The 71,911-nt window shown below is 35.4% G+C and overlaps 6 protein-coding genes across 10 annotated transcripts in view; 3 read left to right on the top strand and 3 right to left on the bottom strand.

The window, feature by feature from the left end:
• The first annotated feature begins 15,152 nt into the window (after positions 1-15,152).
• Positions 15,153-21,286, top strand: LOC141660835 (uncharacterized). The gene is made up of 4 exons (XM_074467821.1): positions 15,153-15,528; positions 18,266-18,457; positions 20,270-20,451; positions 20,808-21,286. Exons 1-4 carry the CDS (start codon positions 15,246-15,248, stop codon positions 21,123-21,125), a joined length of 975 nt encoding a protein of 324 aa, XP_074323922.1. The 5' UTR covers positions 15,153-15,245; the 3' UTR covers positions 21,126-21,286.
• A 331-nt stretch (positions 21,287-21,617) lies between these two features.
• Positions 21,618-22,853, top strand: LOC141660841 (uncharacterized). The gene is made up of 2 exons (XM_074467826.1): positions 21,618-22,306; positions 22,452-22,853. Exons 1-2 carry the CDS (start codon positions 21,823-21,825, stop codon positions 22,547-22,549), a joined length of 582 nt encoding a protein of 193 aa, XP_074323927.1. The 5' UTR covers positions 21,618-21,822; the 3' UTR covers positions 22,550-22,853.
• A 59-nt stretch (positions 22,854-22,912) lies between these two features.
• LOC141660828 (gamma aminobutyrate transaminase 1, mitochondrial-like) lies at positions 22,913-27,559 on the bottom strand. The gene is made up of 18 exons (XM_074467817.1): positions 27,402-27,559; positions 26,422-26,503; positions 26,173-26,245; positions 25,982-26,079; positions 25,799-25,891; positions 25,626-25,699; positions 25,506-25,544; positions 25,334-25,422; positions 25,175-25,251; positions 25,018-25,092; positions 24,890-24,937; positions 24,704-24,787; positions 24,548-24,635; positions 24,392-24,470; positions 23,786-23,876; positions 23,602-23,680; positions 23,361-23,476; positions 22,913-23,283 (listed from the first exon to the last, which is right to left on the bottom strand). The coding sequence occupies exons 1-18, from the start codon at positions 27,464-27,466 to the stop codon at positions 23,257-23,259; spliced, it is 1,377 nt and encodes a 458-aa protein (XP_074323918.1). The 5' UTR covers positions 27,467-27,559; the 3' UTR covers positions 22,913-23,256.
• Positions 27,560-28,384: 825 nt separating this feature from the next.
• Positions 28,385-34,219, bottom strand: LOC141660815 (gamma aminobutyrate transaminase 3, chloroplastic-like). Of its 3 annotated transcripts, none has more exons than XM_074467800.1 (19): positions 34,142-34,219; positions 33,107-33,219; positions 32,253-32,334; positions 32,009-32,081; positions 31,752-31,849; positions 31,569-31,661; positions 31,107-31,180; positions 30,985-31,023; positions 30,814-30,902; positions 30,653-30,729; positions 30,496-30,570; positions 30,356-30,403; positions 30,195-30,278; positions 30,039-30,126; positions 29,883-29,961; positions 29,277-29,367; positions 29,098-29,176; positions 28,836-28,951; positions 28,385-28,715 (listed from the first exon to the last, which is right to left on the bottom strand). In XM_074467800.1, exons 1-19 carry the CDS (start codon positions 34,202-34,204, stop codon positions 28,641-28,643), a joined length of 1,536 nt encoding a protein of 511 aa, XP_074323901.1. In that variant the 5' UTR covers positions 34,205-34,219; the 3' UTR covers positions 28,385-28,640. The 3 variants fall into 3 exon arrangements, with proteins under 3 accessions (XP_074323901.1, XP_074323910.1, XP_074323906.1); XM_074467809.1 differs by lacking the exon at positions 34,142-34,219 and adding an exon at positions 33,347-33,390; XM_074467805.1 differs by lacking the exon at positions 34,142-34,219 and adding an exon at positions 33,306-33,345.
• Positions 34,220-35,118: 899 nt separating this feature from the next.
• On the bottom strand, positions 35,119-40,460 carry LOC141660807 (uncharacterized). 3 transcript variants are annotated; one of them, XR_012549887.1, is made up of 4 exons: positions 40,273-40,460; positions 38,963-39,516; positions 35,968-36,256; positions 35,534-35,629 (listed from the first exon to the last, which is right to left on the bottom strand). XR_012549887.1 is itself a non-coding variant. In XM_074467793.1 (3 exons), exons 1-3 carry the CDS (start codon positions 40,361-40,363, stop codon positions 35,399-35,401), a joined length of 876 nt encoding a protein of 291 aa, XP_074323894.1. In that variant the 5' UTR covers positions 40,364-40,460; the 3' UTR covers positions 35,119-35,398. The 3 variants fall into 3 exon arrangements, 1 of the variants encoding a protein (XP_074323894.1); XR_012549886.1 differs by having other exon boundaries at positions 36,009-36,256; XM_074467793.1 differs by lacking the exon at positions 35,968-36,256 and having other exon boundaries at positions 35,119-35,629.
• Positions 40,461-71,080: 30,620 nt separating this feature from the next.
• The window catches only part of LOC141709347 (uncharacterized), a 2,074-nt gene continuing 1,243 nt past the window's right edge, over positions 71,081-71,911 (top strand). Inside the window, exon 1 of the mRNA XM_074513009.1 lies at positions 71,081-71,911. This exon is cut by the window's right edge and continues 268 nt beyond it. The gene's annotated coding sequence lies outside the window, so the exon portion shown is untranslated.

The following is a 71,911-nucleotide window of genomic DNA, read 5'->3' as shown; positions in this document are numbered from 1 at the left end:
TCTTCCAGTGCCCCACCTTGTTACAGTGAAAGCAAACAACTTTGCTCTTGGGGTCTTTAGCTTTTAGTGGAACCGACTTTTCTTCACCTACTTTCTTCTTCTTGGAAGAGTTCCTCTTCCTTTTCTTAGGATTGGAACCTTCACCAATTAGAAGAATAGAACTCTTCTTAGGGGGAAAATTCAATTCCGTAGTCTTCAACATGTTGTGGAGTTCAGGCAGGCTGACATCCAACTTATTCATTTTAAATTTCACAACAAACTGCGAGAACGAACTCGGAAGCGATTGCAAGACCAAGTCTTGGCTCAGCTCCCCATCCATGGCAAAACCAAGTTGTCCAAGACGTTCAATCAAATTGATCATCTTAAGTACATGGTCATTCACAGATGATCCCTCAGACATCCTACAACCGAACAGCTCCTTCGATATCTCATATCGAGCTGTCCTCCCCGCCACATCATACAACTCTTGTAGATGCATTAGGATAGTGTGAGCATCCATATGCTCATGTTGCTTCTGTAGCTCAATGTTCATGGAAGCTAGCATGATGCATTGAGCAACATTTGCATCATCTATCCACTTACGATACACAACATGTTCATCATTATGTGCATCACTAGCAGGTTCAGTAGGCTTAGGTGAGTCAATCACGTATTCCAGCTTCTCAATCCTGAGAACAATTCTCAAGTTTCGAAGCCAGTCAGCATAATTAGGACCAGTCAATTTGTGAGCATCTAGTATGCTCCTGAGTGATAGTACAGAAGACATAACGTACAAAGTAAATCTGTAAATGATAAACACATAACAACACTTAGCAAATATTCGATTTCATTTTAAAACACTATATGAATCGGGTCTTTATTCATAAGTGGCTCCCACTAGTTTATCTAATTTATTCAACCCCCTACGTGAAAAATTAAGCATTCATAATGCTAGTGGGAATAGGGATCCTACATTCCATTACACAACCCCGGCTGTGGCACGAAACGCCATGTAATGTTCAATAGGCAGACAACTCTTGTCAATTACATCTTATGTTATTCCCTAATCAAACTTTAGCCTCTTGAATAATTGAGTCACGGCTGTGGCACGACAAACTCAATATTCTAAGTCAAGTCTAACCCAACATTCCGTACAATTGAATCAGTCCCCAAAGGCCCACGGCTGTGACACGTAACGACCTTTAGATTCTTTATTCAATGTACACATCTCTATGTAATAGACAAGTATTTCTTATTTTGAAATCAAAGCCCTCGGCTGTGGCACGAAACGACAATGATTTAAAAATAAGAACTACTTTCTATCATGTTGGAAGGCAATGACCGACACAAGCCCGTTGTGTCATTGGCCAATTACTACTTGATATTATTTAATTTTAGAGGGATTATATTACGTTACAATCATAATCATATTATAAAGAAATTCTTCCTTTTAAATTAAATATTTCAAATCAATAATCAATAATCAGATGATTCTCAGATCGGGTGGAGCATTGTCAAGAGGCGTCACTTAATAACCCTTTCTTACAGATAGAAATCTGTTGTTGACAGAATCATCCTTTCTCTCATATCGAAAATTTATATTCAATTACGTGTTTCATAAACACAAGAATCTCATGATTGTATTCATAATATTATTCTTAAGGTTATAAAACAATTTCACTATACTAGGTTGTCTAACAAACGCCTTATGTTCATTTAAGTTCACCTAAATCTATCATCGCATGATAAACTAAGCATATATCACATATATAAACATGAATAAACATCAAGGTAGGCATGTTACATCATCTAGCATATTGGTCTAAGCATTATACATCTCTATGTGTCACATGAAGCATTTAAAAGTAATTAAAACAGTCAAAAACAACTTTAAAACACTTCATGGAAATATAAACAGTTCAAAAATATTATATAAACTAAAATTTATCACTCCATTAGATCCGTCTCGGAAAAACGAATCCAACGGTATATTGCACGCCCAAAACGGAGTTACGAAACTCCCAGAAAATCAAATTTAATGTGAACAGTCGGGCTGTAACGCATTACGGGAACGCGTTACAAGCCCTGTAACGCATTTCGGTAATGCGTTACAACCCTTTTAAGCCATTAAAAGGTGTAACGCATTCCGTGAATGCGCCACAGGGTGTAACGCATTCCCGGAATGCGCGACACCCATTTTTTTCTTGCAGCAGCCGCCTTTTCTCTCCTCGAACAACGTGCCACCTGACATTCTCTGTTCTGGTCTGTCTTTTCCCGTGCAATTCATAACAGCAGTACAGATATAACAGCAGATGCAAAATATATATATACTTACAATTTATATATATATATGATTATTTAATTATGAATTTAATTGTAAGAACTTCAAAAATTCATAATAAAAAATCTATACATCATAAAATTATGAAAAAAAATACCCAAACGATCTACAACACTTGTAGAACCCAGATCAACATTCAAAATTATTATGAGAAACGATTTCTCATCATACAAAATTAATCCATGATATAACTTGTAAAAATCATAATTAATTCATACAAGCACATAAAATTCTGAAATTTTTACCACAGATCTATATGCATACAACCTATGCTCTGATACCATTGTAAGATTTTAATCGCAGCGGGGGCATGGTAAAACACTTTTACACATAAAAAATCCAAATAAAAGCATATAAATCATGGTAAAAATGAGGGGATCGATTACTAACCTTTAATATGCGATCCAAAAGCAACGTTCGGAGATCCTTAGCAGCTGCTCCTCAAACGTGAAGCACTCCACCGGTATCCACCAAGAAAACGACGTTAAGGAGGAGGAGGAGGTGGAGAGAATTTGGTTTTCTAAAACTTTTGGGTTTTTGGGTTCGAATGAAAATAGGGTTTATAATAGTATATTTATAGGCAACATTTTCAGCTGAAATTTTCCCATAAATATTATTATTATTATCCCATTTATTATTCTCATTAATAATTAAAACACCTTTTAATTATTAATCCTTTTTCTAAACACTTTAGAAATAATTCTCTCTCTTGATTTAATTTCCAAAAATTAAATCCTTAATTAATAATATTAAGAACTTTTCTTAATTAATTTATAATCAATTAAATCTCATTTAATCAATTATTAAATTTGCCAATTAATTATTTATTTCATAAATAAATAATTATCAGCCATTATTAATTAATTCCTCCACCATTAAATCATTCTCTTTTTATGGTGTGACTCTGTAGGTTCAATATTAAGCCGGTAGTAGAAATAAATAATAATAAAACTATTTTATCATTATTTATATAAATTCTCTAATTTATTAAATATGATTAATTAATTAATCACATTTATTCTACATCGTGAGGGATACTTCTCAGCATATCGCGACTATCCGGATAATATGAATTCACTGCTTAGAATACCAAGAACCTATTCAGTGAATAGTTACCGTACAATAAACTCCTTCTACCCTTCAATGTCCCGATTAAATACAAGGCATGGATCTCGTGTCAAGCCTATCTAATTCAATCACTTGCTTACCATTTACTATGCGTAGTTCTATGCAAATTAGAAACTCCTTTCTAATTTCATTTACTCTGGCCAGAGATTCCTGAACTAGCATAAATGGATCAGCCTTGAAGATTCGCTTCCTTCACTGGAAGGGGTAGATCCTTTATTGATCATACACTATCTTCGTGTACAAATTCCTATACCCCGTAGAGCCCTAATAATTGTCCTTGGAGACTAAGAACTAAACCAAAGCATAGTTCAGTGTACACAAGATGACTATGATGACCTCAAGTCTAAGGATACTTGTACAACTATCACTATGTGAATAACTGCTGACACGTGAGTGAACTCCATCAGTTGTTCAGCTGTGCGAGTCATGTTCAGTGAACTTATTCCATAATAAGCACCTACATACTAGCTATAGTGTCACCACACAAATGTCTATGAGAACAGACATCCCTCATAATGAAGCAAACATAGTATGTACCGATCTCTGCGGATTATTAATTACCAATTAGTAATCCTACGACCAGGAACTATTTAAGTTTAGAGTTATCATCTTTTAGGTCTCACTATTATGATCTCATCATAATCCATAAAAAGCTTTACTCTAAACTATGGTATATCTTATTTAAACACTTAAATAGATAGAGCCCGTAATAAAAACAAAACAAGTCTTTTATTAATATCAATGAAATCAAAACAGATTACACAGGAAGTTATTCCTAAATCCTAATTCATGATTGGACTTAGGACATATTCCTTTCATGAAACACTTGCTCTATTTCTGTTAGAAAATGGTTTCAGAAGAGGTACAATTGACAAAACTCTCTTTTATAAATACCATGGTAAGGACCTGTTATTAGTACAGATATATATTGATGATATCAATTTTGGTTTTACTAATGATAAACTTTGTGAGAGATTTGTAAAGCTAATGCAGTTTAGATATTAAATGAGTATGATGGAAGAATTGAGTTATTTTCTGGCTTTACAAGTAAAACAGACTCATGAAGGGATTTTCATAAATCAATCTAAATACACCAAGAATTTGCTCAAAAAAATGGGAATGCAAGACAGTTCAACTGCAACAACTCCCATGGTCACTGCAACCAAGTTAGATTTAAATACTGGTTCATCATTAGGTATAAATAACTACAGAGGTATGATTGGCTCACTCCTATATTTGATTGCTTGTAGACCAAATATCATGTATGCTACATGTCTCTGTGCAAGGTTCCAAGCTGATCCAAGGGAACCGCATCTATTAGCTGTGAAAAGAATTTTTAAATATCTCAAATGCACCATAGATCTTGGATTATGGTATCCTAGAGATTTAGACTTTAAGATAATTGGATACTCAGATGCTGATTTTGTAGGATGTAAAATAGACAGGAAAAACACTTATAGAACCTGCCAATTTCTTGGTGGCAGGTTGGTTTCTTGGTTTAGCAAGAAACAAAAGTCAATTTTCACATCAACTGCGAAAGCTGAATATATTGTTGCAGGAAGCTGTTGTGCTCAAATTCTATGAATGAAGAATCAATTACTGGATTATGGGTTAGAGTATTCTGCTATTCCTATATATTGTGATAATCAAAGTGATATTGCAATTATAGGAAATCCAGTACAACATTCTATGACTAAACACATCAGTATTAGGTATCATTTCATAAGGGAACATGTGAAAGAAGGTATAGTGGAATTGGTCTTTGTTCCAACAGATCAGTAATTAGCAGATATATTCACCAAGCCTCTCTGTGAAGCTACTTTTACAAGATTGATGAATGAATTGGGAATGATATCAGGACATTTCTCAAACTCTAATAATTTGGAATAACTACTGATAGTTAGAGTGTGGTATCTTATTATTATGTATGGGTACTTGCTAAATATTGATTATAGTGTTAAACTCTGATGCCATGAAAGCATGTAATTAGCTTCTATTAATCCCAGCAAGTAGCTGCATGTTATACTCTGATTATGTGTGTATGCTATGATATTGGTCAAACTTGTGTTAACTGATAAATCCTGACAGTAGTTATTAAAGTATGATATTGGTCAAACTCTAGTAGACTGATAAATCCTGATAGTTGTTAATTAAATAATGATATTGGTCAAACTCTGATTGACCATTATATTCTGATGATAATTTTTGAATTTATTCAAATATTATTTTAATCAGTATTTTAATTACAGGTGTGAAATTATTTGCAAGTGGGTAATTTTTGCATGATTATAATTATTTATTGATGGCGTGAGGATATGTAAAAATGTTTGAGTATACACAAAACATAATTTTAGGGAACTATGCACGCGGTAACTACCATTACTACACGTTTACATGATTGCTTTTACAGTCAATTATATGTTGCCACGTGTTTCACTAAACTGAAATGTTTATAAGTTAGTGGAGTGATGTGTTATACAAAATCAATTTTTGATTTCATATTAACATTTTACTTATCTCTATCATCTTCTTCTCTGCTACTTTACTCTCTATCTCACCCGTAAACTCTGAAACCCTAGTTTCTGTTCAAAAAAATTTCTTGCAAATCCAAAATGACTTCACCTGTTGCTTCTAAACCTTTTAGCTATGGCGGTGCAAAGTTTGTGACTAATAATTATTCTGCTATTTTGGATAATAACAGTGTGAACATTGATTTTCATATTTTTCAAGATTTTCTAAGAACCAGTGAGATGGGTTTGCTCTCACAGCACCCACAACTATATCAGGTGACCAGGTGCTCTCTATCTGGAAAACTGGAGTGTATAATGATGGAGGTGCCAATGGATATCCTAGTTTGGTGTTTGAGTTTGACAACAAGAAAATGATAGTTACTCCTCAAACTATAAGGGATGCATTACAGTTACCTGCTCATACCTCCTACACTAGATTTATGGGAGATACTGAAATGATGAGGTTATTTACTGAGATAGATTATGACAAGGATTTAAATAACCTTGGTCAATTGAAGAGGAATGGGCTCAGGAATGAATGAAATTTCTTCATTGACTGCATCACAAAGGCTTTTAACAACAAATCTTCTAATTTTGATGTTATACCCATCATGACACAATAGATAGGGTACTCTCTGATTAATGGTTTAAATTATGATTATGGTAGAATAGTTTTATCTTTTATAGGTGATAGATTAACTGTTGATAGGAATATAGTGTATTATGCTAGATTCTGTCAGTTAATTTTCAATGTTTGTTTCCCTGATACCCCTATCCCCTCTAATCAAGTTGTGGAAATATTTAAGCTAACAAAAAGGGCCTTTTATGATCTCATTTCACATGTTGAAAAGAAGGATGATTTAGCTCCTTTGAGGTTTCCACTAGTTGCTGGGAACTTGCTCATTGCAAGGCTCCTTATGACTTATGGCTTACCTAACAGGCAGAGTGCTCAATTGCAGGACATAACTATTGGAAACCCCCATGTAGCTAATCCAAGCACAACAAACCACACACAACTTTAAACACAAACTCAACCACCACCACAACCAAACATAAGCCATCTCAGATGTCTCCCAAAAGACACATGTTGTAAAAAAAAGAGAAACAATTGGCTAAGAGGGCTACAAATCCTGATGTAACAAAGCCAAAAGCTGACACAACACAAGTTCCTCATCCTTCTAAGCCTTCAGAATCTGTCAGGAGGAAACTTGTGCTTGCTGGACTAGAATCAGATACAGATGAGGACAATGCTACCTTATCTTCTAAATTTCCAAACCTTTCATCTGATTCTTCTCCAAGACCAGTTGTTCTACCAACTGAGGAGGGAACAACTACTAATGCTGTTGAAAGTACCAGAAATACTGATGTTGGTACGAGCCCAAGGTTAAAGAAAGGAAGCTGACCAAAGTTTACTATGCTAGAATCTTCTTAAAATCAAGAAGGAAATTGTTGAGGAGACACAGGGGGCATTTACACCAAATCCTGATTTTTAATCAAATCTTGATGCACCTGTGAATTTGTCTGATTCTCCTGTGAAGCAACAAAGCAAGAGAGCAAGAGAAATTTCTCATAAACAAGTTGAAGATACTGTCAAGAGGCTACAAGGGAAAGGTTTTTTTCCCGGATCTAGCATACAAGAACCTGTATCTCAAAGGGATACAACAACTACAAATCCTGATCCAGTCACACAAAAACCTGCATTTCAAAGGAATACAACAGATATTGAAGATGTTGAGCCTCTTAACCAATATCTCACTCAAGAATGGCATGAAGCTGTAACTACCAAGATTCATGAAAAAGTCTCTCAAATCAAGGACTTATGTAAGTAAATAGATCCTAAAGATTCAGTCAGACAACTGCTTTTCATGAAGAGCCTGCACAGGAGTCACACACTGCAATTATGGAGAAGAGTACACAAGAACCTGGATGTCAAAGTAATCCAGCAACTCCTGATCCTCCAGCCACACAAGAACCATTGTATCAAAGTTGTAATGAAGGCCTAACTCTTAAAGCAATGGTATTGGCTATAGATGCTGAAGACAGAATTCATCCATCACCAATAACTACTGATATCTTATCAGTCCCTCCACTGAATGTCTGCATAGAAGCTGAATCTTCAGAATCACAAGGTATACATACTGATTCCACTTTATCAGCATTTTACTTTAAATACTGATTTTATTTTATTAGCATTTATCTTGCGTATTATAGATCATGCTGGTATGATTATATCTAGACCTTTATTTAAGGGACTACCTCTAGTTGTATGACCACATACAACCTTTCTTTATCCACCTCTTATTTTTGTAGGATTGCATATTTATCTAAGCTTTTTCTTTGAGATGTGTGAAAAGATTTAGAGAAAAATAAAATTAAAGAGAGGCAGGATCCTTCCTGGTAAAAGGAGAGGTAGATGAGAGTTGGTATTTAGTAATCCTTGTGAGAAACTCTAACTATTGAAAGTTATAAGCTGTGTGGTGTGAGGAAGTAGTGAGACTACTATAAACTAACACAAAGATTAAGTATTATTTGTTATATTTTGCAAGTGCACAGAGTAATAAAGAAACAGCTGCTGATCAACATTTTGTAGTCCCTCAGATAAACTCTGATGCACCAAGTGCTGATAATCTCTCTGCAAGTCTAAGTACTAATACTTTCCTGCAGTCCACTCATTCTATCAATATATCACCTGAATTCTCCCTGTTGTTTCTGAAGATGTAGTAGCACAATAGTCCATTCATGAAGATCTATTCACTAGAGGATGACCACAGCAGTCCACATGTATCGAGGTTCTGGAGGTAAATCCTGAAGCCCCAGCTCATTTGTCTACAATTCTTGAAGATGTGGAGCTAAATGCTGATGGTATGGAAGTTTCTGAGGTAGCTGGTTCTCGTATAACCCCAGTTTCTGATTCAATATTAAATGCTGAAGGTGGTGTTGAAGTTCAGCATATAGCAATATTCCTAGTTGCTGATTAAGGATCTGTCCATGAAACAGAATCTAATGATGGTGAAGATGCCAATACTTCTAATCTGAATGACATTATAGATCCTGAGAATGATCCATTTTTCTCTGAAGATATGCCTAAACATATGAGGCAACAAAAGCTGAAAGAGTTAGATGCTAAGAAAAAATAGGATTTCTTTAATGATGTTTGGAACAAGAAATGGAAGGATATTGACTATCCTATTTCAAAGAATTATGATGTCAATCATCTGGATACAGCTGAGAAGACCATTCAGAATCCTCATATGCTTAATCATCTGAAAGCATCTACTCTATTGGTAAGATCTCTGCATTCTGTTCAGGAAGCCACCACTTCTCAAATCAATTAAATCAAAGAATCTTTCCTAGCTACAAAGCTGACTACTCATCAGGAGATACAAAAACATATTGGACCAATTCTTGAAAGATGGACTCAAATTGAAGCCAATCAGGCTAGATTGGAAGCTAAACAGGAGAAAATGTCTGGATAACTTGATGAGGTTCAAAATTCAACGGAGCTGATTCTTTCTCTACTGCTTGGTGATGATGCCAAAAAGGGGGAGAAGATTGCTAAATCTAAATGCAAACAGTTGACTTTGAAAGAAGCTGACGACACAAATCCTGATGGTGGAGATAAGGGAGAAAGAAAGGAGATTATGAAGAGGAGGGGAGAAGATCTAGTTGGGACTAGTGGATCATCAAAATCCACTGGAACTCCATCTAGACAAGGTGGAGGAAGAAGGAAGAGTGCAAGGGTATAGGTCCCGGATTATCGTAGAAGGGGGGGTTGAATACGATAATCATTAAATTAAAAATTCTTTCGAATCTTTAGTGGATATAAGATTTAGTGCTCGGTTAGTGGTTCCGTGTTCTTGAGGTGAATAGTGTTTGGGAATATAAAACGAGGAACACAAGATATTCGGGAAAGTATATATTCATATATAAATCCTCGAGGGGTGTTGCTACACTCCGGTAAATAAATTAACCGGCTACAATCTAAGAACAACAAAGTTCCTAGCTTCTATAAAGATTTACAAATCAAATCCTATACAATGATCTATCTTTTGTTTGTCTAAGGATTTAATTATCGGGTAACGGTTATAATGCCCCTAAGAGTATACAAGAATTAAATCGGGTATTATAACGTTACTCCGGTAAGAAGTTAAACGGATATACAAAAAGCTTGAGTTTCTCTGTAAATCTTTGCTGCCATTTTCACTACTCTCTTGGGAGAGAAGATGAACAGAACTTCATCCAAAATGAATGGCTTAATTCTTCTGCTGCAAAGTGTAGTCTTTTTATCCAATAAAATTGTGTGGCTGAGGAGAGGAGCACTTCTGTGGCGACAGCTTTAGTTCCTCTGTGGCGACCAGGTAAATCATTTGCCTGTATAATTATTTGCATTTCTCTGTGGCGGCAGGGGGAGGGGAAATTGTATGTGGCTACCAGGAGTAATTAGTCTGTGGCTACTCCTGCTTTCCAAGTACATGTTTATGTACTTCACTTATACAAACCAAAAACTAACAAAGGTTTGTTTGTTTATTCTTTTATTCCGTTTCCTTTTTTTCTTTTTCTTTTCTTTTTCTTTTCTTTTTCTTTTTTTCTTTTTTTTCTTTTTCCTTTTTATTTTCTTTTTCTTTTATTTTTGTATTTTCTTTTTCTTTTTCTTTTCTTTTTCTTTTTCTTTTCTTTTTGTTTCTTTTCTTTTTAAGTTTAAATTGTAATTAAATTAATTTATAAAATTAACTTAAATATAACTTATATAAATAAACTAATTTAGATTTATAAAATAAATTTATTTAAAGTTTATAAAATAAATTATTTTAAGTTTATTAAATAAATTATATTAAATTCCATTAAATAAATTTATTTAATTTAACAATTAAACTTTGAGTTTCGCCAGTCCCCTAAGCTGTTTAGCTGTATACCCCGCGCATCTCTTCTCATACTTTAACAGATAAATGTTCAATCCAAGTATGTTCCTCAACTTAACAATTCTTCTAAAAATAATACTCAGATTCCTTTCACGAGCTGTTGACGCCTAGTGCAACTTGTCTGGTTCACAGACGATTAACCCCGATTCAGGTCTTCGTATTATAGCCTTGATTAAATTGTTAAGCTTGCCTCAACTTTATTACTTCATACACTGACTGTCAATAAACAACTGTACTTTCACTGGACTCCTTTATGGTACTTTAGACAACGTCTTCATTAACCTCTGTCTATACCCTCTCTTCAATTCTTCAGATTTTTATGCTTCGAACACCGTCTATCTTCAATCAATGCCAATACACTGAAATCTTCCGGTAGCACTTGTACATTGAATCTTCAACATTTCTAAAACCCTGAAAGTCTTTAACTTTTGTTCTTCACTGAGGCATGATCATATTAATGAACTTCTTTCAGTGACCTGTAGATAGACTTCAGGCCTTCTTCTAATCTTCTAATTCTTTGTATTTGCCTTGTCTTCATTCTTCCTGATTTCTTGTGTAGACGTAGTATTATTAACCTGTCATGTTCTAGTGTTGTTATCGTGTTGAGTTATCACGTAACTGTTCATACAGCTACGCAGTCTCACCAACACAAGGATTGTTCAACAATCAAAAAAACTGACTGTGACTACAACAACTCAACAAACTCTGAAAGTCACAACTGCCGATGATGACCAAGGCATTCTAATAATAGAAGCTGGTGCAGAGACAAGTCAGTATTTACATACTTTGAAAGTTAAAGGGAAAAAGACAACTCTGTTTTACAAGGACCTAAAAATGCAAGCATTTGACTCTGAGGTGAGTAGAAGAATATTTGAGAAAGAGAACCCAAGAGTTGATCTAGAACAGCTAAGGCAGATGGAGGAAGAGTTCAAGAATTTTATGAAGACAACAAATACCGATGTTGCTGTTATCTCTCAAGATCCTTATGAAGATGATCCTTCTAATAGACCTAAAAAAGGGGTAGTTATAAGGGAGGCAAGTCAAGCAGATGCTGAAAGAACTCTAAGGTCCCAAGCTATCTTAACTGTTGATAGGAGACATAAGGGGAGAGAGAAGATAGGAGAGAAGTCTAAGCCTCCAAATCCTAAAGCCAAAGTTGTTTCTAAGAGGAAATCAATATCTAAGGCACCTAAATCTCAAATACTGATAGATCCAGTCTATATAGTTGCTAAATCCTTTGATACTGAAGAAAGAGTTGAAGAAGATGAAATCAGTCAAGCTCATCAAATAAGAAAGATTCTTGGAGGTGACTTGGATGAAAAACTGAAGTTAACCTCTGACATTGCTCAAGTTAATGAAGAAGCAAATGTTGATGTTCAACCAATCACAACCTCTGATACTACTCATGTTGTTGATTCTTCAAACCCAATTCAAACTGAGTTATCAAATCCTGATTCTGAAAATATAAACTCTGATAAGTCAGAACTTACTTTGAAGAGAATAGGAAGTTGTTGTGGGGAAACAAGAAGCTTGCACCTAGAAGAGACTCATCTGAAACAATAAAGAAGATTTACAGGGGGAGTTCTCATGCTAGAAAACCTAGAATCACCAGTGGTCTGCGAATGTTAGGTGTTGATCCATCTGTGGCTGATACTTTGATTCTAAGGAAGCATGCAAATCTGACAAAAATTGGAGACTATGTGATGCTTGAAGACTTGCAGAAGATCATATCAGTACAAATTGTTATTTATCTTGTTGGAGAGAAACTGATCTATTTTCTGAAGTCTGTGAGAAGATTGAGGTTGACTCAAGAACAGATGAAAGATAAACCATGGCAGGAGCTAGAACTTGTTGCTACAATTCTCAACGTAACCAATCCTGTAACTGTCAGATGGTCTGCATTTATAAAGAACCTGATACAGTTGAAGCAGAGAGAAATGCCTTACAAATCAAACTACATTCCAAAGTACATTGATCAAACAGAATATGCTGTTGATATGCCTGTTGGAGTAGCTAAGATAGAAATGAGTCTAAGAAGGGAAGTCTTAACTTTTAATCCTGATGGAAAGAAGATTGGATTTCTGTAACTGGATGATCTATCTCTTGGAATTCAAAGCTACATGATCTCAGGAGAGCCATCTATCAAAACGATGAATCAACGTATGAGCTAAAAGAACACAATCAAATGATGCAATGGTACTTGGATGTTATGGAAGAAAATCTACTAAGAAGTTTCTTGAAGAAGCTACAGACTGTGTTAGAGTTCAGAATTGAAGATAAAGTCTGGTATTCACTAATTGTAAGATTATATATGTTTATTTTATTTCTGCATTTAGATAATTTTTGACATCATCAATTAGAATTTGTACATAATTACGGCTCCGTTTGGGAGTGCTGTTGAAAACTGCTGTGCTGCGAGAAAAAGTGCTGTCAGGAAAATTAGATGACTGTTTGGTATTTTTTTTTAATTTATACATATTTTGAGATATAATATATAAAAATAATATTTTTGAGAAGGTTTGATGGTGAAACTGATAGCTACTTCTTGCAAAAGCTGAAAATAGCTTTTTTCAAAAGCATGGGGGGACATGTTTTCACTACGCCATAAGTGAGCTATTGTAATGCCTAAATGGTGTTACAATAGGCCCCAAAAGCGTTACAATAGGTCTATTGTAACACCAGGGGGTGTTACGTATACGAGCATTATAATAGACACCCTAATGTAACACTTCACTGATCTATTGTAACAGAGAGGAAAACGTTACAATAGGCATCTACTGTAACACTAACAGGCCCAAATATAACACAGAATGAGTGATACAATAGCTTGATCAAGATTGCATAAGTGGGCCCCACATGGGCCCCAACTGTACCCTACTGTAACACAATTTAGGACTCGATATGTGTTGAGGACTCGATTAATTCTTGTATAGATTACAGCTTATAGAGCTAAAATTAGGGCATCCTGTATACCCGATGTGCACAACTTATAGAGAAAATTAGGGTTTCTCGATTTGTATGTAATTGAGAGATATAGAAGATGAGAGAAGTGCGTCTGGGAGGGAGGGTGTGTCCGGAGTGAGGATTAGGGGGAGAGGAGAGGGAAAATAGAGAGATGAGATGAGAGACAGGGTCGGGTCATGGTGAGAAGAAGGGGGTGAGGGGAAGAGGAAAAGAGACAAACAGGAGGAATATACCGCCCATTTTTCACTAAAGTATGGGTCATTTTCGTTTACGAGAAAAAATGTACCGCCCATTTTTCACTAAAACGTGTATAATTTTAATTTTTTTAATTTTTTTATTATTTTATTAAATAAAAAACTAAAAAAGTGACTTATATTTGTGTACAATAAATTTTATAATAATATATATTACATTCTTGATATATTAATAATCCAAAATATAATTTTAATACTAATTTATAATAACATTTTTACTTAAATATTTTTAAAAGTTAAAAAAGTTACCATTGTAACACTAGGTGCTGGTGTTACATGTGGTGCAACAGCGCCATTTCTCTATAACAGTATTTTATAGCTATTGTAACACTAATTTTGAGGTATTATAATAGGACAAAAATTTCTTAGCTAATGTAACACTGCTTGTAACACTTGCATTACAGTAGCCCACTTATGGCGTAGTGTTTTGCTAACAACAGCTTTTAGACCAAAAGTGCTTTTCCAGACAAAAGTTTTTAGAATTTATCAAACACATTTCTGTGAGCTTTCCAGCTTTTGCTGTCTGCAACAGCAAAAATCGGGAATCGGGAAAGATCGGTCGAGCTACCGATTTATGATTAATTGAAAATTGGGGATTAATCGGAGTAAAAATCGGATGTATTATACTATTAAATTATAGTTAAAATATTATTATGAATATATTATTTATTTATTAACAAATATATATTTGTTATATCATAATTTCTATAATTATTTATTTTTAAATTAATTATAGTATTTTAATTTTAATAAATAATTATATATACTCCAATAAAAAAATTGCAAGAATAAATCAGATTTCAAAGATCGAATCGGTCGTGTACTTTGTAAGAGATTAATTGGGGATTAATCGGTTGAATCGGGAATTTATCGGGATTCTTTAGAATACTGTATATAAAAGAATATAAATATCAAAATATTTGTTTTAAAAAAAAAGAGGAAAAAATAATTTATAAATGAACGGCGATTTGCCGAAAAATAAAATTCAAACGCCCAAATAAAAGTTCAACGCGTTATTTCTATTTTTAATTTCTTGACTCTTGACCCTCTCCAATCTACATTTCAAAATTTGTCCCCACTTTTATACACACACATATACTTACAATTACATACATACAAAACCACCTCTAAAACCTCGAAACTCGCAAAAATGGCGGAGCGAGCTCTGAAAGTGATCGACGGAGCTTCTCTCCGATCAGCCGATCTCACTCTACCGGACCTCACTACCTCTCTCTTCGGCGATCAAATAGTCAAACTAGTTCTTTCCGCCGTTTCCGCTTCACTTTCCGGCCTAACCTTGCCGGAAAGTCTCGTTTCGTCGGCTTTACAGAGTCTTAACGTCGGAGAGTCTTTTCCGATCAAGGAGTTTCAAGCAGACGTGGCTTTTGCTGTTGCGAAAGAGTTGATCAACGCCATCGCTCATCAACTTGAAGGTCTCTAACTTAAATTCATATGTTATTGTGCTTATGTAGTTATAATTTGTCGATGTCGTGTAATTATCGTGTGTATGTGTGGAGTTATGGTATTGTTGATTGTTATTGATTCGATTTTGCTGGATTGAATAGTTGTTGACTGAATGTGTACGATTTGTTGACTTATTTAGAGGTTTAATTTGAAAAAATGACAAAAATACCACTTTTTTTAGAGTTTGTGACAAAAATACCTCTTTTTAAAATTTTGGCCAAAAATACCCGTCTAATACGCATTTTTCAGTTGGGTATTACTAATACGCATTTTAAAAATGAGTAATTCGTATTAAAAAAAGTTGAAAAAAAATTTAAAAAAAAAATAAAAATGAGATACGCATTCACAAAATGCGTATCACCCATTTGATTATGGTGATACGCATTTATGATATGCGTATCACATGTTCTGCACTTTTTTTTTTATTTTTTTTTATGTAATACCCATTTTTCAGATGCGTAATAGATTTACCCATTTTTAAAATGCGTATTAGAAGCGTATTTTTGGCCATAAACTCCAAAAAGTGGTATTCTTGTTACAACTTCTAAAAAAAAAGTATTTTTGGCCATCACCCGTTTAATTTTGACTATATCGAGGTGAGGAGAGCTCGAGATTTAGGTTTCAGTTGAGTATTTGAGTTTGTTGGACGGTGAATTGATTTATATAAGTAAAGTTGATTTTCAGGAAAGGAGAGGAAGTACGCTCAGTGCCTGAGGGTGTGCAAGTGTTCGACCGCACAGGGCCAAAAAATTTGGAGGGCAATTTTTTTTGGTGTATGTGTGTATTTTATGTGTATAATATAAAAAAAATAAAATTTGGTACAATTTTTATTTTCCAAGGAAAAAAATGTGAAAATAGAGTAAAAGTTTAAAAATAGTAATTGTTAAATAATTGTAAATTATTATCTTAAAAAAAATTAAAAAATACATTAATCTTAAAATTTTTCGAAACAATAATATTTTGAAAACAAATTGATTAACAAAGTATGTAACAAGAATGTTAATTTCTTTAATATTTTAGACAAATAATAATAAATTTTTCACTAGTTTTTTCCTTGATAACCTGTCTATTTTTATTTGTTTAAGTAATTCAATTGTAAGGTGATTAACTTTTTTAAAATTATATCTATATTTAATGTTTATATATTCAATGAAAAAGTTAATGTGAAAATTATATTATTATAATTAAACGATGTTTGTTATATAATTTTATATAAGTTTACGTCTGAAGTAATTTTTATTTTGTTTATTTCTCTGTTTAAAATTATTATATCTTATTATTCATGTACTTGTAATATTTTAGTCCAATTTTTAGTTTATTTAAATTATGTTATAAAATTTTTATGTATTATAAATATGTGATTTCTACCATTTTAATTGATTTTTATTATTTTATATATGCCTATGTTTGTTGTGGGTTGTTGGGGCCTTCTTTTGAATTATCAGGCACGGCTCTGAGTACGCGGTAATTTAGATATGAATAATGAGATGGTGAGGTGGTTAAGTAAAGAAATAGAGTGATCACACAACTACTGAAGTGTGAATAGTGAGATGGTTACGGAGAGAAAGAGAGGGATCATATACAACTACTGAGATAGTGAAGTGTTAATAGTTTTGGAGAGAGATAGTGAAGTGTGGGGTGTACGACGAAACATAAGAAAGAGATTATTTCAATTCTATGTATGTGTATGATCAATGATGAATGGAATTCAAGTTTATACAATGTTAAGTTCTTGAAATAATTTTTCTTATATACTATGAAAGAATTATAATACATTTTTATAAATGTAATTGATTTTGTGTGTGCGTGTGTACAAGTGGTTGGTAAATTTGTTGCGGAGAAGCTAATTTCAAAGAAAAGGAATCTATTTGTTGTTGCGTAATAAAAGGACGATAGTGATTGTGTGCAACTATAAAGATGACTTTTAAGAAAGAGGTTGCAATTTCATGTCCCTTTTGATGCAGGGGAATCAAATTTATACGATATGGATTTTTTGAAATTATATTGTACATTGTATACATATCTCTGAATGGATACTTATAGTAATGGAAGTCAATGCAAAGCCTTGTGCGTCAAGAGGCAATATATAGCTCACCCCACGTATGTAGTTTATGTAAACTTTGAACCATTTTCTCTTGTGAATTGTTGCCAATAGATTGGTTAATCATCTCATTTGCTATATGTCACTTTAAAAAATTGTTATGTACGTCAGGAAACCTCCATGTGTTAAATATATTTTTGCTATGTTTTTGTCTTTCCTTTTTCTTTGCTAAATATTGTGTATCCCTTTCAACTGATGCTCTATAGTCTATAATATTTTTTCACATATATTCAAATCTTTAATTGATGCTCTTGTTTTAGCTAAAGATTAAATATCAGATCATAGTTAATTTGTGGATATTATTTTGTACAGACCACAGAACATAATTTCATATTGAACAAAAGTTTTTAGAACTAATTGTTCTAAATTGGATTAGAATAGAAAATTATTGCAACATTCTGCCTGTTTAAATCAAAAGTGCCCAACATAATAAAAGATCGGATGAACATAGTTTTTTCTTTTGTATGTAGATTAGACTGGCATTGGGTTTTGTGACTTCTAAATTGGCCATACGACAATATTTATAAAACATCTTTTGTTTGCATGTCATCAGTGTTGTGTTGAGAGAAGATTATTAATTCTTTCCTGCGGTTCTTTTTTTCCAGATGATCCACTTGTTGTAGCAGTTCTAGATGGGCAAACTATAAGGACATTTTTGGAGGATGAAGATGATTTTGCAATGTTAGCGGAAGATCTTTTTACTGATTTGGACACCGAAGATACAGGAAAGATCAGTAAGAAGGAAATAAGGAATGCTCTATCCCGTATGGGTGTTGAAATGGGCATTCCTCCTACAGGTCAGTTTTTTTTCATTTTCAGAACTCTGTGAAACAGTGATATGACCAATTTAAATAAATTATATTGTAATCTTGGGACCCTTGACAACCTGATTCAGTTTCTAAAAATATAAGGGTGCTATGAAGGGTGTCAACCCAGTGTGGCAATTTATTGTAATGTGGGATGGGTGCCACCTAATTTTGTGGGGTCATTGTGAATAAAATATGAGTTTTTTATTAGTTTAGTAATATTTTGAAACATCTTTCTATCTTTGTATTATATAAATATTTCTATTAAACATATTTGTATTTTATATTTTTACCCTATATTATGTATATGCAATTTTACATTTATAGGAATATATTATTTTTGTAATAATAATAATAATTTTATTTTAGTCATTATATTCTGATGCTTATTTTATATAATCAGTATAATTTTTTGCATTTAAAATTTATTATAATATTGATAATTATGTTAATGCACATATGATATATAACTAAAAAAATATAAAAATGTAATATGAGAAAAGGTTGGCACTTTTCATAGGGTGTCAACTGGATCCTAACCATTGAAATATTTTATAAAAGAAGGATGCCAAAATACTATGTACCAAGGAGAGGATGAACAATATTATTTATGATGATGCATCATCAAATATGACACCTGTCCAAATATGTTGTTTTTTGGGAAGTTTTACACTTTTACCAACAACAGTTTTTAAAGTCTATTTTATATGAAAAAAGTTCCACTTTGACCATCGGGTAGGCCTTCCTATTTTACTCGCTAGCTAATGAAGAATCTCAGCTACGGTGCATATTGGATGCATATAAAGAGTTTGTTAACTTGATCTAGTGACTGAAAATTCTGAGCTGCTGTATAATTTTGAAATTCAAAATTTGAATAAACTATGACTTGCGTTATTGAAACAGAACAAATTTGAATGATTTTATCTTGAAAACTTGACCTTGATGGAATGGAATGAGTGAAGAATGATATTATCTGCGAGGCTTTGTAAACTTCAGGGAATGGATTATTATAAGGCTTTATTATAGTTTAGCCCTTAAAGTATAACCTGATATACACATAAACCCGTAAACAAAATAATTGTATATTTTGACCCCTTAACTATAAGTTTTGTACACTTCAACCCTCTTGCTGATTTTTTTTTCAATATTACCCTTAAAGTTTGTATAAACTATAAAATTTTGTACACTTTAACCCTTTAATTTTTTTATATAATTGTTTTGATTCTTTCAAAAAATTATTTAAATTTACTTAATATCTAACTTTTTTAATAATATTATTTATCATAGTAATTAGTTTATACAATCAAATAAGTTTAATTTATATCGGTTATGATTGCATATATCTTGAGATATTAATAGTATATTATAATTTTGCAAGTTTTTATTACAAGTAAAATTTATAATTCCAGTAAGATTCCCGTAAGTAAACTAAAATATAATAATACGTAGTTAATTAGTACATTATACATTATATATATTTTATATTATTTAATAAATAAAATAGACAAGAAAATGATTGACTAACAATGTTTCCCTTGAAGTATCTCATTGCGGATATAATAACCCTTGAGATTGAGGGCAATACTGGAAGAAATTTTTATAAAGGGGTTAAAGCGAACAAATCTCGTACTTGAAGGGTTAAAATATATTACTTTTATCTTTAAGGGTTTATGTGTACAACATGTCATACTTTAAGGGTTAAGTTATAATTAAGTCTTATTATAATTGGTCCACGGTGCCAAAACTGGTATTTATCTGTTAGGCGATAAGCTGTAATCACCTGTCAATTTTTTGATTAAACAGAGTTTCCGGTATTAAGCGAAATCTTAAAGAAACATGGAGCAGATGAGGAAGAGCAACTTGGACAGGCACAGTTTGCACTAGTTCTGCAGCCAATTCTGCAAGATCTCGCAGATGCATTGGCTGAAAAGAATATTGTCATTATACAGAACATTAAGATCAGAAACGGATCTAAGCTAAAGAAGGTAACTAGTGGCTTTTCGTTTATCCCTTTACAGGAATACAGGTTACTAGGTAGCATGCAGTCCACTGGCTGTATATTTTAGTGAGATTGCCTGAACTGTTTATCGTTTAAAACTCATTCTTGTCATATTCCTAAACTTCAAGAATAATAAACGACCTGGTTATTGTAGGTTTTCTGACCGACTAGGATGTGCATTAATAAAATCTACTGTCTTTCAAATACATTTCTTCAAAGAAGTGAATGCAAAAATATTGTTTATATGATTGGGAAATACCATTTTCAAATACAGGCAGTTGACTTTGATGCTATTACATTTTGAACTACGATCTTACTCCCATTTACACAATTTTTTTGCAGGTATTGGCAAATGAGAAGCTTTTAAACAACACCATAGACAAGATATTGCAGGAATGCCATGAAGGGAATGATAAGCCGAGTAAACCACTAATTAGAAGTTATCTTGAGAAAAATGGCGGGGAACTGGGTTTGCCACCAAATGCAGCTGATGATGATGTGGTTCTTTTGTATGATTCAATATTTGCTGATGTTGAGACCAAAAAGCAGAGTGCTTCAGACTCGGAGAAGGATGATTTTAAACTTCTGATGAAAGAGATTCTTGGAAAATTTGCAGAGCAACTTGAAAGTAAACCTGTTTTTCATGATATTGACAACTGAAGGGTGAGCAAAAGCGGACAACATTTCTTTATCTCGAACTTTAGGAACTTGTGTTTCAATATTATATAGGGGGTGTACCCTGGGATTTATACAACATGTAACACAGACGAAAAAATATTACTTGAAGTGGAAAAAATATGCAGGTTCATATCTTCATCCAATTCGTATCTTCTTGTGGTGGAAAGTTTAGAGTGCCTTAATATACTCTCTAAGTTCCTTATATAAAATTAGAAAATTCTTAATCGAAAATTCGAATGTGATTTAGTGATCTTGATCATTCGACCTTTTTATAGTTTTATAAGCTGTGCATGTGTGTTTGTTGCAAAGTAGTTATTTGTTTAAATATTGATCATGGAAATTGGGAGCTGAGAAATGAATGGTAGAAGAGTTGAAATGAATATTATCCAATAAACATGTCTAAAATTAGAGCTGCAACGGTTGGTTGGCCAACGAAACATTAAACTAAATATATATAATACAAATAATTAACAAGAGTTTTAATGAATATTTCCTCTCTGTAGAGTAAATCTCTTCTCATTAGCTGGCCGAGGCGGTTCATTCTTGCTCCGCCACGGCCGGTGTATCATTGTAATCACCATCTTTGCCACCGGCGTCTTTCACAACCGGCTTCATTAATAATTTTACTAAATTATTTGTGATTGCGTTGTTAGGACACATATATACGTTTCGTATATTTATGGCAGATAAGGCGGAGAAAGCATGCTCATCTTCGTGCTCAGAAATTGAGTTGCTGCAGCGTTTAGAACAGGTACCAGTACCTAACAGGAAGAAACTGTCTAAGCAAACATCCATGTCTGAAAGACCTAGGAATTTGTTATGGGAGAGGCGTCGTAAACAACAGAGGAAAAAGAAATCATCAGACAGCAATGACGTTGATAATGTGACAGATGATGATCTTAGCGAGCTTAAAGGATGCATTGAGCTAGGTTTTGGATTCAATGAAGAGGAGGGTTCACAAAAGCTTTGCAACACCTTGCCTGCTCTTGATCTTTACTTTGCTGTCAACAGACAGTTTTCAATGAGCCCCATTCAGAGTCCAGGAAGAGCGTCGTGCCCTGCTCTTCCCTCGTCTTCTTCATTGCCTGAAACCCGATCCTCATCTTTTATCAGCCCCAGCCCCAGAAGCAGTGATTCTGACTCATGGAAGATTTGCAGCCCAGGTGATGAACTTGTCCATAGGATTGCACAACTATATAACATTCATACACGGGCATTTTGCCTTTACCCTGGGAAGTGCACCTGATACATTTATTTGCATTTAGCGCAACTCTTAACATATATAGTGTACTCGGTTTTTGTATACAGGTGAAAATCCAGAACAAGTAAAGACGAAGCTAAGGCACTGGGCACAGGCAGTTGCATGTTCTGTAATGCAATCATCAGGAGGCGGAGGGAGTGGCTAAACATTTGTACACAGATCAACACAGGGAACTTGTAGTAACAAAATTTGTTTCGCAGATCAATGCCAATCCAAGTTATCTGATTATCAAACATGCATAGATTAGGAATGGATGTCTTCTAGGATTGCTAGTTACTGAAATCCTTTGATTTAAACGACATCCGATCATGTATATTGATATGAAGAATACCCTCATCAGCCAACTAAATAGGTAGTGCAACAGAGCCATCCATTGTTGCATAATTTGTATGGCCCTCTTCCTCCTGTGAGGACTAATTAATGACCAAACTGGTAACTGTTTTGTTTAATTGTCTTAATCTTTTTCTTTTCTTTAATTCTCAAACAAATTTCAGGCTTAAAATTATCCAACTCAATTGCATTTGGTACAAGAAACACAACTTAAATATCATATACTGAAACTGAAGTTTAACATTGCCTCAAGAACTTATTATTAAACCTGCTAACAGAGCTCTTTTATAGCTCTTATAGTTAAACCTACAAACCATACCAGATAACCAGATACACTAGAAAAGTGAGAAGATGCTCTAAACCCTTCTTTATTCTCATATGGTTTTCAACATCTTCATTTGTTTACATAGATGTTGGATTCATCCTTATTTCTCGAAATCATCATCATGCTTATCCTATTGATGCTGCTAACAGCTTACTTCTGTTTAGCCTTGAGTTCTTTCACCCGTTCCTCGGTGGCCTTCAGTGCTTTCCCATACTTGCTATCAACTGAAAATTTTTAAGTTTTCAAACTTTATGACACTAAGATGCTACCAAAGCATACAAGTAACATGACAGAGGCTTACCTCATCAACTTCACTTGGGCTCATGATAAGGGGAGGACTCATCGTTATACTGTCGACAGCAACACGCACTAACATTCCAAGCTTCTCACACTGAGCTCCAAAATAAGCACCTATTCCTGAACACCATATATAACTTCTGTCAAGAAGTATTAATAGGAAATTTGGATGGCTAAACCATAATTCCAAAGTAAGAACTTCATTTTATCGTTTTAGAAACTATAAACGGAACAAATGAACTTACCCCATTCCGGAGGGAAGAGATCAGTGGGTGACTTGTTATCTGTAAACTCCGTCGCTAGAATTAAACCAGTTCCTCTAATCTGCAAATAAAGATTGTTAGTATTGAACCTGTATTAATATGTGCAGTACTTAACAGCAACTAGAATTAACATGTGTAGTCAAGATCAATTAGATATCTGAATTACCTCCCCAATAATTGGACTGTCAGAAAAGGCCCTTATACCATCTTGAAACTTCGGAGCTAAGTTCTTAACCTGCTCAACAATATTTCTCTCCCTGAAAACAAAGTACTATATGATTAAACACTTTGTCACAAATATGTATGGCCAGCTGCACTCAAATAAGCCTTACTACCAAGGCTTATTTAACATAATCACGCTTAACTGGTTACTTATGTCTGCAGAAGTACTGCATGTTACAGTTTTTGTGATTAAATTTTTATCCTGGCATAGTTAAGAAGGGAAATGTTGGGTGTTAACTCAAGTCCCACGTTGAGCAAGCGAGGAAGAACTTCCATGTAAGGGTCTAGCTGAGTGTGGAATACCAAGAAGATGTATTTTACGAACAATATTTTTGCTTTGTAATATTTGAGTTCAGCTGATACTTGATCAGTGATAACAACACTGTCCCATTAATAACTCCAGAGACTTGTTAGTTTACGGCTTAAAAGTAGAGATTAGTGTATTGTCACACTTAGTTGCTCTAGTCATGAAGAATTTATTACACCTTCAAAGCTATTCAACTGTGAATATAATGTTTAAATCAAACCAGCGGATTCTACAAGAGCATACTTGTAGACCTTGAGTGTTTCCAGTGCAACAGCACAGGCGACTGGATGCCCGGAAGTAGTGAATCCGTGATTGAAAGAACCTGATGTAATATATGATTAAGTAACCATTGAAGAGAAGGAAAACCATGATCATTATCAGAATATTTCATAATCATACCCAGTTTGTTGCTTTCAGAGTATATAACATCCGCAACTTCATGGCTAACCAAAACAGCACCAATTGGTATGTATCCGGAAGTAAGAGCCTGGAGCTTTCGGTTAGAGATACAAGGAAAAAACAAATACAAAGTAGATATCTTCTGTTCGAGTTTACCTTTGCAATAGAGACGAGATCTGGCTTAATATTGTACTTGTCGCAGCCAAACATAGTCCCGAGTCTTCCAAATGCACAAATCACCTAGAATGACAATACAGAAGCTGTTTAGACTGGTCTATTGGCCTAAGATAGCAGACATTAGCTTACCAATAAAATATACACAGACAGAAGAAATGGTGGTACCTCATCAGCAATAAGGAGAATGTCATACTTTTTAACAATAGCTTGAACCTGCAAAAGTATTACAATAAAATGCTTGTATGTCATAAATGACTGGTTGAACAATGAAAGCAAAACAAAAGATAACCAACTTTATCAAAATAAGTAGCTGGAGGTAGAATCACGCCTCCTGCCCCAATGACCGGCTCTGTAATGAAGGCAGCAATCTGATAGAAATGATAGTGAAGTCAGCCAAGAAACATTTATTCTTCGTATTATATTATCATGATCTAAGCAAGGGATAGATACCGTCTCTGGTCCCTCTTTTAGGATAAGCTCTTCCAAATTGTTGGCTAACCTTGTTGAGAAATCTTCTTCTGTCTCACCTAGATAATGAATAATTTACAGTTATAGATGAAATAAAGAATCCTGTAAACGAAAAACTAAATTAAGCAAGTTTTCATCTACCTGGAAGATGATATCTCCAATAATGGGGGCAATCGGTATGCAAAACAAATGGGGCTGGCAAATTAAAATTCTGATGCATTGAAGGAAGACTGTCAAAAGAAAGTGTCTCAGTGGATAAGTGTTCCGCGATTTCAGTATTATTCTAGTATAAAAATACTTTTAAGTACTCTACCCTGTAAGACTAGCTGATACGACAGTAGATCCATGATACCTGTCAAGAGTCAAAGACTACATGAGGACCAAAATCATGGAAATGTTTACTGAAGACACCAAAAGCTGAGAGTAAACTCACGACTTTAATCGGGCAATAATCTTTTTTTTGTTTGGCTTTCCACGTGCGTTGTTATAATACCAAACTAGCTTCACCTACAGACAAAATTTAGTTTTAAAGCTCAAATTCTGTCATCTCTCAAAGGGTTCAAGCTTTCAACTTCAATACGTTAATCCTTAAGGCAGTAATACCACCTGGGTATCATTGGTTTCTAAACCACTATTTGTGAAGAATACTTTTGCCATTTTAGTAGCAGTAAACATTTCCAGAAGCACCTTTGCGAGATCCTGCACAATTTGGAAGGAACCTTAACTATGGTTAGAAAGCATGGTATGGCAGTTGCCAAGATATACTTTACAAGGGATCAATAAGCAAACCAAAGTGGGTTTTGTTGTACGATTCCAAAAAGAATGATAAAACGGCAGGGTGTTAAGTTGTTTAGTTGCAGCATCAACCAAGCGAGGTTCACTCCCTCCTGGAACAAGAAGCATATGCTGAAAATTAAGATAAAAAAAGGTAGAGAAGCAGAAGGACTTCAGAGGCCAAGAGTAGAGACATAGATTGATACCTAACGCAGTGCAAAATAAACCAGCAAGAGAATCAAGATACTTTTTCCCATTTGTGTCATAGACGTAGGAACCCTACAGAATCAGTTAAACAATCAATCTACTCAGAAATGAAACAACTTCCCTATATTTGATGGTTGAAACTGTAAATGGACTTTCGTCGAAACCATGCCAATGTATACAGTGGTTGTGTAAACAACCAATGTATTACACCATAATAGTTTGATGCCAATGTATTACACCAAGCTTACCTCGGATTTAGCTATCACAAGAGGTTTTTCATCCATTTGCCACCCAGCAGTAAAAGGCGCCAACATACTGTGTCCCTTATATCTGATGATTACAGGGGATTTAGTAGTTAATATAAAAATAAAATATGTAATATGTAGGCTCAAATATCTCAATTCAAACTATTTTCAAGAACATCGCACATAGGCAGATAAATGATCTAATATAAAGATTTAAACATTGCGCTTCAAAAAGGGTTCACAAGCTGTGAGATAGAAGATTTATGAGTTTTTTAGTACCACTTAAGTCTTTTGAACAATTATATCTCACCCCCATAACCACAGAATGTAAAAGGGATAGGTAAACACTCTAGGAATAATGATGATAAGTTGAACTTGTTAACGAGTATAAGATCATGTCCGGGCCTTCCTCTGCCACCTTAAGGTTTTAGATGGGCTGATTCATTTGTTTAATTTAAATATTGGTTATTGGTATGTATATTGGTATTAGTTATATTTGTTGTTGTCAATCGTAACGAAGAGTATCGTAGGATCGAGGGAGAGTGTTAATGACTATAAGATCCTATTCAGGTTTTCCTCTGTTACTTAACATAACTCTACATGCAAAAGCCCCATTTCGAATGACTTTAAACCACATAGTAAGTAATGTTCATCAAAGCTATCAAATCTTAAGTAACCACAGCATTTGCATCTGCTTTCTACGCATATGATTTCATCGATCTACCATTTGTTCCTACAATGCAACGAAGCCATTACAGGTTACTAAGCTATTTACTCAGATGGAAAGAGAGATTGTAACTTCTAATCCCTACCCTCTGTGCCTACTATATTTTCAACCCCAAACAGGATGAATTGAAAAAATCGAAAAACTGAAAGGCTAAGAGACAGCATTGAAAGAGCCTATTTATTAGTAATGCAGCAACTACATAACTAATTATACGAAAAAAGTAATGGAAGTTGAATGCAATTTAGAAATTGTGTACCCCTGATCATCACCATCACCAATATCTTTCTGCATGGAAGAATTTGAAGTCATATGCCTCGCCATTTAAATACCAGAAGCCTGTGATAATCTTGTGGAAGCTGCAGCAGCCTGCCAACAATGAATTAACACCAAATAAGTATCCGTTGCATGGACACACGCTAGAAAACCTCAATAAATATAGATGCAAGATCAGGGCCGGCCCCAGAGGGAGGGCGAAGAGGGTGACCACGGGCCCAAAATTTAGAAAACCTTAATAGAATAGAAAAAATATTATAAACATGTCATTGTACTTGACTATTCGTGAGTTTTAGTACCTGTTATTTTAAAATTAACAAAGTTAAATCTTTTTTCATCTTCAAGTAACATAATTTTCTAATTTTATGGGTTAGTTTTAGTATAGCTTTGTTTGCATTATTGATGTTTTGTTTGGTTTAGAATTATTTAGTTTACGAATTAAGCAGAAATGCAAGTGTGCTACTCCACATTTCAGTGACAGCTTACCTGTTCAGCAACCATTTACACAGTTTTATTGCTGCATTTTGAAATTACAAGGTGATAATCTGTCACCTCATCATCTCTAAAATCATTTTAATTTACTGTTCCAATAAAAATTACATGCACATCACATCATTTACTTATTAAACTCCTCAAGTGATTTAGGAGTTTATCTTTTGTCGTATCAGGTTGATTCTGGGTTCGGTCCTCATTCACCCCGAAAGTTTATGAGAATAGACACTCATTTGTAAGGTTATAAGCCATATTTGTCTAAAAAAACTCCTCAATTTAGTATACTCTCGATTTTTACCTATATTTTTATCAGATTTGCTAAAATATTGTTGAAAATATGAAGTTTATAAAATTTGGGTAGAGAAGTTATCTTCAGTACTCTAATATTAATAATGAAATTTACGTCTCTCGCACATTTATAATTCAATTCAGTTCCACATCTATAACTGTAAAATTATCCAACTTAATTGCATGTTGTACAATAAACACAACTGAAATATCATATACTGAAACTGAAGTTTAACATTCCCAACAGAGCTCTTTTGTAGTTCTTACAGCTAAACTTATACTTCTACCAGATACCAGATACACTAGAAAAGTGGGAAGATGCTCTAAACTCTTCTTTATTTTCATATGGTTTTCAACATGTTTATTTCTTTACATAGATGTTGGATTCATCGCTATTTCTCATAATCATCATGCTTATGATCCTACTGATGCTGATAACAGCTTACTTCTGTTTAGCCTTGAGTTCTTTCACCCGTTCCTCGGTGGCCTTCAGTGCTTTCCCATACTTGCTTATCAACTGAAAATTTTTAAGTTTTCAAACTTTAGGAATTATAATCATTCACTTTGCTCAATTCAATAACTTTCTATGACACTAAGAAGGTACCAAAGCATACAAGTAACATGAATAGAGGCTTACCTCATCAACTTCACTTGAGGTCATGATAAGAGGAGGACTCATAATTATATGGTCGAAAACAACACGTACTAACATACCAAGCTTCTCACACTGAGCTCCAAAATAACCACCTATTCCTGAGATCGAGAACACCATATATAACTTCCGTCAAGAAGTATTGATACAAAAGTTGGATGGATAAAACATAATTTCAAAGTAAAAGTTTCATTTTATCGTTTTAGAAACTACACATCATATATAAAAACCGAAAAAATGTACTTACCCCATTCTGGAGGGAAGAGATCAGTGGGTGACTTGTTATCTGTAAACTCCGTCACTAGAATTAAACCAGTTCCTCTAATCTGCAAATAAAGATTGTTAGTATTGAACCTGTATTAATATGTGCAGTACTTAATAGCAACTAGATATCTGAATTTTAATAAAACGCATGAACATGTGTACCTCTCCAATAATTGCACTGTCGGAAAAGGCCCTTATACCATCTTGAAACTTCGGAGCTAAGTTCTTAACCTGCTCAACAATATTTCTCTCCCTGAAAACAAAGTACTATATGATTAAACACTTTGTCACAAATATGTATGGCCAGCTGCACTCAAATAAGCCTTACTACCAAGGCTTATTTAACATAATCACGCTTAACTGGTTACTTATGTCTGCAGAAGTACTGCATGTTACAGTTTTTGTGATTAAATTTTTATCCTGGCATAGTTAAGAAGGGAAATGTTGGGTGTTAACTCAAGTCCCACGTTGAGCAAGCGAGGAAGAACTTCCATGTAAGGGTCTAGCTGAGTGTGGAATACCAAGAAGATGTATTTTACGAACAATATTATTGCTTTGTAATATTTGAGTTCAGCTGATACTTGATCAGTGATAACAACACTGTCCCATTAATAACTCCAGAGACTTGTTAGTTTACGGCTTAAAAGTAGAGATTAGTGTATTGTCACACTTAGTTGCTCTAGTCATGAAGAATTTATTACACCTTCAAAGCTATTCAACTGTGAACATAATGTTTAAATCAAACCAGCGGATTCTACAAGAGCATACTTGTAGATCTTGAGTGTTTCCAGTGCAACAGCACAGGCGACTGGATGCCCGGAAGTAGTGAATCCGTGATTGAAAGAACCTGGTGGAATAATATATTAAGTAACCATTGAATAGAAGGAAAACCATGATCATTATCATAATGTTTCATAATCATACCCAGTTTGTTGCTTTCAGAGTATATAACATCCGCAACTTCAGGGCTAACCAAAACAGCACCAATTGGTATGTATCCGGAAGTAAGAGCCTGGAGCTTTCAGTTAGAGATACAAGCCAAAAACAAAGACAAAGTAGATATCTTCTATCGGAGTTTACCTTTGCAATAGAGACGAGATCTGGCTTAATATTGTACTTATCACAGCCAAACATAGTTCCTAGTCTTCCAAATGCACAAATCACCTAGAATGCAAATACGGTAGATGTTTACAACATTACCTTACTAGTAAAGTATATACAGACAGAAAAATTGATGGTACCTCATCAGCAATAAAGAGAATGTCATATTTTTTGACAATAGCTTGAATCTGCAAAGGTATTACAAATAAAATGCTTGTATGAGTTCATTACGCATAAATGACTGGTTGAACATTGGAATCAAAGCAAAAGATAAACTAACTTTATCAAAATAAGTAGCTGGAGGTGGAATCACGCCTCCTGCCCCAATGACCGGCTCTGCAATAAAGGCAGCAATCTAACAGAAATGATAGTGAAGTCAGCCAAAAAATATTTATTCTTCGTATTATATTATGATGATCTAAACAGGGGATAGATACCGTCTCTGGTCCTTCTTTTAGGATAAGCTCTTCCAAATTGTTGGCTAACCTTGTTGAGAAATCTTCTTCTGTCTCACCTAGATATAATGAATAATATAACAGTTATAGATGGACTAAAAGAATCCTGTAAACAAAAACTAGATCAAGCAGAGGTCATCTACCTGATAGATGATATCTCCAATAATGGGGGCAATCGGTGTGCAAAACAAAAGGGGATGGCAAATCAAAATTCTGATGGAGTGGAGGAAGACTGTCAAAAGAAAGTGTCTCAGTGGTTAAGTGTTCCGCGATTCCAGTATTATTCTAGTACAAAATACTTGTAAGTACTCTACCCTGAAAGACTAGCTGATACGACAGTAGATCCATGATACCTGTTAAGAGTTAAAGACTACATGAGGAACAAAATCATGGAAATGTTTACTGAAGAAACACCAGAAGCTGAGAGTAAACTCACGAATTTAATCGGGCAATAAACTTTTTCTTGTTTGGCCTTCCACGTGCATTGTTATAATACCAAACTAGCTTCACCTACAGTAAGAATTTAGTTTTAAAGCTCAAATTACAGCTTCTCTCTCAAAGGGTTCAAGCTTGAAACTTTTTAAAAAAAGGACATGGTTTTAAATTTAAATCCATGGTGTTGAGTTTAAATAAAAACACATTCTTCATTTATTCTCCTTTTTATTCCACCTGCCTCAATTCTGTCATCTTTCCCTCTTCGATAGATTTCCGTCTATAAAGACTATTAGCATTCCACACTGTTGCGTAATAATTACTAACACTGTCTTCAGTGTATGGCTTTCTATTTGTTATTGCTTCTATTTCATTAATATAAATGAAATGCAAACTTCCATCTAGGAAGTTGTTATTCTAGTTGTTAATATAAAAAATACATTAATTCATAAGGCTGTAATACCACCTGGGTATCATTGGTTTCTGAACCACTATTTGTGAAGAATACTTTTGCCATCTTAGTAGCAGTAAACATTTCCAGAAGCTCCTTTGCGAGATCCTGCACAATTCGGACAGAAAATTAACTACGGTTAGAAAGCATGGTATGGAAACTTGCAAGTCATGCTTTACAAGGGATCAATAAGCAAACCAATGTCGGTTTTGTTGAACGATTCCAAAAGGAATGATAAAATGGAAGGGTGCTAAGTTGTTTTGTTGCAGCATCAACCAAGCGAGGTTCACTCCCTCCTGAAAATGATAGTTGCAGAAATGTGTAAATTCTAAAGGATAGAACGTGTAAGTTCCAAATCTAAGCAGAAGAAGTATATGCCGAAAATTAACAGGATCAAGAAAAGTAGAGCACCAGAAGGACTTGAGAGGCCAAGAGTAGATACATAAATTGGATACCTAAGGCTGTGCACCATAGACCAGCAAGAGAGTCAAGATACTTTTTCCCATTTGTGTCATAAACATAGGAACCCTACAAAATCAGTTAACAGTCATTTTACTTAAAAGTGAAACAAGTTTTAGCCAATATTTGATGGTTAAACCTGTAAATGGACTTACCATGCCAATGTAAACAGTGGTTGTTTAGCGATAGATTCTTTTATTAGACCATCTATGTGTAAACGAAACATTACACCAAGCTTACCTCAGATTTAGCTATCACAAGAGGTTTTTCATCCGTTTGCCACCCAGCAGTAAAAGGCGCCAACATACCGTGTCCCTTATATCTGATGATTACAGGGGATTTAGTAAAACATTATATGTAATATGTAGGCCCAAATATCACTTTCAAGCACATCACACTTTAGGCAGATGCATGATCGACTATAAAGATTTAAACATTCTGCGCTTCAGAAAGGGTTTACAAGCTGTGAGATTGGCAATTGCTAAGGTATTTAGCCGCTTTTGTGCTAATTGTTGGTCACCCTTCATACTTCAACTTTTTTGGACAATAAAATCTCACCCTTTTAATCGCATAAATGCAAAAGGATAGGTAAACACTAAACACCCTAGGGATAATGAGAATTAGTTGAATTTTAAATGCAAAAACTCGATCATTAATGACTTGAAAACATCTCCATCTTTGTTTTTTAGGTTGCACATAAAAAGTGATATTCATCAAAGTTATCAAATCTTAAGGAACCACAACGTTTTGTCATCTGATTTCATTGATTTATCATTTGTTCCTACAACTTAACGAACTCCTTATTACAGGTTACCAAGCTATTTATTAGGCTTTTTTTACTCTGAACATGTAAACAATGTTTCTGCAATTCTCACTTGTTATACTCAGATGGAAAGAGAAATTGTAACTTATAATCCCTACCCTCTTCGCCTACTATATTTTCGACCCCAAACGGGATGAATTGAAAAAAACTGAAAAACTAAAGTAGTTAAGAGACACAATTGAAAGAGCCTATTTATTAGTAAAGCACCAACTGCATAACTAATTATACGAAAAATGTAATGAAAGTTGAACGAAATATAGAGATTGTGTACCCCTGATCATCATCACCATCACGAATATCCTTCTGCATGGAAGAATCTGAAGCAATATGCCTAGCCATTTTAATACCACAGGCCTGTGATAATCTTGTGGAAGCTGCAGCAGCCTGCCAACAATGAATTAACACCAAATAAGTATAGGTTCCATGGACGCACGCTAGAAAAATTGAATAAATATATATGCAAGATTCACCAAAAATACAAGTGCTACTACACATTCCAGTGACAGCTTACCAGTTCAGCAACGTTTACACAGTTTTATTGGTGCATTTCAAATTACAAGGTGATAATCTGTCACCTCATCATCTCTAAAATCATTTTAATTTTACTGTTCCAATAAAAAATACATACATATCACATCATTTACTTATTATACTCGTCAGTTGAGTATACTCGTCAATTTTTAAGTAATTTTTATCCGATTAGCTAAGTTATTGTTGAAAATACGAAGTTTATTAAATTTGAGTAGAGATTATCTTTACTCTAATATTAATATAAAATACATCTCTCGCACATTTATAACTTAATTCAGTTCCACTTTATTATCAATAAGTTATTTTATAAAAAATTTGTAGTTATTATGTTTATAGTAAAGAAAGACTAGTGAGCAGTTTTCTGATTGTTAAGTAACCAAGTCCATCTTTTAGCAATCGATTACTTAACACTAATGATTTCAGTTTTTGAACAAAAATTTATTAATAAAACACAGAAGTTAAACAAATAAACAAGAGCTGTAATTTGAACAATGACATCTAATAGATAAAATAAAATATAAAAATTAGTTTCATTTATTATGTATACAACTTTTTTCGACATAAACCAAATCGATCTTAATATATAAATTTATCAAACTTTTTAACAACTGATCAACAAAATGTTTTACCATGCGTCTACGTTTGTTTTTACTAATTAGGATAATATGACCTACGAGTATCTGTTTTAACAAATATAGGGGTAAACGAAAATTGAACCTCTTGAAGCTCTTACCACTCAAAGAATCTCATAAATTATTAATTATAAAGAACGAACCTGTACAACAGAATTTCTACTGCTGGAAGCTGCTATTAAAAGAGAGCATAAATAATTTTTCATATTTACCTATATAGAGAGAGGAAGAGAGCCAAAAAAGATGAAAGCACAATTACTGAAAGGAAGAGATGAAAACTAAATTTTACATTAGATTTAGATTTATAGTAAGAAATAGATGAGAGGCGTTGCGTTTGTAAATTTTTAAAATTGCACATTTATAATACTACATCTTCTAGAATCTGTCAATAAAAAAGAGTACATTTGTAGAAGCATTGGAGGGTTTGATAGAGATTCTCACGATTGGGGAATCAAAACAAATGCGTGTGTTCTTCTTCTTTCCTTTATGTTGTTCTTTCTTTGGAATTGTAAAATCAAGAAACATTTCTAGAAACATGCTTGTGTTTGTAAATTATTGGGGAGTTTGTAACTCTTGTTCTCTAGTTGAGCCGTCCACTTCGAGCAGCTTTGTGATGATAGACAGCCCTATCAAACTCAAATTATCCTCAAAAAGGTTTATTTTGCCGTAGAAACTGGAAACTATCATTTTGAGGGGAGGGGGTGAATATCACTGCAAGATGAGAAATCACGGGAACATTAAGGAGGTGGTAAAGAATAAGGGGCGGGATGGGGGAGTTGAGAAATTACGGGAACGGTAATGGATCCAATTTCGAGCACTCCCACCCCTATACATGCAAAAAAATAAGGGGTGGTAGATAATCTCTCCAAATTAAAAAATAACACAAAGCTTATGAATTCGGTACATATAAAAATATATACGAAACATGTCAAAAACAAAAAACACGAGGCTTTTCTACTAACATTTATTCTGTAAACTTGCAAAAACGCATCCTATCAAAAAGAAAAAGACTTGCAAAAAAAGGATTGTGTCATTACAAAAAGCAGAAACATCTACTTGAAACAAGGCACATTTGCTCAATTGCCTAAATTTCAAACTATGGGGGAGAAGGAGAACAACGTAAGATGAATCTCTCTATAAATAAATAAAACTAATACTCAGAGAAATAAACAATTTTACATATGCTAGGAGGAAGAATAATTTTACCATGGGACATGAAACCCCACTAAATTAATAACAATATTCTCTTTTTTAACTGATTACAAGAATATCTCTGGATACTAAAATGTGTAGGACACCACTTCGATAGAAAAGAGATTGCCAATTGCAGGCTGATACAAGATATAAGGCCACATTTAGAGTGACAAACAAGTGTCGCATTTTACAGTGATTCTAACCCGTCAAGAAGGTTTTCGCTTGCCTCGACTTGTTTCCAGTTGTGTACCATTCCAATGCCCTTTAGACTCCATCTCTTTCACGCTGTTTACTATGTCTTGAATGTTGTTAGACAGACATTTATTATGCTCCTCGATGTGCTCAAAAACTAGCTCTAATTGCCTTTTATAGGATGCAGCTCGTTTTTTCTCAATAGCTAGCTGCTGGGACAATTCTTTGATCTTGTCATGTTCATTCTGTATAAGACCAAATGATAACAAAAAGTTAGTACGTAATGTTGTGTACATATATCTGCACAAATTCAAGGACTGGTTGTTACATGAACTTAAACACCACACTCATAGTAAAAACTGCACTTAAAGCCACACTCCAGGTCTCCAACACACATGCACCTACTCTGTTGCTTATGTATTCTAAGGAATTAGACAGATTATTAAATGAATTGTAGAAGAAAAATTCAAAGCAAGAACCTGTCGTCTAGAAGCAACAGTTTTAACACAAAAGATCGCATCACTATCTAAATCAACTCATCCCAAAAATTAATACACTAGGTGTTTAGATCAAGTCAAATTACTCTTGGATATTTAATTCTCTCATATTTAGATCTGGAAGGACCTGGCAATGGAGACAAGCATCATCCCGCTTCCTTTAAATAACCGACCTTGCAACAGCAAAAAGGAATAGAATGCCTCCACTGTGGTTTGAACGCTTTACGAGGATTAGGGTATTTTCTGGGCCTTAGAATATTCCTCCAACTTACTTGATCCCTGCCAATCACATAAGACTTTACCATGACCTAGGCACTCACATGAGGTGCACAGTAGACCCAGGCTCCAGCTGCCCGCACATTATCTTGTACTTCACTGATGCAGGATCTTGGTAAAATGTTATAGTAGACAGCAAAATATGGGCGAACAGAATTCTTAATTATAAATAGAAAAGAATGAAAAAGATAACTAGGCCTCACACCTAGTTTACAGACATCACACCCAGAAAACTTAAGCCTCACACTTGGGCATATAATAGTTGTTTAATATTAATCCCATCTCCCCAATTACAATGCTAGAATATTCATATATAGGCATCTGGAGTAGCCTCCAAGAAAACCCCCCTAACTTATAGGAACTAAAACGAAAATATTTGGTTTGCATGATTTAGTGGATACATATGATATTTCCCAATTATTAAAATGTAACCTAATCTTTTTCCACAATCTTTAAAAGATTAGGAAAAGATATTTATTTTTCTGAATTTCCCTTATTCCTTCTTGAATAAACTTGTCCGAATCTGTCAGAATTTGCAACATTCACAGTCACTCGATTCTACATGCTTAAGATAAGCAATCCTGTACCTTGTCCAGCTCTCTTCCTCGCCATCATTATTATCTCCCTGATGGTCATTAAGATTTGTGGTTTATACACTCATATTCAGCATGAAAATAATTCCCATGTACTTCTTCATTCTTTTCCTGGTTTTCAAATATTCAGAACTAAGTCCTGACTCATTTTCCTTGAAACACCCAAGTTATGATCCGTGAACCTATCCGATACAATACTGGTTATTTCCCATAACCTGATTCTTTACAGTTTATTACATTCTGCTTCAAAAGATGCAGCGGACTACAGTATGCAAATCGGAATTATTAGATACAGCAGTTGGTGAAGTGAATCAATACCAACTGTAATCAGTTCTGTAAAATGAGCTGGAGTAAGCTTTTTGTGAGATATGAGCCAACTTTTGAGCAATTGATATGCTCAAATTGAACTGAAACTGAGAATTAGTGTGATTTACACACAAATTCTAGTGAAATTGAACCTTGATCAGAAAACCAAGTTTGCGAAGGAACATATAAGCTAATAACCGATGAATGAACTAGGTCCTAATTCACTGGTCTAAGCTTTAAACAAAGCAGAAAATGTGCTTAACATAGCGGAAGTTCAAATTTTATGAGAAAGTTAATAAATATCAACATCAGTTATAATACTCATGAACACACTAAATTGCATATAAGAGATAGCTGCACCACTTTCTGATCAAACATTACCTATATCATCATTCTATACTATTGCTTGTAATCTAATAGATCTAACACTACCAAGTGCAATTAGTATGCTTAATTAGCTATTAAAGTCATGCAATTATTGTCTTGCAGAGTTAAAGTTTTACATAACAGTTTATCTGTGACTGAGATGCAGAAGAATTGGCCGCCGAAAAGAAAGCAAGTGCAACTACATTTGATTACTGTACTCTGTTGTGGCATAATGCATGAACATTTTGACACTGAGTACACTTGGCATCACTTGAGAAAAAAATAGAGGTTTTAGTCACACTGATGTATGGTCTAGGTTCTGCATAATTGTGGCCTTCCAGAGATTTTTTTGAAGAGAATAGAAGAGAAGAGATGGGAGGAGAAGAGATGAGAAGAGAAATAGTAGAAGAAAATAAATCAGTCGTGTGCTTCCGAGTTTTTGTAAAAAGGAGAGGAAGTGACCATGAAAAAGAAGATAATGTGAGAGGATCTTTCCAAATCTTCCCATTTTTGGGAAGAAAGTTTTGGGGGAAAATTTTAGGAAATTTTCTCTCCTGATCACTTCTCTTCTCTTGCCAAAAAACTCGGGAACACGACTAGGAAGGAAAATTTTAAAATTATCTTTTGTTTTCTATTCTCTTCTTTCCATTTTTAAACTCTGGAGCACAACGTAAAGGAGAAGGTAGGTTAAAATAGCATTTTAAGGCAGAGAATATCAAGAAACTTAGATGTATATATATTAGTAGATTTACTCTTGAACATTCATTATTCTATAATATCCAGCTCTATTATGTAACAAACATTACGACTTTTTACCTCTATAACCCAAAACTTGAGTACCTGTTAAAATCCTGACTGAGAGGAAAATAATATAATTTATATCTAATTTCTAAAGATTACAAACTGATAACAGTGAACAAGAAAACTAATGGCAAAAGTACTGTATTATAATCATAAATCCCAAAAGGTACTATTATGCACAAGAAGATATCATATTTGATGTGTGACCATACTTGCAACAAAAGAATGCACAAGAAGATATCATATTTGATGTGTGACCATACTTGCAACAAAAGAACAGGCTAAATTGTACTTCTAATACTAATTAAACCTCGTAACAAGTCTAGGAGGGATGTCAAAAAGTTTCCTTGAACTTGTTAAACTTTCTTTTGATTTTAAACACAATCTTTCACATTTCTTCTCCAGAGAAATGAAAATTGAAATCAAACTCTTCAAGTGTCTCATTTTATACTAAAATGATCAGCTTTTCCTAAAAGGCCCAAAATGATTGCAATTTATTATTTATCAAACAAAAATGACCTAAAATTGAATTCCAAAAAAGTAAAATAGCATACCTTTAAATTTAATCAGTTATCTTACAAGAAAACTTACAGGGAAAATATTCGATAAAGCCACAGTTATTTCCTATAAACTCCAACTAGTATATTGCAGATGCATAGTAACAAGCTAATTTAACAAATTTTATTGGAAGAATGCACAACACAAGATATGAACTTTTTTATGAAAAAGAAAAACTCACCGGATATTGATCATACATCAATTCTCTACGACCTTTTCCAGGAGTCAATGTATGAGTGTGCTCCTTTACGAATTTCGTAACTATCCATTTACCATCGCTGGCTTTTCTGACCAGAATCATTGCTCTGCAACCAACCCTTGTTTCAGCCCTTTGTCGTACAATCTTTTCACGTCTGTCGGGCATCCTAAAGCCCTCTTTATTGCAAACAAGGGCCCTACCAATGGCAGTTCCATCACGCCTTGATCGAGAGAGTTTACTCACACGGATAACAAAACCTAATCTAGTAGCATATGAATTATAAAATGCATGTGCAGCTGCCTCAGATTCAAATTCCTGTCCAAGATAAGGTTCCTCCCCTGAAGCTGAAGTACTCTTATCTAAAGGAAACAATTCCCTTCGAGAAAGATCGTCATCTTCTTTTACAATAAGGGCTTGTTCAAATGTACCATCATCAGAACTTTCTCCCATTTCATTTTCATCAGCTGCTCTGCCTTCCATATACATAGAAGCACCCGATACTTCGCCATTTTGATCTTCATCAACCTCAAAACCAACTGCAACACAAACTTCGCTTCACATATATGTCCGAGAAAAGCAAACAAACAAAATCTAAATTTCAGCAAATACAACTGCCATACCCAACACTAATTACATTAATAACCACTCTTAACAAGTACTACCACATCATAACTGCAATTATTAGCAACCTTGCAGTCCAAATTCTACGTATATCAACATTAGCATTAGTCATAGACTACCTCAGTATTACAACATTTACTCCAACATTTATTTCCAAAACGAACAAATAATATATGTTAACATTTTTCAAAAATAATACATTTTTTTTGGTAACTATTAGTTTGTTTGATATGATTGAATAAAACGTGAAAATGTGATTGGTGACAAAATAAGTGGGACGGAGGGACAAACAATAATAATAATCGAATTTACAACAGACTTAAAATCGAAAGTACCAGAAATCATTTAACAAGATAAACTACATAACTTTATTCACTCGTAATTCTCCGGTAATCTTTACATAAATTCAGTGTTCAACTTCATTTCTTTCGTTCAACTGCAAACACCTAAACATACTCCAAACCACTCGTCTCGAAACACAACCGCATAATACACCAACACTACGATTCAATTAGCACTATCACCATAAACATTACATATATAACATAATTAATTCAACAATTATGCTATAAATACAATTAATCAATCTCTACTCTAGTTATTTTAATTCAGCACAAATACATACAATTAATATATAAGAAATTACGAAAGAGAAGTATTGATAGAGAGACCTTGAGTAATATGATGATCGGAAGTGTCCAAATGATCGCCGGAGTGAAGATTCCGGTCACCGGCGAGACAATCGTGAGTTGATTCATCCATATAGTAGCACTAATTAAAGATATCAAACACAATTGGATTGATTAAAGGATGATAATGATAATTTAGTCCCAATTTTGAGAATGGAGATTCATAAAATATTTCTGTATTTGATACTAGCTTGTGCGATCACATATATATATTTTTTAATATTATATAATTTTTTAAAAAAAATATTTTAAATTTAATTTTAAATTTTGTTCATTTAAAACTTTAAATGATATGACTTCATTATAATATTAGTAGACGTATATGTTCAAAACCTTTTTAGAACATTTAAAATTATTTAAAGTGATATAATTGGTAGGGGGAATATTATTATAAAGAAATTATTATTTTATTAAGGGTTAAAATATAATGTCTTCGTTATGTTGGAACCTTAAAAAATAATATTTTAGCATGATGATTACTTAATCGATTAACTATAACTCTATAAAAAATATTTGAAAAAGACAATATTACAAATTGAACAATATAGTTTTATTGATAATTTTATGTGTATTTTTTTAAAAAAAATAATATTTTTATTTTAATTAAAATTTGATTTTTTAGTTCACATCAATATGATACGAATACACCGATCAATTCAAACTAATTATTTTTAGTTTAATTTTAATATTTTTAAAGTCTGGATTAATCAGATAAATTTGTTTTAGAATAAATAATTAGTATATATGATTTTATTTTTGTTGGTCGAATTGTATTTTTATTTTAGTTTTGTGTTAGTATGAATCAATTATATAATATTATTTTTATCCTAGATAAATAACATATATTATTTTGTTTATCCAAGTTCATTAGTATAAATTTTTTAGGAGAATTGATAGTATTGTTATTTTTATCTTAGCCCGAGTCGAGTCACACGATATATCAACTAAATCTTAAAAAATATATTTAGTTTGGTTAAATTTAATTTAGCCCAAAGTAACAAATTAGAATAATATAGAACTCGATATAAATTAAAATATAATAAATTTAATATAAATTATAATGAATTATAGAGTTTGATATAAAATAAAATTGAAATTCATAAAACAATAGAGGAAGTTGACTTCCATATCAATTAAAATTAGAATTGATCGACCCAATAATTAGAATTAGAATAATTCAGTAATAGTAATTAAGTAATTTCAGTAAGTACCGACCCACCGACTACCAAACTTTTAATGTTTAGTTTATTATAATATAATATATTATTATTTTATTTATCCAAGTTCATTAGAATAAATTTTTTAGGAGGATTAATAGTATTGTTATTTTATCATATCCCGAGTCACATCATATATCAACTAAATATTAATAAATATATTTAGTTTGCTTAAATTTAATTTAGCCCGAAGTAACAAATTTGAATAATATAAAACTCGATATAAATTAAAATATAAATTGGTAGAAGAAGTTGAATTGAATATAAATTATAATGATATAGAGTTCGATATATAATAGAATTGAAATTGATAAAGTAATAAAGGAAGTTGACTTCAATATCAAATAGAATTAGAATAGATCGACCCAATAATTAAAATTATAATAGTTAAGTAAGTGTAATTTGAGCAGGTACCGACCACCGAATGACCGACCGACCGACGACCAAACTTTTAATGTTTTATCTATTATAATATAGTATAGATTTGGGAAACGGAAAAGAAGTAAAGTTTGGGGGCAAAATATGGGAAAAAAATGATAAAAAAATCACATTTTACAAGTTAGGTGATAATAGTTCAACGTTTAATAAAAATATCACTTTAATACGTATTTTTAAAATGAGTATTATTAATACGTATTTCATAAATGAAAAGATTTTATTAGAATAATTAGAAAATAAAAATAAAAAAAAGTTTAAACTTGTGATACACATTCTTAACACTAGGAATATAGCCGGTGATTGTTTTTTTACTCATATACAAAGATAATCCAAAAAAATATATTTATTTTAAGCTTCAAATTTAAGATTTAATAGTATTATCTAAATTATATAAATTGATATATCATATTTCCTTATAATGGTACAATGTAAGTAAGTTAGACATATGTGACAATAATTTTAAAAGAATTGCAAGGCCAACAAGAAGACTTACATTTAATACATTTAATTTTGTAAAAAATAAAATGTTAACTTTAAAATTTGAAAAAATTACTTTAAAAATATACTAAATACATGCCTACAAGAATAATGTAGCTATTCCTCTATTATTAGTTTGTACTTAATATGCACTTAGCAAATAAAAAATATGTAACATTTTACTATTATTCCGTTTGGGGTTAATATGACCCAACTGAAAATTAAAATTATTTATTTATGATTTTACAAATTTGAAATATAAATTGTAAGTAAATTGAATTTCTTTTTAATAAAATATTTTTTAAATTTATTTATATTTAATAATACACATAATTTCTAGCATAGATAAGAATTATATTATTAAAAGAACATTTTCATTCAACATTTTTGATACAATCCATTAAAAAATAAAACATACAAAAACCCCTCACAAAAAAATATACAAAAAAATCCAGACTTATGATTTTACTTTGTCTAGGAATTCTTCAAATTGATGAATGTAAATAACAAATCAACTTTCTTTATGTTTTGCTCTAAATGTATGCTCATATTGAGTTTCTTTATACTTTTTTTCTAGATATATTATGGTATTGTTCTTAGATTTTTAACTCTTTACAATGTATTGTGTATCCTTATTTTGTCATATGATATATTATGACTTGTAAAAAACAAACAAAAAGGTTACTCTATACCTAAAACATGTAAGTTTTTTCATCTAGTATTGATCACCTTTGTCTGAGTCTGAGATAGTCCTGAAGCAGAAATTAATTTACATTGGTGAGCATTATCAGCAGTAATATATTTCTTTTAGATGTAAAGTTTAAGTGCATTGAAATATTTACATGAAAGATCTACCCTTATCAGATTTTTTGAACTTGGACACCTATTGTATCCTAAAGTAAACCACTTCAGATTAATTAATCTAGATTTTAGTATCTAGATACCATGTCCATTTTAATGGTAAGTTAAGAGCTAATAGAGAATTAGACTCATCCTGGAGGTTTTGATAGAACTTTCTACATGGTCAATCTTCGGGAGCTGACGTGTAGGATTATAGCACAATGCAGCCATTACCATTAGTTATAACAGAATGGATGCATTATCCGGTGGTTCTGATATGAATTTCTAACAACGCTCCCCAAACTTTCATCCATCATCCCCTCATTCAAGGGATGTTCACCCCTCGAGTTAACTGCTGCGGATTCTAATCTGATGCTAATTATGCAGATAGCCCATCCTTCTAATGTATCTGTACCAACTTAGAGTCAAGACCAATATCTTTGGGGATATATGTGAAGTGATAGGCCTGCAAATGTTGTTGACCATGAGCCAGTTGAAGTGATAACAACTCAAGAACTATCAATCGGGGTTATCGATGTCTTTTAGAAACATTTTCTGACTGATCAAACTCCAGATTCCTCTACCACTGAGAAACTGGAGCTGTAAAAATTATACACAAAAGGTAGAATAAGTGACCCCACAATGGAAGGGCAACAAAAATTTTGGTAGACTAATTTGAAAAATGTTCATAAAACAATACAACTCTGGCAATATGCCGATAAAATCAACAATTTCACTACCTTTATTTGGTTAAAAGAAAACATAACTACATATATTTGGTTAGAATTCAAAAGTAAAAATGTTATAAATTTGACGATTTCCTTTATTTGCTTGTTTGAAATCTCAGTACACCTCAAATGTTTATTTGTAATAAAATGGGACACACAACCAGAAAAAATTTAGCTACCGAAATAGTACTTATAGCTTGATCAAATGTCCAATTTATTTAATAGATCTAAACAAATAGATCAACTATATTGTTATATAAAGACCTGGACAAAGAATATCAGTCCTACAAAGTACAAACACACACTCCCGAACGACTCTAAGAAGGACTTTATGCAATTCAGAGGAACCATATTTCAAATTAATAGCGAAGGCGTCCATGCGCCAAGGTAAAGATTAAACTTATATAACCTTCAAATCAGATTAATTTCAGCATAGTGAAATAATTACTCACTATTGATTCCATGTAAAAATTTAATTTTAATATTATTCTTTACATACTATAAGTTTCTTAGAATTTCACATTTCAAACAAAACTGAAATTCAAACTTGTTAAAATTAGATAATCCATCACAGAAACCAAATTGTAGCATATTGTTGGTGTTTGCAAGCATAAATTGTTTTTAAGAACAAATAACAAAACCAAAAGTCTGTGTTAGATATTGAATACAACACAAAGGGGTGAATGTGTTTTGGATATTTTTAGTCTTTTCAAATTTTTATGGATGTATGAACAAAGAAGATAAGAGATGCAATTATATTATGTTAGCAGAAATAAAATAGCAAACACAATATTTCAAAATTCACTTAATTTTGTATTAAAATCAAGTTATGTCTTGCTACAAATCTTGGGTTCTTTGTAAGTAAAGAACTCAGCTTCTATATTGAGAGAGTACACGAAAATTTAGATCTGTTTGTTACTCTTAAAATAAAGGACCAGTGTTCACTTTATAGATTAGTGAACACGGGTTTAAACAACATGCAATAAGTACTAAACCCTACTTTAAATTATCTCTAAAACTTTCCATTTCTGGCTTAGTGAATCCTTGCAAATCTTGTAAGTCCGTGACCTTCTTTTGTTAGTTAATCTTGGCCCTTGATCTTGCACTCTTCAAGTTTCTTTTGTAGACTTTTCAATCTAAGTGATTAGATCGTTTGTTGATTGATAATCATGAATATTTAACTTGCCTGCATTATGTACTTGAGGATCATATCGAGATCTCCAGTTTGTTGTATAGAGAATTGACATCTCCATAAGTAAAATGGCTTATCGAGATCTTTTAATTCTCTATAAGTGTCTTTGACTTGTTGAGGTCTCTGAGTTCTCTATAAGTGAACTTGGCTTGTCGATGTCTCCAAAACTCTGCGTGTAGAAATGACTTGTCGATATCTCTGAGATCTCTATATGCATTTTGAATTTTCGATATCTCTAATATCTCTAATGAGAAATTGACTTGTCGATATATCCTATCTTCATATCTTCATTTTGAATTGTCGATATCTCTGAGTTCTCTATATGCAGAAATGACTTGTCGATATCTCAGAGATCTCTATATGCATTTTGACTTGTCGATATCTCTGAGATCTCTAATGAGAAATTGACTTGTCGATATCTCCAATCTTCATATCTTCATTTGACTTGTCGATATCTCTGAGACTACTCTATAAGCCATTTTAGACTTCTCAATAAGTCATTCTGGAGTTCTCGAATGACTTCTCTATATGACTTGATCTGTGACGTGTAGATATCTTGTCTTGGAACATTTTTCCTAAAACAGATTTATTCAACTCCAAACTTCTTCACCTTTTCTCTGAGACATGATCTTGTTGATCTTCTTCCAGAGTTTATTGTTAGGCTTGAGACTATTCACAGAAAAATACTTCAGTCTGATCTTTAACATTTTTACAGACTAAAGTAATACAAAATAAAATACAGATTTAGACTATCATATAACTAAATCTTAGGGTTGTCAATGTGACTTAGTCTTGTTATAATACAGGCATGTCTTGCACAACAATCTCCCCCAATTTGTGAGAAGATTGCTTATCATAAATTCATGCCTAGTAACAAGACTAACCCCAAGTTACAAACAACTACATAAAAATTGACAGATTAATAAATACAGCTTTTATACACTGAGTGATTACATGAGTTCAATAAGTACATTCATCACACAAACTTCTCATAGCCTGATTCTTTTCTAATGAGGTCCTTTAGATTTACAAGTACTTGAAGTTCCTCTATGATTTTTGTCCCTATTAGAGCTTCCGAAAGCTTGAGCCAATCATCTAATGAATAACTATTCAAGTAATTTACTCTAAATCTTGAGAATCTGCTAGTTTTTATGTTTAGAAAATGTCCATCCTTAGATATTCTGCTGAGCCCCTTTGCCTTGAGTTCATTATATCTTTGCTCAAACATTTTTATCTCTTCTGCATATTTCCTTTCCCTTTCCTCTCTTTCATCTTTTTCTTTTGCTCTTCTTTCTTCTCTTACTATTAACCATACACACATCACAGCCCTCCATGCCCTTGTACTTGAGTCCTTATCCTTCATTAAGCTAATCACCCTCTTAATTTCTATGGTTGAAAATGTATCTATTAATCCCCTGCCAAGTAGAGTGAAGGAGCCATATTTATAGTAGATTCTGACTTATCTCAATGATACAATCCAAAATTTGACTATTTCTTCGGCTAATTATTGAAAGTAGTCATCATCTGTGATGCACCAATTTAATGGTAGAAAATCAGTTTGATCAAAATAATTCCAGATAGCCCTCTCTTCAACTTGCAGCTTCTTTGGCTTTCTCCCAACATTCTTATAATGAGTTTTGATTGATGGCTTAAATTAAGGTAGGTTTGAGATTTTCTTTAGGGTGGTTTGGCTAAAAGTGATTGGTATTTTGAGTAAGGTGTTTGCAGTTGGTTTGTACAAAAGTTTAGGCTTAGAGGTTAAAGGTAGTTGGGTGTTTGAGTTTGCAGGCTTAGAGGTTTAAGTTTGTTGGATTTGGATTGGTAGGACATTTTTCTTGGTGCTTTCACCATCTTCCCTCTTCTTCCTTCTCCTTTCATCTCCCCTCTTCTTATCACCCCTTTTCTTATCTTCTACTTTGCTTCCAGTTGCCTTAGTAGATTGACTGAATTTGAGCCAGAAAGTTTTTTTATCATATTTCTTCTGCTCATCATCATCCAAGTCATCCTTAGTATTGATTTGTGTTTTGGGAAACCTGGTTTCAACATCTTTCAAATATCTCCCCAGTATCTTGATCATATTTTCATCTTCAACAATCTTGTACTGCTTTGTCTTCAAATCTGTTTTCAGAGTCTAGGTTGGGGATTTCGCCCCTGATCATCTTGATCTCTTCTTCAATCATCAAAGTTCTTTCTCACGTTATTGCTCATATCTCCTCCATCTCTAGTGTACTTGTTCAATCTTCCTTTTCTAATGAGGAATTCAATTTCATCTTTCAGTTGTCTACACTCATCGGTGTCATGACCAACATCGTTGTGAAATCTACAATTCTTGCTCTTATCTAGCTTGGTAGGATCAGCCTTCAAGGGCTTAGGCCAACGAATATCTTGATCTTTCTTGATTTCCATCAAAATTTGGCTCCTTGGAGCATTCAGCTTAGCATACTCAGTGAATTTTTGTCCATGTCCTCCCCTCTTCGGAGTTGAGTCGTTGCTTTGCTCAGTTCTAGGATACTTTTCCCTAGCGACACACTCCAGATCAGTTTTCCGCTTCTTGCCTCCAGCGGGCTCGTTGCTCACTACGGTCTTCCTCATGCTCTCTTCCACCTTGATGTACTTCCCGACCCTATCTTGGAGCTGTAACATGCTCTCAGGGGGGCGCTTGGCCAAGGACATCTTGAAGAACTCATCCCTAGTTTCCTGTTATAGTGCTATCATGGCTACCTTGTCATCAAGGTCCGGGACTTTTAAAGCTTCCTTCGTGAAACGATCCAGGTATTCTCTCAATGATTCCTTCGCTCCCTGCACAATGCTTATGAGGGATGCTGAACTTTTCTCATGCACTCTCCCACTGATGAACTGCTTAATAAAAGCCTGACTTAATTCTCTGAAGGACCCAATAGAGTTCGGGGGAAAACGACTATACCATCTTTGAGCCATACCCGACAGGGTTTGAGGAAAGGCCCGACACTTAATAGCGTCATTCACGAGCTGCAGCAACAGTGCTTCAGAGAATGTCCTGACATGATTAGCGGGATCTCCAGTGCCATCATAAGCTTTGATAGTGGGCATCTTGAACTTTCTTGAGATATGGGCATTCATTATCTCTTCAGTGAATGGTGGGGTAGGATCATCAGGATCTCCAAGGGGAAGAAGATTGCTTGGATCAGCCCTTGGGACAATAGCCCTTCTCTGTATTAGACCATCCAGGTCTATGATAGGGGGAGGATTCCTCCCCCTTGGAGGTAGTGGGGGTCTGGTGTTCTGGTGCGCCTCCAAGTCGCGCTTCAGCCTTTGAATCTCAGCATCGTGAGCCCTGATCCTTTCCTGCACTTCTTGGGAATTCGTCCCTTGGGTGCTCCTAGGACGTTGGCGACCATCAGTCATCGGCTCTTTGCCAGCACACCTCCTTCTTGGGTCCACTTCATCATCCGAAGATTCAGAGTCTCTATCAGTGTAAGGACCAGAAAATTCCTGATCCTTAGGGATAGGAGCCAAACCTTGTATATAGGGGGCGATCGCCCTCGTGCTTCACTCCGTCCAGCATGTCCACTTCCTCCAACCTCGGGGTAAAGGGGCATCCCATATGGGGGGTTAGTAGTCACAACAGTTGAATACTCATACCCAATGGGTCGAGAATTCACAGGTGTATGTAGTTATTAAAGTTGGGGATTCGTACCTTGAGTAGCCGAGGGAATCGTCCCTTATGGCTGAGGTTCAGTTGCCCTTATCTGGGCTTCTCCTTGGGTGGCTGCATAAGTTGAATGAGGAGGTACCTCCACGGTTGACGAAATCACTTGGGTTGTCCCCGCTGGTGTTCCTCCTTCAAGGGATCTAATTGTTCTCCATGTTCTCGCCATGGTTGTTGTTGTGCTTTCCCACAGACGGCGCCAAATGTTATGGATTAAAAACTAAAGTATAATGATTGCTGTATTTATTACTAGGGAACGTGAGCTTCAAGACTCGATTTGACTGCTCTTGTGTTTCTTGACTCAATCTGCCTTACAAGATGCTTACGTACCTTGTTGTATGCCAAGGATCAAGTCAAAACACGTAGTTCTGATTTGTGGGGTGAGACCCCTTATATAGATGTTGAGAGTCCTTGAATTGAACTTGGTGTAGGAGACTTGGTGGTCAAATCTCAGAATTAGAATGGACTTTGGAGTCCTAAGTGGTAGGAAACTGATTCCTTATCCTTCTAGGTCCCTTGGAGGCTAATCTACTAGGATTTATGTCCTTATTGAAGGGTTTTTTAGCACATAAACGCAGCGAAAATGTAAATTTAATCTTAAAAAAAAACGAAACCCTCCGCAGGATCCATGCGAAAAATAATATTTAATTCGTAGTTCAGTATGTTTACCTTAAGAAGCTTTATGTTAATGGAAAGATGGAGGTCTTTAATAGCGATCCAAGAACGATGAACGGAGATCCTTAGCAGCTGCTCTTCAAGTGTGAAGCACTCCACCGGTATCCACCAAGAAAACGATGTAATGAAGGAGGAGGAGATGGAGAGAATTAGGGTTTTGTAAATCTTTTTGGTTGAGGCAAAAATAGGGTTTATAAGAGTATATTTATAAGCAAAATTTTCAGCTGAAATTTTTCCCATAAAATATTATTATTATTAACCCTTTATTATTTTCACTAATAATTAAAACACCTTTTAATTATTAATCCTTTTTCTAAACTCTTTAGAAATAATTCTCTCACTTGATTTAATTTCAAAAAATTAAATTCTTAATTAATAATATTAAGAACCTTTTCTTAATTAATTTATAATCAATTAAATCTTATTTAATCAATTATTAAATTTGCCAATTAATTATTTATTTCATAAATAAATAATTATCAGCCATTATTAATTAATTACTCCACCATTAAATCATTCTCTTTTATGGTGTGACCCTGTAGGTTCAATATTAAGCCGGTAGTAGAAATAAATAATAATAAAATTATTTTATCATTATTTATATAAATTCTCTAATTCATTAAATATGATTAATTAATTAATCATATTTATTCTACATTGTGAGGGATACTTCTCAGCATATCGCGACTATCCGGATAATACGAATTCACTGCTTAGAATACCAAGAACCTATTCAGTGAGTAGTTACCGTACAATTAATTCCTTCAACCCTGCAATGTCACGATTAAATACAAGACATGGAACTTGTGTCAAGCCTATCTTATTTAATTACTTTCTTTCCCATTCACTATGCTTAGTTCTATTTAATGTAAATTAGAAACTCCTTTCTAATTTCATTCACTCTGGCCAGAGATTCCTGAACTAACATAAGTGGATCAGCATTGAACATTCTCTTCCTACACTGGAAGGGGTAGATCCTTTATTGATCATACACTATCTTCGTGTACAAATTCCTATACCCAGTAGAGCCCTTATATTGTCCCTTGAGACTAAGAACTAAACCAAAGCATAGTTCAGTGTACACAAAATGACTATGATGACCTCAAGTCTAAGGATACTTGTACAACTATCACTATGTGAACAACTGCTGACACGTGAGTGAACTCCATCAGTTGTTCAGCTGTGTGAGTCATGTTCAGTGAACTTATTCTATAATAAGCACCTACATACTAGCTATAGTGTCACCACACAAATGTCTATGAGAACAGACATCCTTCATAATGAAGCAAGCATAGTATGTACCGATCTTTGTGGATTATTAATTACCAGTTAGTAATCCTACGACCAGGAACTATTTAATTTTAGAGTTATCATCTTTTAGGTCTCATTATTATGATCTCATCACAATCCATAAAAATCTTTACTCTAAACTGTGGTATATCTTATTTAAACATTTAAATAGATAGAGCCCGCAATAAAAACAAAACAAGCCTTTTATTAATATCAATGAAATCAAAACAGATTATATAAAAGTTATTCCTAAATCCTCATACATGATTGGACTTAGGACATATCTCTTTCAATCTCCCACTTGTACTAAAGTCAATCACTCTGGTATCTAATACCTATCTTGTCTTTATGACGATCAAAGTGACTCTGAGAAAGTGGCTTTGTGAGTGGGTCTGCTACGTTGTTATGTGTATCAACTCTCTCGACGTTAACATCTCCTCTTTCAACAATCTGAATTGCACCACCATTCAGAGTAAACACGTACCCTGACATGGATTTGCTATCACTTTCTGATTGAAAACTAGAGTCAGTATAACCCTCTATTTTCAACTCAAATTCACCACCAAAAACAAGAAAAATATGATGAGTCCTTCGCAAGTACTTAAGGATGTTTTTCACTGTTTTCCAGTGGTCTTCACCTGGATTGGACTGATATCTGCTCGTCACAATCATTGAATAAGCAACATCAGGCCTTGTACACAACATCGCGTACATGATAGATCTTATTGCTGAAGTATAAGGAATCTTACTCATACGCTTTCTTTCCTCAGGTGTCTTAGGACACATTTTTTCGGAAAGGGACACTCCATGGCTCATCGGTATGAGACCTCTTTTGGAGTTTTCCATGCTAAACCTTTTAAGCACTTTCTGGATGTATGTACCCTGGGTAAGACCTATCATTCTTCTAGATCTATCTCTATAGATCTTCATACCGAGAATGTAGGATGCTTCTCCCAAGTCCTTCATGGTGAAGTTCTTTGATAGCCATACTTTGACTGATTGTAGCATCGGTATATTATTTCCTATAAGAAGTATGTCATCCACATACAATACAAGAAATGTTACCGCGCTCCCACTAACCTTCTTGTAGACACATGGTTCATCTATGTTTTTGATAAAACCAAACTCTTTGATTGTCTCATCAAAACGGATGTTCCATCTACGAGAAGCTTGCTTTAAACCATATATGGTTCGCAGCAGCTTACATACTGGGTGTTCATTTCCCTTGGAAAGAAAACCCTCTGGCTGTGTCATATACACTTCCTCTTCAAGTTTCCCATTGAGGAAGGCCGTTTTCACGTCCATTTGCCAGATCTCATAGTCGTAGTAAGCAGCAATCGCAAGCAAAATCCGAATTGATTTTAACAGGGCTACAGGCAAAAAAGTTTCATCAAAGTCAATCCCTTGCCTTTGTCTGAATCCTTTTGCCACGAGCCTGGCCTTATAGGTCTCCACCTGCCCATCTGCTCCAATCTTTCTTTTGTATACCCACTTGCACCCAATAGGCTTAACACCTTCAGGCGCCTAAACCAGAGTCCATACTTGGTTGGTATACATAGATTTTATTTCAGATTTCATGGTACTATGCCATTTCTCCGAGTCAACACTACTCATAGCCTCATTATAGGTCACAGGGTCGTCATCATCAATGATTGACAACTCATTGTCATTCTCAATGACAAGGCCATAATACCTCTCAGGTTGGCGAGACACTATCCCTGACCTACGAATGGGCTGTTCCACAGAAGGTTGTTCAGTCTGAACAGGTGTTTCCACTTGATCCGCAGTAGTTTGTGCTTCTTGAACTTCATCAAGTTCAATTTTGCTCCCACTGTTTCCTTCAAGGATAAACTCCTTTTCTAAGAAGGTAGCATGTCTGGAGACAAACACCCGATGATCGGTGTAAAAGTAATACCCCAAAGTCTCTTTAGGATATCCCACAAAATTACATTTTACGGATCGAGATTCCAGCTTATCTGGGTCAACTTTCTTGACATAAGCTGGACATCCCCAAATCTTAAGGTGTTTAAGACTCGGTTTCCTTTCTTTTCATATCTCATATGGAGTTTGAGGAACAAATTTGGAAGGCACCTTATTCAGTAAATATGTTGAGGTTTCTAATGCATAACCCCACAGGAATACTGGAAGATTCGCATAGCTCATCATGGACCGAACCATGTCTAACAAAGTTCGATTTCTCCTTTCAGATACCCCATTCAACTGTGGAGTATATGGAGGAGTCCACTGAGAGACTATACCTTTTTCTTTGAGATAAGCTAGAAACTCTCCATTCAAGTATTCACCACCTCGATCTGATCGAAGAGTTATAATACTATGTTTGGTTTGTTTCTCCACTTCATACTTATATTCTTTGAACTTTTCAAAGGCTTCAGACTTCTGTTTCATCAAATACACATATCTGAATCTAGATCGATCATCTATGAAAGCAATAAAGTATGAAAATCCACCCATGGCTTGCGTAGACATTGGTCCACATACATCTGTGTGTACCAATCCTAGCAAATCTGCAGCCCTCTCTCCATGTCCACTAAATGGAGATTTGATCATTTTACCCAATAGACAAGACTCACATGTAGGATATGATTCAAAATCAAAGGGGTCAAGTAACCCTTCCTTATGCAATGTCCGCAGTCTATTTTCACTAATATGACCAAGTCCGCAGTGCCACAATAAAGTGAGATTTTTATCATCCCTTTTTCTTTTATTAGTATGTTCAATTTGTAGTAAATTATGCTCTACGTCACATACATATAGACCATTATTTAAATAACCATGTCCAAAAAAGAACATTATCTCTAAGGATAGAACATTCATTATTCTTAATAATAAATGAAAAACCATCCACATCCAATATAGGAATAGAAACAATATTCCTCACAATAGAGGGAACGTAATAACAATTATTCAAAATAATAGTCTTACCCGTAGGCATATGTAAACTAAATGATCCTACAGATATGGCCGCAACCCTTGCTCCATTTCCCATACGTAGAATCACCTCATCTTTTTCAAGAGTCCTACTTCCCTTTAGTCCTTTCAACGAATTGCAAATATGAGAACCACAGGCGGTATCTAATACCCAAGTAGAAATTTGACCTAGTGACATATTAACTTCGATCATGAACATGCCTGAATCAGAAGCGGTAGTCTTACTACCCTTCTTCTTCTTCAATTCTGCAAGGTAAACCTTGCAGTTCCTCTTCCAGTGCCCCAACTTGTTATTGTGAAAAAAAACAGCTAAATTAGGACCAATCAACTTGTGAGCATCTAGTATGCTCCGGAGTGATAGTGCAGAAGACATGACGAATATAGTAAATCTGTAAATGATAAACACATAACAACACTTAGCAAATATTCAATTTCATTTCAAAATACTATATGAATCGGGTCTTTATTCATAAGTGTCTCCCACTAGTTTATCTAATTTTTTTCAACCCCCTAAGTGAAAATTAAGCATTCATAATGCTAGTGGGAATAGGGATCCTACATTCCATCACACAACCTCGGTTGTGGCACGAAACGTCATGTGATGTTCAATAGGCAGACAACTCTTGTCAATTACATCTTATGTTATTCCCTAATATAAGTTTAGCCTCTTGAATAATTGAGTCACGGCTGTGGCACGACAAACTCAATATTTTAAGTCAAGTCTAACCCAACATTTCGTACAATTGAATCAGTCTCCAACGGCCCACGGCTGTAGCACGTACCGACCTTTAGATTCTAATTCAATGTACACATCTCTATGTAATAGACAAGTATTTCTTATTTCGAAATCAAAGCCCTCGGCTGTAGCACGAAACGACAATGATTTAAAAATAAGAACCACTTTCTACCATGTTGGAAGGCTATGACCGACATAAGCCCGTTGTGTCATTGGCCAATTACTACTTGATATTATTTAATTTTAGAGGGATTATATTACGTTACAATCATAATTATATTATAAAGAGATTCTTCCTTTTAAATTAAATATTTCAAATCAATAATTGATAATCAGATGATTCCCAGATCGGGTGGAGCATTGTCAAGAGGCGTCACTTAATAACCCTTTCTTATAGATAGAAATCTATTGTTGACAGAATCATCATTTCTCTAAATATTGAAAATTCATATTCATTTACATGTTTCATAAACACAAGAATCTCATGATCGTATTCATAATATTTATTGTTAAGGCAAGAAACGATTCCTATTCTAGATTTTCTTGAGCACGCCTTATATTGATTTAAGTTCACCTAAAGCTATCATCGCATGGTAAACATATGCATATATCTCATATATAAAATTAAATAAACAAGTAAATGTAAAGTGCAATAAAGTAAATGTGTTTGGTTATGGCCCCATCCTATTTGATCTTTATCAAGCTCATGATAAAGATCAAGGTCAATCTAATATGGTGATGGAAATAAATACAACTACTTATTACATAAGTCTTCTTCTTTGTTTAGACTTCTTGTATGCCTCGTCTTCTTCTTTGTATCACCTCCATTCGATAGCCTTCTTGAGTCTTCAATTACATTACATAGATTGAAAGTAAAACTAATCTAATGAACATACAAGAATAACTCGAGTTACATTCGAGATTTATGATTACAAAGATTGATGACATGCAAGTCGTATTTAAAACCAAAACCAAAACCAAAACCATTACACTAAGGTCGAAAGGCCATAAGCATCCACCATGCTCATACAACACATAAAAGCATGTTAAAACACATAATCTGATCTTAACATATCATATTATCCATGATCTAATCATAAAAAGAAAATATGACAAAAATCAGAAAAATCAGAATCAAATCAGAAAAACAAGAATCACTGTTTACGGGCAGTAAACGACGTCAAACGCCTTTCAGACGAGTCTTTGATAGCTATAGCTATCAGTTTTGTTCAGACGCTCGTTTACCTATGGAAAAGGGTATTCGTTTGCGTAAATAGGACACCAGACCCAGATTTCAGCAAATCTGCAGCAGCCAATTCAGAATCCGTATCTAATATGATTCTCATAATTAGAACAAACATAAATCATGTATATATCAGTATATATACAGATTACATAATCATCTTATGATTATACAACTCACATGAATATCATATATTCAAAACCATACATATATAAGCATATTATATCAACATCAAATCATCGCGAATCACGTACATGCTCATATATCGAAAACAGTTAAACACATAAGCGAATTAAAAACTTTTCGCAAGTAGCTCTGATACCATTGAAGGGTTTTTAGAACATAAACGCGGTGAAAACGTAAATTTAATCTTAAAAAAAAACGAATCCCTCCGCAGGATCCATGCGAAAAATAATATTTAATTCGTAGTTCAGTATGTTTACCCTAAGAAGTTTTACGTTAATGGAAAGATGGAGGTCTTTAATAGCGATCCAAGAACGATGAACGGAGATCCTTAGCAGCTGCTCCTCAAATGTGAAGCACTCCACCGGTATCCACCAAGAAAACGATGTAATGAAGGAGGAGGAGATGGAGATAATTAGGGTTTTGTAAATCTTTTTGGTTGAGGCAAAAATAGGGTTTATAATAGTATATTTATAGACAAAATTTTCAGCTGAAAATTTTCCCATAAAATATTATTATTATTAACCCTTTATTATTCTCACTAATAATTAAAACACCTTTTAATTATTAATCCTTTTTCTAAACTCTTTAGAAATAATTCTCTCACTTGATTTAATTTCCAAAAATTAAATTCTTAATTAATAATATTAAGAACTTTTTTTAATTAATTTATAATCAATTAAATCTCATTTAATCAATTATTAAATTTTCCAATTAATTATTTATTTCATAAATAAATAATTATCAGCCATTATTAATTAATTCCTCCACTATTAAATCATTCTCTTTTATGGTGTGACCCTGTAGGTTCAATATTAAGCCGGTAGTAGAAATAAATAATAATAAAACTATTTTATCATTATTTATATAAATTCTCTAATTCATTAAATATGATTAATTAATTAATCATATTTATTCTACATTGTGAGGGATACTTCTCAGCATATCGCGACTATCCGGATAATATGAATTCACTGTTTAGAATACCAAGAACCTATTCAGTGAGTAGTTACCGTACAATTAATTCCTTCTACCCTGCAATGTCACGATTAAATACAAGGCATGAAACTTGTGTCAAGCCTATCTTATTTAATCACTTGCTTTCCCATTCACTATGTTTAGTTCTATTTAATGTAAATTAGAAACTCCTTTCTAATTTCATTCACTCTGGCCAGAGATTCCTGAACTAACATAAGTGGATCAGCATTGAACATTCTCTTCCTACACTGGAAGGGGTAGATCCTTTATTGATCATACACTATCTTCGTGTACAAATTCCTATACCCAGTAGAGCCCTTATAATTGTCCCTTGAGACTAAGAACTAAACCAAAGCATAGTTCAGTGTACACAAGATGACTATGATAACCTCAAGTCTAAGGATACTTGTACAACTATCACTATGTGAACAACTGCTGACACGTGAGTGAACTCCATCAGTTGTTCAGTTGTGTGAGTCATGTTCAGTGAACTTATTCTACAATAAGCACCTACATACTAGCTATAGTGTCACCACACAAATGTCTATGGGAACAGACATCCTTCATAATGAAGCAAGCATAGTATGTACCGATATTTGTGGATTATTAATTACCAGTTAGTAATCCTACGACCAGGAACTATTTAAGTTTAGAGTTATCATCTTTTAGGTCTCATTATTATGATCTCATCACAATCCATAAAAAGCTTTACTCTAAACTATGGTATATCTTATTTAAACATTTAAATAGATAGAGCCCGCAATAAAAACAAAACAAGCCTTTTATTAATATCAATGAAATCAAAACAGATTACATAAAAGTTATTCCTAAATCCTCATACATGATTGGACTTAGGACATATCTCTTTCACTTATTGGGACTCTTCTTAATAGCTGATTTTTCCCTTATTAATTAATTACGAAATTAATTAATATTCAGGGTTTTGAGCCTTCTTTGTTCCATCAGGCCTGATGGTCTGTTCCATCAGACCTGATCAATGTGATAACCTTTTTGGTCTTAATGTCATACATCTTCTTATTGGGCCTTGTAGCCCAAATATGTGTAATTAATGCAATATTTAATTACATAATCAGATTTTATTTATTCCCTATCAGTCTCGGTTTTAAATTACACACAGATAAAAAATATAAGTAATAATTTGTTATAGTGATATAGAAATATACTGTTAAATGAGTAGATTCAGGTTCGATTCCCCTGACAATTTTTAAATATAGTAAACATGACAGTAACTTTGCTAGTTTTTATTAATATTATCAGATGCAAAAACAAGGTTAAAAGGCAACAAAGACTTCATGCCCTTTAGATAGGCATTACTGGTGCACATAACTTAAAATTGAAACAAGCACTAACTAGTGGAAATAAGCATACATGACATAACCAACAAGAGTAATGCTAGAGTCACAAAAATGGTTACAAAAAATTGCTACAAAATTACATGGCATGGGTGATGTGGCATAATAAAATGATTTAATTGGTGCTATTTATGTAACTGTAGGGGGTCCATTTATATTTAACCAACAAATATGTGACATGTGGCATTTGTAACTATTTTAGTAACTCATTTTGTACCTCTAGCATTTTCCTAACCAACAAAAGTAACAAGACTTAATTTTAAATGAAATCAATAATATTGGAATTATTTTATACCGACCACATTCATCTAATTATATTCATATTTATTTTAATTATAATTTATTTAGTTTTAGCGTAGATCAATACTATACATTATATATATAATTTGAACTTATATTTAAATTCATTTTGCTAAAATTAACTGCATAAAAAGTCCAATAATTATGCTTAAAGTTGAATAAATGTCTCAGTTTTAAACGACTCTCACTTATTAAATATACTACAAAAATACAAGTGATAGTTTGTTGTAATGATATAGAGATATACTATTGAATGAGTAGATTCACATTTGATTTCCAATAATAACATTTTTTAAAATATAGTAAACAAGAACTAACAGTCACGAGTATAACATGTATGAGGAAATTTGCTAGTTTTTATTATTATTATCAAATGCAAAAGCAAGGTTAAAAAGCAACAAAGACTTCATGCCCTTTGGAGAGGCATTATTGGCGCACACAGCTGAAAAGTGAAACAAGCGCGACTGGTGGAAATAGGCATTATGTTATGTACCTACCACCCAACATACATGACATAACCAACAAAAGTAATAAGACTTAATTTGGTATCTACTAGCAGTTCCTTGAAATCAATAATGCCTTGTTGCCACTTAATTTCATTCACCTTGAGCTCTTTCTTCGAAAGGAATGAACTCCCCTGACGGTGACTGATAGTACATATGGCTCCTGGGAGGACTACTCCTAGGCTTTTAACTCTATATAGCTCATGGAAGGACTACTCCCAGACTCCTAACTCCACGCAGCTCCTGGAAGGAATAGTCCCGCACACTACCAGTCCTAACCAGCTCAGTCCCGCAAGCCCAACCTTGGTAAATCCCAGCACGTGAGACACTGGCCCAAGCACATGATGGGGACAACTGTCACACATCAATCATGGGAATAATCAGGGCACGTGTCAGAGTTTCCTCAGAACATTCCTCAGCCAATCCCGCACCGACACGTGTAAAGCATCCACTCCAGCCAGGTGTCCTCCGCTCCCAGAGCCAATGGCTATGATCTAAAGGTACCAACCCCAAAACCCTACCCTTGGGCTATAAATAGCCGAAGAAGGTGAAGTTTTGGGGTTAATCACTCTCTCACACTCATATACACACACAGCTGCCCTGCATTCATATCTATCTTCATCTTCCCCAAAAGCGAGTTCTTACTCTCATGCCGGAGGCACCGCGGGACCCAAACCCCCCTTCCGGTGTTGTTTTGTAGGAACCCCACCACAGTTACATCTCCACAGCGGAGAAGGATCCAGGCACAGCGTCAAAGAAGCGGCCATGCCACCAGGAGTTATCATTTGGCGCTAGAAGGAGGGGCTCTCCATCCTTGGGTCTCGGTGCCCCTGGATTCACCTTCATTAACAAGCTCTTCAAAGAGTCCATTTATTCAAATTTGTAAGAACCCAAGCAACCAACCTCTTCCATAAGCATGAATGTTGTTTATTTAAGCCACGTTTGTGTGAGCTCGTTTTGTCGATTTAAGCCACGTTTGTGTGAGCTATCGTTAGTTTTAATCGTCTTTGCTCTTGCTTGAATATGGCATTTGTGTTCTACTAAATTGTTGAGTAGTCCCAGGAAACTGTTTAAATTGCTCCCAGGAAGCTATATGTTGGTATTTGTTATTATTCTAGGTAGTTTGTGCAAGTTTCATAAAGCAACCTTAGATCGATACTTTGTGTAGCATATTGTTGTTAGTTGTTGTTGGTATTGTTGAGAAATGGCAAGACCGGGAAAGAATACCTCTGGGAGACCATCTGCTAGTGCTCAGGTCCAGGAGCTGGACCACTCCCAGGCCCTTGATCCAGGAGCGGAAAGAGAAACATTCCAGGAGCAGCCACTACACACTCCCGTAGTGGAGAGAATTGTAAACACCAGGGATGCTAGGACCCTCATAGAGCACAATCTGTATAAGTACACCAATGTTCCAGTAGCCGAAGAGCACATGGCCAACCTTACAAGTGATGAACTAGCAGAAGCAATCAGACTATACAGGAAGGAGCAGACCCGACTCCAAGAAGAAGCCGAACTCGAGGAGGAACCGGAGGAGTCCCGGGAATCCCAACAATCGAAGAGATCTGTGTTTGACCGAATTGGAGCTAAGGGGAAGAAAAACAAAAAGTATCAAAGCAAAAAAGAGGCAGAAGATGCTAAGCAGAGAAAGTTGGAAGAAGTCCGGGAGCAAATCAGGAAAGAAGAAGCAAAGCTTGAGCTAAAAATCCAAAAGAGAATGCAGCTAGAAGAAGAAAAGCTATTGGCCAAGTCTAGGAGCAAGAGACCGAAGAGACCCTACTCCGGAGCTGATTTCTGATGATGGAAAAGAAGAAAGGCAGAAGGACCTGAAAGACATGATCTATGAATTGCAGAGAAAGATGGACAGAGATTCAGGAGTAGAAATCGGAGAAACATTAACTCCATTCAGCCACTCCTTGGAAGCCATTCCCCGGCAGCGGAACTTGAAGCATTACAACTTCAACTCCTTCGATGGACTAGGAGACCCGGAGGAGCACCTGAACTACTTTGAGCATATAGCGCAGATATATTACTACAACGACTTAACGAAATCAAGGTTCTTCGCTTCAACTCTTAAGGGAGGGGCCCAGAGATGGTTCAGCAGAATCCCCTCCCGCAGCATCCACTCTTGGAAGGAATTTAGAGCCTCTTTCCTTCGGAGATTTTGGGCAAATAAAACGCACGAAATGCACATATGTCACCTGGAGACAATCTGGCAGCATGACAATGAGTCCCTCTCTGCATACATGTGCCGGTTCCAGGAAGCAATCAATAAAGTTTCAAGTTTGGATGAGAGGGAAGCTTTGAGCATTTTCAGGAGAAACCTGGACCCAGAGCACAATGAAAGGTATATAGTGGAGCTAATCAACAAGGAGCCGTAAAATCTGGCAGCAGCTTATTCCATGGCTTCCAGATTCATTTAGGAAACAGATGTGCTCTGGGCAATAAGGATGACCCGGAATGGGGGTCCAGGAGTAAAAACACTGATGACCGACCGAAAGGGGGTTACCATCAGGATAAGAAGTTCAAGCAAAGCAACCAAAGCTAAGAAAAACAAACTACTCCAGTTTTCCAGAGACTTGGTCCTAAGCAGGAGTCAAACAGCGATCCAGGACCCGTGAAACAACCCTGGGAGCCGAAGCAGGAGCCGGATTGGACTCCTCTAAATATGACCCAGGAGGAAATCTTGAAAGAGGTAAAAGACAAGCCTTTCTATTATCCTCCGAAACCAATGCAAACTCCTCCGGAGAGCAGGCCTTACAATAGGCAGTGTGATTATCATGAGACCCATGGCCACAAAACTGAGAACTGCTTATCACTCAAGTATTTCATTGAGGACCAAGTGAAGAAGGGAAACATGAACAAGTAATTAGTTAGGGACAAAAACAGGGGGAAGCGCCGAAGAGAGGAAAGAATGTAGTCAATGTGGTCCTAGGTGGATCCTACTCCCTACCCCGAAGCCCGGACTTCGGCGAAGAAGTGCTCTCAATCCAGTCACTCCCAGACCTAGTGATATCTTTCAGCAGCAGGGACTATGAAGGAGTCAACCCACATCACAATGCAGCTTTGGTTGTCACTCTGGACATCTTTGATAATGAAGTAAGGAGAATGCTCATAGACAATGGTTCCTCAGTAAATATTCTCTTCAAGCACACAGTGGATCGAATGCAGTTAGGAAGCATCTTCTCAAACGAGTGTCGGGAGGACCCACTCTATGGGTTCGGACATAATTTAGTCCCGATCCAATGAACTTTATATCTGCCAGTCATTTTTGGAACTGCTCCTAACCAGGTAACTCATGTAATCAAGTTTTATGTGATCAATGCTCCTTCGTCATACAACGGGATCATTGGCATATCAGCTCTAACAATGATGCAAGCAATAACTTCAATCTCCCATCTCAAAATCAAGTTCCCAACCCCGACAGGAGTCGGAGAGATTAAAGGAGATTATGGAGTTGCTGAAACATGCTACACCCAGGGGTTAGTCATGGCAGAAACCCATCAAGACAACAAAAGAAAGGCAGCAGTTCTTCGCAAGCAACAAAGCATGAAAAAATACCGACCCCGGACAAGGGAGGAAGCAACGAAGGAAGTACAACTCATTGAATCAGATCTGGAGCAAGAAAGAAATGTAACAAGTCCAGAGGGACCGGCAAGCAACCAAGTCATGGTAGTCGACAAAGCAAATCAGGTCCCAGACGACAAAGCAAATCAGGTCCCAGACCAAGCTAGTCCTACCATGCAAGCAACCAAAGAATCTGAACAAGCAAACTTCTATCTGTAAAAGAACTCTGAAGCCCGAATTCATCAGATGGTTTCAAATAAAGAACAAGCAAAATTTGAAGCTGCAGTAGAAATATAAGAAGTTCAGGTAGATGAAAGCAATTCTAGAAAAAAGGTAAAAGTTGGATCAGGACTCGAAGAGTCCTTCAAGGAGAAATTAGTGTCCCTGCTCCGGGAGTACATAGATGTTTTTCCCTGGAGTCCAAGATATGCCAGGACTACATTAGTCCATAGCAATGCACAGCTTGGATGTCAACCCCAACAGAAAACCAGTCAAATAGAAGATAAGAAATTTTACCCCGGAGAGGCAAAAAGCCATTGACGAAGAAGTGGAAAAGCTACTCAAAGTAGGAATCATCAAAGAAATTAAATATCCGGAGTGGCTAGCTAATGTGGTCATGGTGAAAAAGTCCAACGGCAAATGGAGAATGTGTGTGGACTACACTGATCTGAATGATGCATGCCCGAAGGACCCATACCCTCTCCCAAATATTGATCAACTGATAGATGCCACCTCCGGACACATCATGCTAAGTTTCATGGACGCCTTCTCCGGATACAACCAGATAAAGATGAACCCGAAGGACATCCCTAAGACAACATTCATAACTCACAGAGCAGTCTATGCTTATGTGATGCTACCCTTCGGACTTACAAGCGCATGATCCACTTACCAAAGAGCTATAAACAAGATATTCAAGTCCCAGATTGGAAGGAACTTGGAGTGCTATGTCGATGATATGATTTCTAAATCAACAACTATACCAGGGCATGTGAAAGATCTGAAGGAATGCTTCGACAAACTAAGGAAAAACCAACTCAAGCTGAATCCGGAGAAATGCACCTTCGGAGTAGGAGCAGGCAAGTTCCTAGGATTCATGATCAGCAACAGAGGCATAGAAGCCAATCCGGAGAAAATAAAAGCAATCCAGGAGATGAAAGCCCCTAGGACCCAAAAAGATGTGCAGAAGCTAGCAGGATCCCTAGCAGCACTCAGGAGATTTATCTCAAAACTAGCAGAGAGGTGCCTACCATTCTTTGATTTACTCAAAGGAGCAACCAACAAGAAAGAGGTGAACTGGAGTCCGAAGTGCCAAAAGGCGTTCGAGGAAATCAAGTCCTACCTCTCTCAGCCACCGGTCCTAACTAAAGCTCAACCAGGAGAGCCTCTCTACTTGTATTTATTAGCAGGAGCACAAGCCGTAGTAGCTGCCCTAATCAGGAAAGAAAATGGAAAACAGCAACCAGTTTACTATGTGAGTCAAGTACTCAAAGATGCAGAAACAAGATACCCAAGATTGGAGAAGTTTGCCTTTGCCTTAGTCACAACTTCAAGAAAACTCAGGCACTACTTCCAAGGAAGAGAGATCAAAGTGGTGAAAAATCAGCCCTTAAGAAAAATAATTCACAAGTCGGATGTCTCGGGAAGACTTGTCAATTGGCAGTAGAGTTGAGCTAGTTCAATTTGAGCTTCATTCCCAAGACTGCCATCAAAGCTCAAGCACTTGCAGATTTCATAATCGAATGCAACTTTCCAGAAGAAGAGCCAGAACCAATGGAAATGGATCAGGAGCCAGAAAAGGATGCAAGTCCGTGAGCCTGGACCTTGAAAGTAAATGGTTCTTCAACAAGCGAGAGGTCGGGAGCCGAACTCATACTCAAAAGTCCTGAAGGATTCACAATACAAACAACTATATGTTTCAGCTTCCCCATAACAAATAATCAAGCAGAATATGAGGCCTTGATCGCAGGACTAAAGCTCTCCAGGACTCTAAGGGTCCAGGACTTAAAAATCTACAGCGACTCCCAGATAGTGGTCAAGCAAACAAATGGAGAGTATATAGCAAAAGACCCTATCTTGGCTAAGTACCAAGCACTGGTTCAAAGCTACTTAGCATCAATTCCAAAACATCAAGTCCTTCAGATATGTAGAGAAGAAAACGAAGAAGCGGATATTCTATCCAAATTAGTCCGAAACTCATCAGATCTGGACTGCTCAGTTTACTTCGAAGAACTCCACAAACCATCTATTGAATCCGAAGAGGTCTTGGAGATCGAAAGCAAGCACAACTGGATGACTCCCTTCACCAACTACTTGGAGAAAGGAGAGCTCCCAGAAGATAAAGGAAAAGCTCAAAGACTGAAAGCAAAAGCAGCCAAGTTCTTCCTCGAAGAAGGAGTACTCTACCGCAGGACCTTCTCATCTCCTATCCTGAAATGCATTGGCCCAGAAGAAGCAAAGTACTGCTTGGCAGAAGTACATGAAGGGATATGCGGAGACCACATGTCTGCAAAGGCCCTATCTCATAAGATTATAAGACAAGGCTACTACTGGCCAACCATTCATCAGGATGTAATAGAGTTCGTCAAGAAGTGCAAGGAATGCCAGCTTTTCAGCAATGTGTCCCGGATCAGCCCAATCCTACCATCCTTAGTCTCGTCACCTATCCCCTTCGCTGTCTGGGGTATTGACATCATGGGACCCTTCCTCCGGGCCAAAGGAGATCTCAGGTACCTGCTAGTCTCTATTGGTTACATGACAAAATGGGTTGAAGCAAAAACAATGAGGACAATCAATCAACAAGACTGTATAAAGTTTATGGACAACATTTTGATGAGGTTCGGGATACCACGAGTCCTAGTATCAGACAATGGACCCCAATTCATTGGATCAGAGTTCGAGTCCTACCTCCAGGAATGTGGGATCAAGCACAAAAAATCATCAGTGGCATATCCCCAAGGAAATGGCCAAGTAGAAGTAACCAACAGAATCCTGCTCTGAGGAATTGAAAAAAGACTCAAAGAAAGCAAAAGCAAATGTCCAGAAGAACTACCAAGTGTACTTTGGTCCTGCAGGACAAGCCCTAGAACAAGCACAGGAGAAACCCCATTCACACTAGCTTATGGCACAGAAGCAATGCTTCCTATTGAAGTGGGATCTCCTTCTCACAGAGCAATAAACTTTGAAGAAAAAGCAAACGAAGAAGGACTGAGAACAAACGTGGAGCTAATTGATGAGGTCCGGGACCAAGCTGTAGAAAGGATGGAGAAATACAAGGAGAAAACAAGAGAGCACTTCAGTAAGAAGTCAAGAGTCAAAAACTTCCAAGTTAGAGACTTAGTCCTTCGAGACACTGAAGCATCAGATCCCACAAACACCGGGAAGCTAATGCCCAAATGGGAAGGACCATACAAGATCAAAGAAGTCCTTAGGTCAGGAACCTACAAGCTCCTGAACATGGATGGCTCAGAAGTCCCAAATACTTGGCATGGACTAAGATTAAGAAAATTCTACCAGTAGGAGAACAAACAAAGCAGCCAAAAATCTTGTAGCCAACATGGCAAGCAACCAATTTATTTCCGCATTTTGCTGTCTGGAATACCCGGACCTGATACTCCTATAATAGAAGCTATTTTCGATCTCATCACTCTTGCTCACGAAGTACCCCAGATTCTCAACCCATAGACCCTCCGGACTGCAAGGTACCTTTCTGGAAGAAATCTTAGCCACAGAAAGCTTGGTTATGGCTTCAGAGTCCGAGGTGGAAGCCTTCTTCCCCATCCCAGTTCGCTCAGAATCACCAGAAGACTCAGAATCCGAACCAGATGGCCCCAGATAGCAAGTTATATATGCTTTGGCATGAACTTTAGTCCGGACCATAAACCTAAATCAAGTGATAAAGGTTAGTCTAAAACCCTACAGTTTATTTATCTTGAAAGCTACATGGTCCGGACTACCCTATGTTCAATTTTATTACAATTCAAAAGCAAACAGTCCGGAGACCTAAGCCCAAAAGACAAAACGTAAACCCAGAACCTAACAACCACTCCGAACTACACACCTATCCTATTACCCTGAATCCAAAGGGCACAATAACACAAAAACAACAAATTACAAATTCCAAAAAACAAAATGACTAGTCCAGACTCAAACAAAAAACCCTAATCCCCAGAAACATAATTAACCTAAATCAAAAGCCAAATCATGCCCACAAACATATATACACACATACATACAGCAAAACAACCAAAAAATATACACAACAAACACGAAACCTATAGAACAAAGCGATACAAACAAAGACTATAGATAAAAACTCGATGCATAGGCAAAATCAAAAATAAAGAAAGGAGAACAGCACTTACAAGATCGAGATAATGGAGAAATTGAGGACGACCGAGCAAACAAGAAGAAACCCTTGATCTTCACCGTGAACTACCATCGGAAAAAGAGTTTGAGAAGAAAAGGAGAGCAAAAACGAGAGAAGAGATAAAAAGATAAAAAAAGAGAAGGAGAAGGGGGGGACTGCCTTATATAGGCGTGTTGAAAAACTCAAACGCCACGCCACGTGGTACAATCCCAACCGCTTATCGCACGCGGTGTTTAATGCCAATCATAATTACGGCACGCCTTTTAACCACCAACAGCTGTAATAATTCAAATAATTGGGGGGAAATTCCCCAAAACCGTTTCAACTTCCAAGTCCGGACTCTTTTGCTCAAAACAATCTAGACTGGGGGCAAGAAAAGCTTAACTCCTGCTAAAGTCAACTACCTTAGTCCTGATTCGCCGAACTCAGCGCAATCCGGACTAGGGGCAAGAAAAGCTCAACTCCTTCTAAAGACAACTACCTTAGTCCTGCTTCGCCGAACTCAGCGCAATCCGGACTGGGGGCAAGAAAAGCTCAACTCCTGCTAAAGACATCCACCTTAGTCCTAATTCGCCGAACTCACTGCAATCCGGACTGGGGGGCAAGAAAAGCTTAACTCCTGCTAAAGACAACTACCTTAGTCCTGATTCGCCGAACTCAGCGCAATCCGGACTGGGGGGCAAGAAAATCTTAACTCCTCCTAAAGACAACTACCTTAATCCTGATTTGCCGACTCCAAACAATCCGGACTGGGGGGCAAGAAAAGCTCAACTCCTTCCAAACACAACCACCTTAGTCCTGATTCGCCGAACTCAGCGCAATCCGGACTGGGGGCAAGAAAAGCACAAATTCTGCTAAACAAAATAATCAAAAGCTCACGTTCTACAAACAAACCCAAATTCACTCCCACATGCAGAAAATCTGCATAAGGGAGTGGGGGGCACATGATAGTACATATAGCTCCTGGGAGGACTACTCCTAGGCTTATAACTCTATATAGCTCCTGGAAGGACTACTCCCAGACTTCTAACTCCACGCAACTCCTGGAAGGAATAGTCCCGCACACTACCAGTCCGAACCAGCTCAGTCCCACAAGCCCAACCTTGGTAAATCCCAACACGTGAGACAGTGGCCCAAGCACATGATGGGGACAACTGTCACACATCAATCATGGAAATAATCAGGGCACATGTCAGAGAATCCTCAGAACATTCCTCATCCAATCCCGCAATGACACGTGTAAAACATCCACTCCAGCCAAGTGTCCTCCGCTCCCAGAACCAATGACTATGATCTAAAGGTACCAACCCCAAAACCCTACCCTTGGGCTATAAATAGCCGAAGAAGGTGAGGTTTTGGGGTTAATCACTCTCTCACACTCATATACACACACAGCCACCCTACATTTATATCTATCTTCATCTTCCCTAAAAGCGAGTTCTTACTCTCACGCCGGAGGTGCCGCGGGACCCAAACTCCCCTTCCGGTGTTATTTTGTAGGAACCCCACCACAGCGACACCTCCACAGCGGCGAAGGATCCAGGCACGGCATCGAAGGAGCGGCCCCACCACCAGGAGTTATCAGTGACAGTATAGCAACCGTCTTCCATTCCGGCTCAGCTTCTATGTTATCAAGGTTCTTAACCAGTGGTTCCTGAAAGCTTTGAACTTTGTAAGAATAGAAATTGGCGCCAGTAAAAATGCCGTCGTCCATCACTGTGATAACTGTTTCCCCGGTATAAAGGACATCACGCTGAGTGTAAGAAAAGGGAACATCACAAACACCACGGGTTGCCACCATTCGTATCGTCACCTGTTTCCCTGGTGGTACCTCTACCGTGGAGCCATGGAATGTCTCAATTTAATTTACTGTAGTTTTACTCCACGTAAGCTCTCCGGAAACCTCAGCCCCGATTGTGACTTTAGCTTTCACGATAATTGGGATGCCTATTCTAGCAGAAGCTTTCACACTCAACCTCATTGAAATACTGCTGCTCCATGTAGTGGTTATCCTCTTTAGACGTCTGAGGCTATATCTGTGCATAACTGGAACACTGGTGGTGTTAGGGTAACTGTTTTCGCTCATGGTATCGAAGGCCTCATTATAGATTCTTGCATTCATCAGGTGGAAATCGTAATTAGAGATGGTCCTTGAAGAGACCAACTCTACAACCTTAAATCTGGCTTCTCCAGTGACTGAGGGAACAACGACAACAAGACAGTTTACTGATTTACCCTCGGTCAGCCTTTTGCAGAATGCGTTGTTTGCTACATCTCTGAGAGCAATGGTATCGTCGCTTAATCTTACAGGATCAAATAGTGTGGTGTTATCTGACGTCACCGCTGTATTTGAGTCAGCCAGAACCCAAGTTGCCCAAGTTGCCCAATTAGAGGTATTTATTAAAGTGCAGGTTACGGATGTAAATGTTTCCAATGGCAGCCTGGACGATCTCATGCGCCACCCAAGTTGGATTCGCTTCCATAGTTCTTTGTTCAAACTGAAAATAATTAAGGTCTCGATGATGATAGGCCTTGAAAAATAAATTTGCATTCTGGAAAGCCACATATCTTGGAAGTATCACCAGCGACTCCCAATCTATTATATTAAACACGTCTTCGTAGTCGCCAGCTTGTTCGTAAGGCCTGAGTGCTGCCCTTAAGATTCCGCGATTGGGTTCAGTTGATCTCCAGAAGCACAATCTTTTTCCGATATGAGCATTGGTAAGTCAGATGCTATTAGAATTTCCACCAAAAGTAGGGCTGAACAGCGTACAAGAACGCTTGGACTGGTCTTCCTCAGTCGTTTCAGCCTTGGCAACAACCCAGTCGCCATTGTCCAACACCAGGTACCGGTTGTTGTAACAATTTCTTATGTGAACCATTCCATTCCCGGTTATTGATCCGTGGACTTCAAATTTTGCTTCTAGCATCCCTACCTTGTCAGCATAAAACTTGACAAAATGTTTTAAAGAGTCTGGATTTCCCCTGAAACATCCCAATAGATTGGGGCTATGTTTGTTCTTGAGCAGAATAAACTGTGGCAAATAAACAGAAGCTATTTCAATGGGTGTCTCCTCACTTGGAAGAGATACAACACTCATTTCACTCTCCTCACTTGCCAATGAAACATCAGCTATTTCATGACTCATGATTTTTCCCTCACATGACAAAGATTCAGAAGCCATTCCTCTCAATTTCTTCACACTTGATTGCTATATAGATAAATGTATATGTTTGAGTTGGGATGCCCTAAAGCTGATCATATCACCCTCCTTTTATAGTGAATGATATGCATTGTAACTACATGCAGCCTACAGCTACAACTGATAAATTTTATATATCCCCCGCGTGGCTAATTAAAAATCAAATATCAAAACAAGAACCCACGTTACAGTGATCCTATAAATGTGGTTCGTATCTTAACCTCACCAAAACAATCTAACGTGCCTTGGAGATTACCTGATCAAAAATTAATTAACATAACCTATGTTTGATTTTATACAAAAGAAACAAAAATTGGTACTCCTTCCGTCCCTTCAATTCTTTACATTGGGGGACGGGGGCACTTTAATGCTCTTATTAAATATAATTGCATAATTTTTTTTAATTTTTTTTCTTTTAAATAAAAATATATTATTCAAACTTTTATATAAAAAAAGAAAATTTTAAAAATAAATTACGGAAGTATACTTTATAGTTGTCTTAAAATGCGTGTCAATCATGTGATAAAATGGAATCAAGAACCCATGTGATACCGTATGGAAACACGTAATTTTTTTTATCATATTCCATAAATTTATGTCTTGGTGCCATACAATTTTTATGTACATCCAAATTAGAAGGGTGATGTTATTATATAAGGATGCTTTTTTAAAGTAATTAATAAGTTTAAGATAAATGTTCTAACAATAAGTTTGAGATAAGTTTAAATTAAGTTGAAATAATTAAAACATGTGCCAAAATAAAAATATTAAAAAAATTGAAATTAATAAATTTTATTTATATGTAATTATAGAAAATTGAATTTGAAACTATATATATTTGGATGAATGCAAACAAGAGAACTAAAAATATGAGTTTGTCTGGGGAGGGTGTTAAGGAGTTGCTTGATACTTTAGTTTTTCCACCACCCGGAAAGACTAATTCGAAGGCAAGGAGTGTCGGATACGGGGAAGAGCATCATTGGACTCATGTCCCAATCTTTTACGAACTCCCTTATTGGTCATCACATAGTTTACGATATTCAATTGACATCATGCATACGGGAAAAAAAAATTGAAAACATTTTTTTTACTATTGTCAATGCGGCAAAGTCAAAAGATCATAAAAAATCAAGAGCGAATTGCAAGCATTTTGGGGTGTTACCACATTTGTGGATCGATGAGAAAGGAAAGTCACCTAAAGCACCTTATTCCCTTACTAGAAAACAACGTAAACTTTTGTGTGAATGGATTAGTTCACTAAAACTTCCGGATGGTTATTCCTCAAATATATCACGTTGTTGCAATGTTGAGGAGTGTATATTTTATGGATTCAAATCGCACAATTGTCACATTTTTCTTTAAAAATTATTGCCTCTCGCAATTCGTGAACTTCTACCGGCGCTTATTGTCGATGCAATCACGATAATTTCTAACTTTTTCCGAGATTTATGTTCATCCGTGGTTACAAAAACTGACTTGGAAATAATGGAAAAATCGGTTATCAAAGCGTTGTGTTTGTTGGAAACGATTTTTCCTCAAAGTTGGTTTGATTCGATGGAACACTTGGTTGTACATTTAGCCGAAGAAATTAGACTTACTGGACCTGCTTATTGGCATTAGATGTATCCGATTGAGCATTTGTTGGGCAATTTAAAATAAAAAGTCGGTAATAAAG

The sequence above is a fragment of the Apium graveolens genome, chromosome 1 (genome assembly GCF_009905375.1).
Source record: "Apium graveolens cultivar Ventura chromosome 1, ASM990537v1, whole genome shotgun sequence".
NCBI lineage: Eukaryota > Viridiplantae > Streptophyta > Magnoliopsida > Apiales > Apiaceae > Apium > Apium graveolens.
Note: the sequence above shows the minus strand (reverse complement) of the source record. Positions and strands in the feature narration are given on the sequence as shown.

What these genes read in the sequence shown, in the direction of transcription:
- LOC141660841 (XM_074467826.1), top strand. Translation starts at nt 21,823, where the DNA reads ATGGCAGATAAGGCGGAGAAAGCATGCTCATCTTCGTGCTCAGAAATT. An exon ending in ATGGAAGATTTGCAGCCCAG is followed by an intron (nt 22,307 to 22,451) that starts GTGATGAACTTG and finishes TTTTGTATACAG; the next exon opens with GTGAAAATCCAGAACAAGTA.
- LOC141660828 (XM_074467817.1), bottom strand. Translation starts at nt 27,466, where the DNA reads ATGGCGAGGCATATGACTTCAAATTCTTCCATGCAGAAAGATATTGGT. An exon ending in TTCTCCTTATTGCTGATGAG is followed by an intron (nt 24,788 to 24,889) that starts GTACCACCATTT and finishes TTGTCATTCTAG; the next exon opens with GTGATTTGTGCATTTGGAAG. An exon ending in GCCCAAGTGAAGTTGATGAG is followed by an intron (nt 23,284 to 23,360) that starts GTAAGCCTCTGT and finishes AAAAATTTTCAG; the next exon opens with TTGATAGCAAGTATGGGAAA.
- LOC141660815 (XM_074467800.1), bottom strand. Translation starts at nt 34,204, where the DNA reads ATGAAAAATTATTTATGCTCTCTTTTAATAGCAGCTTCCAGCAGTAGA. An exon ending in GATGGTGATGATGATCAGGG is followed by an intron (nt 32,335 to 33,106) that starts GTACACAATCTC and finishes TGTAATCATCAG; the next exon opens with ATATAAGGGACACGGTATGT. An exon ending in CAGCTACTTATTTTGATAAA is followed by an intron (nt 30,404 to 30,495) that starts GTTAGTTTATCT and finishes ATACCTTTGCAG; the next exon opens with ATTCAAGCTATTGTCAAAAA.
- LOC141660835 (XM_074467821.1), top strand. Translation starts at nt 15,246, where the DNA reads ATGGCGGAGCGAGCTCTGAAAGTGATCGACGGAGCTTCTCTCCGATCA. An exon ending in CATCGCTCATCAACTTGAAG is followed by an intron (nt 15,529 to 18,265) that starts GTCTCTAACTTA and finishes CTTTTTTTCCAG; the next exon opens with ATGATCCACTTGTTGTAGCA. An exon ending in ACGGATCTAAGCTAAAGAAG is followed by an intron (nt 20,452 to 20,807) that starts GTAACTAGTGGC and finishes ATTTTTTTGCAG; the next exon opens with GTATTGGCAAATGAGAAGCT.
- LOC141660807 (XM_074467793.1), bottom strand. Translation starts at nt 40,363, where the DNA reads ATGGATGAATCAACTCACGATTGTCTCGCCGGTGACCGGAATCTTCAC. An exon ending in CGATCATCATATTACTCAAG is followed by an intron (nt 39,517 to 40,272) that starts GTCTCTCTATCA and finishes TTTGTGTTGCAG; the next exon opens with TTGGTTTTGAGGTTGATGAA. An exon ending in TGATGTATGATCAATATCCG is followed by an intron (nt 35,630 to 38,962) that starts GTGAGTTTTTCT and finishes GGTCTTATACAG; the next exon opens with AATGAACATGACAAGATCAA.